General features: G+C 37.7%; 2 protein-coding genes across 2 annotated transcripts; one reads left to right on the top strand and one right to left on the bottom strand.

Annotated features, from left to right (window-relative positions):
* Window positions 1–21,774: 21,774 nt before the first annotated feature.
* On the bottom strand, window positions 21,775–49,797 carry SLCO4C1 (solute carrier organic anion transporter family member 4C1). Its single transcript, XM_058826059.1, has 13 exons — window positions 49,517–49,797; window positions 44,342–44,605; window positions 40,311–40,505; window positions 37,386–37,482; window positions 36,366–36,487; window positions 35,403–35,518; window positions 34,968–35,112; window positions 33,182–33,377; window positions 29,816–29,969; window positions 28,090–28,277; window positions 26,031–26,095; window positions 24,147–24,284; window positions 21,775–22,588 (listed from the first exon to the last, which is right to left on the bottom strand). Exons 1-13 carry the CDS (start codon window positions 49,755–49,757, stop codon window positions 22,464–22,466), a joined length of 2,046 nt encoding a protein of 681 aa, XP_058682042.1. The 5' UTR covers window positions 49,758–49,797; the 3' UTR covers window positions 21,775–22,463.
* An 18,955-nt stretch (window positions 49,798–68,752) lies between these two features.
* On the top strand, window positions 68,753–70,100 carry LOC131572745 (mRNA-decapping enzyme 1A-like). The gene is given in 2 exon segments (XM_058826060.1): window positions 68,753–70,020; window positions 70,022–70,100. Coding segments are annotated over 2 exon segments (1,347 nt in total).
* Window positions 70,101–72,089: the final 1,989 nt, after the last annotated feature.

The following is a 72,089-nucleotide window of genomic DNA, read 5'->3' as shown; positions in this document are numbered from 1 at the left end:
ATTACTAGGACTTACATTGTGATATTTGCTATAGTTTTAGTCTCCGTATGGCTTTAAAGGAAGTTTATTGAAGACATTTGGAGTTATTTTAGTTTGGGTTTTTTTTTGTTTGTTTGTCTTGTTTTTTCCCTGATTAATGTCATATTGCAGCAACTTGTATAAATTAAGTTTTTTTTCATATACTTCAACATAAGAAATCAAAAATCTTGCTTCCTTGGCATTAGATCAAGAAGAACAAACAAACAAACTAGAGGTTTTGAAATGCTGTTTAGTGCAAGTGTGTTGAATTCAAAATGTGATGGCTTTTCCTTTACTACCACTACAAAATGTTAGTGGTGTCAAGGCAATCCCTTGGACAGTTGTCATTATACTTTCTGCTGGTGTGTTGTTAGAACCCTGGACATAAAGAATTTCATGCTTTATGTGCTGACAGGCACAGACCCACAAGAAAATACTGTGTTTGTCCTGAGTCCATGGAAAAGGCTGCCAAAATTAATAGATAGAACTGAAAATGTGAGTGTGTAAGTTAGATAGAATTGTATTAAGTCACTGGGTAAGAAAGTTAGGGTTTAGGGTTTAAGTTATATTAGTGAATAAGAGACAAGATGGAGGATTTAGGGCCTTGTCACTTTCTCTTTTTTCTTCTTCTTCATCCTCTTCTTCTAGGGTTTTTGTGTAATATTAAGTGACTGGATGGAAGAGTCTACATTGCAGGACACAGGGGTTTGATTATTGGGCTAAAAGTGAAAATAAGTTACTTCGCATTTCATTACTGGGCAAGTTGAGAGTTAAAAGACCTTGAAGAGATACTTTGCTCTCTGTTTTGTAGCATGTTAGCCTAGTGTACATAGCTCCTGCAATGATGTCTGCCCTCAGTCTCCTCTTCTCCAGGCTGAACACACCAAGTGACCTCAGCCAGTCCTCATAATGCTTCCTCTCAAGACTCTTCACCATCTTCATGGACACTCTCTAAGAGCTAATGTCTTTCTTACACTGTAGTGTCCAAAACTGTTCCCAGAACTCAAGGTGAGTTTGCCCCATTGCAAAGCAGAGCAGGATAATCCCTTCTATTGCCTGGCCAGCAATGCTGGCCTGGTGCTCCCTAGGACATGTTTGGTGCTCCTAGCTGCCAGGTTACTGCTGGCTGCTCCTGTGCTTTTAAGATATGGTGGTTATGAAGTGACCAGAACTGATGGACCACAGCACCTTCTAAAGTGTTTTCCCAGGATCTCACCAACTAGTTCCCTGAGCAATCTGAAGTCTGCTCTCCTCATTTCTAGCAATGAAGTTTTGCTGGGACTTTCCTTCTGTCGCCAGAGATTTTAAGCTGTATTGCTTCATGCTTGCTGTGGCCAAGACTAGTTGCCACTTCACTTCCAAGACCACCTTAAAATTTTCTGTTATGCTCCCCTCTTTGCCTGGCTGTCTTGATTTACTCCCACTTCTGACATCAAAGATGTCCCATTCCAGTTTTCCTCAGGGGGAAAAACTTATCAGATTCCCAAGATGAAATTAGATGCAAACAAGATCGATATTATACCTGTGAACCATTTCTTGATAAGAAGAAAAAAGAAGCCCCTAAGCGAGACAATAGAAAAGCAGAAACAAAAGAAGAAAAAGGAGGAAAGAGTTGGAGAGAAAGACACAGAGTGTTACTCCCATGGCTCTGGTAATGCCCCATTGGTGTTTGGTTGACAGGTGATGTGCAGGCACTGTGAGCATGGACAAGGGTGTGACTCTGATGCTCAGTAAACAGCATGGCTCCTGTGTTTGATGAGGACAGAACACTGAGGAGGTTCAGTTCAGAAAAGGAAATGGAACAGTAGCTAGGCTACTGTTTATAGTGACATTACAAATACTTTTTTCTGTATCGTCTAAGCAAATAAGCAGTTTATTGTACACTGGGGTAGAAAAACTTCCTGCAGACCTCAGAACATTTAGAAAACATGCACTTATTGAACAAGTTCCTATACTTTTTCAACTCTACCTCTGCTATGCAGGACATTTCTAAAGTTGAGTGGGGGTGAGGAAGTGAGTTTTACCTACATAAGAACAGTGGTTTTGCTCCAGGGTGAACAACCCAGTTCTCTCAGTCTTCCCCCTTAGGAGAGGAGCTCCATCCCTCTGATCACCTTGGTGTCCCTCCTCTGCACTCTCTCCAGCAGCTCCATGTCCTTCCTGTGGTGGGACCCCAGGGCTGGAGGCAGCCCTGCAGGTGGGGTCTCACCAGAGCGGGGCAGAGGGGCAGAATCCCCTCCCTCCCCTGCTGCCCACGGGGCTCTGGATGCAGCCCAGGACACACTTGGCTCTCTGGGCTGGGAGTGCCCGTGGCTGGCTCATGTCCAGCTCTCACCCCCAGCACCCCCAAGTCCTTCTGGGCAGGGCTGCTCTGGATCTGTTCATGCCCAGCCTGGGCTGGCACCAGGGATTGCCCTGACCCAGGTGCAGCATCAGCACCTGGTCTTGTTTAACCTCATGAGATTAAAGGGAAAAATAAAGTGGTATTAGTACCTTACAAAACTCTGTCCAATAGCTTGTCCTAAGGAGGGAACATCCTCCTTCAGGTCAGATGGTAAACATGTCATACTGGCAAGAGCTGCTTTGCAAGATACATTTATAGATATTAACAGCTGTGTAATATATGCAACTATACACACAAACAGAAAGCACAGCTTACCAGTCTGTTGAAATTGTGCATGAATATTCTGTATTATTAAACTTTTCCCAAAAATGCTACTTATTCCTCTCTCATAGAACATACCAGCTCTCCTTGATGCACTGTTCTTTGCAAGATAGGCTGAGTAAATAGGTGTTCCAATGCTGCAGTTACAGTCCAAAAAAATAAGCGTGGGGAGATAGGGCCCGGAGGTCGGAAGATATCGTGGTGTACGGAAAGATAGAGTTACCCCCCTCCTCAACAGTTTATGGTAATGACCCCGTAATTAGCCAATAGTACCTAGCTGTGATGAAAGCAGATGGGAGTGACATTGTGAACCTAGGTTATAAAGTGTCAAATTCTTCACCAATAAACACCATTTTTGCCATCCATCACATTGGTGTTGTGTGCAAATGGACCGAGTGACCTGGGATTGGTCACCGTGCCGTTCCTGAACCAGGTCCTCTGCCTCACAGAAGGCAGCATAAAAGCAGATCTAAATTTTCTTACACAAAAGTATTTGTATTTCAATATTAATTACAAAATCTTGGAAATTGTTCTTTAAAATGTTATTGATAGTAAAAAGTGAATGTTGTGAGGACGGTGAAATTTAACTTTTGATCTGTATAGTCCTGTACAAGATATATATATTAACTTGATGTACAATATGTAAAAAAACCAAAGCTCCATGCTTGGTTTACATAACACATTTGTGGTCACATTACAGAAAATAATATTTTTCAGAACATTCCAGGGTACAATAATTGAAGCATATATAGTGTACCTAAATGACTTTTTTTACAGAAGTATCTCCAGTAGTTCCATTTTATTGCTTACTTATTAAATTCCATACTATATAACAAAATTAAGCACCAGTTCTATTGGATAAACCCCACTGTATTACAGGTGGGTTTAGACAATTAACAGTTCATTGCTGGGTTTTTATTATTGTTTTAGACTCCTATCTCCACAAGTCCTGTATATTTAGTGTGAACATGAAACTAGCAAAGTTTATAGAATATGCAAAATATAAAACATAAGATGGTCATTATGTTTTATAATTAATTCCAAAAATAGGTGAAAATAGATCTAAACAGGAAATACTAACTCTAGAACTGAGGTCAAATAATCTGACAAGCAATAATTAGCATTTTATCCCTTAAAATGATATAAAGGTCAGTCTGTCTGACCTCAATGTGAGGGAAGGCTATGGAGATCTTCACAAATGCTAGATGGTGCATAGAGAACAGCCAGGGGATCAGGATTTGTGAAAGGCACATCCTCCTTGATCAACCTGGTCCTATGATAAAAGGACTCATTTGGTGGATGAAGGAAAGGCTGTGGGTGTTGTCTGCTTGGATTTAGTAGCCTTCAACACTGTTCAAAATGATAAAAAACCCTCAAAACTTTGAACTATATATATATATATGTGCACGAGTCTGGGTCCTGGTTGATGGCAAGTTGAAAGTGAATCAGCAGTGCCCTGGCAGCCAGGAGGTCCAACCCTGTCCTGGGGTGCATCAGACACAGCATTGCTTGCAAAGTGAGGAAGGGGATTGTCCTACTCTGCTCTGGGTCCTCCTCGAGTGCTGGGGGCAGTTTTGGGTGCCACAATATGGATGTACATTAACTACAGTGTGCCCAGAGGAGGGAGATCAAGATGACAGGAGGTCTTAGAAGCAAGAGCTTAGAAGGATGAGATCACTTGGTTTGTTCATCCTGGAGACGGCTGAGGGACTACAAGTTCCTCAAAGGGGGAAGTGTAGGCAGGGGTACTGGTATCCTCTCTGGGAGCACACAAGGAAAGGGAATGAAGCTATATCAGAGAAAATTTAAATTGGACATTGAGAAATGGTTCTTCACTGAAACAGTGAAAGGTCACTGGAATAGGTTTCCCACTAAAGTGGTGATGTCATCAAGCCTGTTAAAGACAGAGTGTCTGGATGATGGCCTTAGTTATATGGTGCAGTTTTAGGTAGTCCTGTGAGGAGCAGGGAGTGCACTGAGTGATTCTTATGGGTCCCTTCCAATGTAAGATATTCTATGACTCTCTCTCCATATAGCCCAATACTGAAAATGTTTTATATAATTCAGTAACAAATTAATACTGAGTCTAGTCCTATCAGAAAATGCCATGACAGTAAAACTGTTAGAGATGTGATTAAAGTAGCAACCAACACAAAAATAATTTATTTTTACACAAAGTGATATATTTAGAGAAAAAAAATGTATTTAGAGACACATATATGAAATTATGAATTAAAGAAAAAAGTGGATGAGGTAAGACATTCTGTTGGATCAATCATAACACGATAAGAAAGAAATGTTATCTGAAACTTAAAAGAGGTGACTAGAGAATTCATTGCCAAAATAGAGGAACCACCCTAGGGAGATTCAAAATAAACCAAGTACAAGTACTGAATCATAGATTTATTTAGAGAAGACCTTATTGGAAAAGACCTCTAGCATCATTGGCTTCAACCATTCACTGTTCAGTAACAAGTCCACCACTAAATTTTGTCCATAGATGCCACATTTACATGTCTTCTCAATAAATACAGGAATAAAATAATCCCTCAGTCAGAAAATTGACAGAGTCTGGAACAGTTGATAGAAAGCATTACTGTTTACTGTACTGTCTTTTTCCATTTCTATTGATACTGTCTATTTCCACTCTTGAACGATAACAGAAGGAAGCAGAGGGAAAACAGCTGGACCTAGAAGGGCTGTCTAAAAAATAATTTTTATTGTTCTGTTGGACATAGAAGAACAAGAAAGAAGGAAATTAATGATACTTCTTTATTACAGCATTAAAATAAATGTCTTTGAAAAGAGTTGCAATACCCACTGTATATTCTTGATAAATTCTTTACTCTTTCCTTAAATAGCATAGTATGATACTCTGTGGTACAATGTGATGAAGTGTCATCAGGTGGGGTCCAGATACAACATATTGCTAAGTCCCTAAATGTCCCACTCCACCTTTCAGGTCCATTCTGTGACCTTTTTGCCTTGTTTTTCTTCCAATGATTGCTATTTAATGAAAGCCCACAAAAGTGTCTCTGGTGACTAAATTTCTGTCTCTTTATCTATGGAAGCAGAGAAGTCCACTGACTCACTTTATTGTTCTAAAGCTTTATTGTCCTTCAGCAAGAATGTACCTTTCTTCATCAATATTTTGCTTAGTAGTCCAACTAATTTTGAAAATTTAGCAGAAGAGACTAATTCCCACCTCCTTCTTTCTAGATTTATCTTTGCTACTTGAACACCAAATACTACTTGAACACAGAGTGTTCAGCTTCAACCCCAAATAGCAGATACTTGTCCAGTGGATAAGTGCTAGATCAGTTATAAAGCAGAAGCAGACCATACTAAAGAGACCTTCTCTTAATTTGAAGCAACTCCCTTGATCAGAACTTGTTACATCTCATAAGAAAAGAAAAGCAATTGCTTTAACTATACCTCCCTCCTAGCCAGGGAAGAAGATCTTAAAAATATATTTTCCCCTTTTACATATCAAGCTGGCATAGAGTTACTACTACAAAGCTGTCATTCATTGTATTTTGTTTGTCAGAAACCATAATTTGGTTGGGTCACCTATGAAGATTAAGTGAGAAGAATGTACATTTTGCCACGGAATTTTCAAAACTCACATTAGAAATCTGAAATATGGAAGCTGCTTTCATTAAGAATTCTGCTACAAGTAGACTTACTTGTTATGGGGCAGGAATACTACCTCTTGTACTAGTAGGAAGAGAAGGATTTTAAAATTGTAATTATGAAAAAAAAAAAAAAAAAGGATAAAAACATGGGAAATTTCTATGGCACTTGTAATTTCCAGACTCAGTATCTGGAAATACTAAAAAAGAAAACAAAGAAAAAAAAATTAAATAAACCTGAATACAAATGATCTCTCACACTGTTTCTCTAGGAGATATTCAGGATCAGGATCTCCTCTGCATATGAGGAGCACAGACTGTAGGTTGCTCAGAGAACTAGTTAGTGAGGTGCCTGAGAAAATATTTTATAAGGTTCTGGGGCCCATCATTGCTGGTCACTTTTTAAGCACCACCTTCTCAGCACAGGATTTGGCAATTCCAAAATGCTAGAAGTCAAGCAGGTGAGAGAGAAGGTCAGCTTGGACAAGCAGGGATCTTTGAAGCTAAGGTGACAAAAAGGAAAGTGAAAACAAGGTTGGATGTCATGGGAGGAATACACAGATGCTGCTCACCACTATAGTGAAAAAATTCTGCATCCAAAGCTCAGTTGGAGTTGAAGCTGGCTAGGGCTCTGGCAACAATAAAAAGAGGTGTTAAAAACATGTTAACAGCTAAAGGCAGTGTAGAACTAACTATGAGAAATAACATTGGCCAGTCACATCCTGGGGAGGGTCTCTTCATTGAACAGGGACTACAAGCAGAGATGTTTAAAACTTCTTTGCTTTGAAACCAAGGGAATGACACAAAGCTGTGTCAACGGAGGATTAAGCTGTGTAGGGCCAGGAGTTGGATTCAATGATCCTTGTGGGTTGTCCTGGTTTAGGGCAAATTTAGGAGAAAACCTCCAGTGGGGCTTCCCCCCCTCCCCGGGAAGGAAACTCACGTGGCTCTTTTCCCCCACCCCCCAACCGGTTCGGGAAGAGATTTCTCTGAGAGAAGTGGAAAAAACCTGTTTATTTCACAGGCACAGCACCACCCAGCACAAAAATGAATGATATCAATTCCAATTCAGCATATTCTCTGATTCTGTGGTTCTGTAATTCTATGAAAATCACAGTCAAGAACTAAGGATTAAGCAAAGATGATGATTAAGAAAATGATAGATGGGTAAGTTTATGTCTTGACTCAGTCACTAATGCTCATCAGACTTTCTAGCCTCAAAGGCAGGGTGGGTATCATTCCACTAATGTGTAACACTGAACTCACGCTAAATCCACCAAATACTATCAGAAGATTATTTCTTTGTCCTCTTCCTTACAAACACCCCTTGTCTTTTTTTTAGAACTGCAACCACCACTTATTTTTGCCAGCATAACATTTTGCCCAGGAAAGCAAGCTGGAAAGATGACCAAGTTAAAGCTATATCTGAGAGGCAGCTTTGAAGAATGCGATAACTGCAGCCTGAAGTTACTGAAAAACTTCAGTCGTGTCACGTACGTTCTATGTGGGCTGTTCTATTCTGATCTGGAAGCTTAAACAAAAAATAAATATGGAATGCCAAGACATCCTTTTCACAGCAACATTTTTCCAACTTTGCTTTACCTGGTTGTTTTACAGCCAAGTTTCAGATTCTTGTTTATTGTCTATTTTATTGTGAGTTACTGTATGTATTGTATTTTCTCCTAATAGTAAAGTTGCTTTCCCATTTATACAAAGAAAAAATGTAAGAAGGAAAGTTTGCAGCACATAGTGCATATTCAGCCTTTTCTGTTCAGCAGAATGTATGGAACCATTCAGTATTGGCTGTTCATGGAAATTGCAGATACCAGGACTATCTGTGTGAGGTTCTTCCTTGTGTACTGAGTTATGCAGTCACATTGACATGGTGGTGAGCTTGGATTATAACATCTTTTTCTTCCAGCAGTAATTATCAATTTTACCTTAATATGATATTCATGGCAGATGTATTTTTAGTTAAATCAGAACAAGAGCAGATGTGATTTCCAGCTGCTTGCTACATACCATGACAATGCATTCATTAAATCTTGTATTAGGAACATTAGCTGGAAGGTAGGACGTATATACTAGTGTATATTAGTTCTAAAAAGCTAAAAAGATATACCTGGAGATGCATTTTTAAGCATCTGCAGAAGCTTACAAACAGAAACTCAGGTAACCCTAGACGTTGGGTGTTTTGTGAGATAGACAGCAAACACTTGGGGATGTACACATTCTAAAATCTGGACTTCTGTCCTAAATACAACTTTATTCTTGCAGGTCCTACCTCTCTCTCAGTGTTATCAGCCTTGCAATGGCATCCTGTAAGACTGATTGTGGCTACCCCTATGTTCTCAATGCCTTTATGAAACAGGAAAATGTATTTCTGAACTACTCCATTATGGCATTAGAAAGCATTATGGCATTAGAAAAGCCATAGTGTTTTTATTGTTTTTCTTAAACTAAAAAGAAAGTGTGTATGTTGTGGTTTTAAAGCAGTAACTAAAAAAATTACTTATTTTTTGCTGTGAGATATGGATTAGAACAAGAGCAAAACAGGCTTAAAACTTAAAAAGAAATAAAGGAAATTTATTAACAAAACTACAAGAATAAAAACACTGGAATAAACTTCCAGAATACTCTTTTATCCCCCATTACCTGACTATTCTTTTGTACATGTGACAACATAGAGACAAAAAACTTTAGAACTTTGGTGGTTAAAACAGTCTCAGTTTCTGCTACAGTCTTTTCATCAGTCTTTGTAGAGAAACAGAAGTCTTCTTTTGCTAATCTATGGAGTTTCTCACAAGAAAACTATTTCTGTTATAGTTTTCTATTTCCCTGATGTCAGCTGCCCAGAAATCCTGTCATCAGAGTTCACTCCTCTCATTTCACATCACTCTGAGGTGTGTATGGGCCATGAGTCTAGGGATGTCATTTTAAGGATGAGTTATTCAAAGGCAAAAGTCTTCTTCATCTGTCTTTGTGAGCTTCTCTGGAAACAGTTTTCTCATTGCCCCCAAGGCTTCAAATCTTCGCTCAACTCTGTTCCAGCAACTCACTGTATCACAATTACTCCCTCTTTTGCTTAAAATCTACACTTTGAACACTCCATTCCTGTCAATATACTCTGTCATGAATTAAAGGAGTCTTTTCAAACCACTATTGTCCATCTCCATAGCTTTAACAGAAAGATATTTTCAGCTTATAAAGCACCTCCTTATTCTCTCCTCATCTAAAACTTAACTCTTTTCTCACTATTTTTGGTGGTTTTATAATGTCTTCTTTATGTTGATTGTCTCTTTCTTTCTCTGTCTCTCTGGGAAAAAGGAGCAATCTGTATATTTTATTCAGGTAGTAAAAGAATTAAAGTCTTAGGAAAGCTGCAAGAGTTCATGGTGTCAGGTTTCAGTCTAGCAGCAGAAAACTACAAACTAAGCTAAGCTGGCCGGCTCCGTTTCCTTTCCTCCCCCCCGCCCCTTTCGTCCTCTGCGGCCTTGTCCGGCCTGGAGGAGGCGGGGAGAGGAGGCCAAGACAGAGCCTTGTTACCTTCTCAGAAGCCGGAAACCAGAGAACAAGAGAGCTTTGACTGTACATCTTAAGGAGGTGTTCACAAGTTGGCTTAACTTTTTAATGGTCAAAACTGCTGTCAATTCTTAGAAATGACCGATAATTGGTCAGGAGAAAAGACTCCCATCAGCCACCAGCAGCTTCAACTTCCTTAGCTCCCAAAAACCATCTTAAAGGTAAAGCCACCCCATGACAGTGTATCTTCATCAACAAGCTTTTTTGTAGATGTGATATCTACAGCTGGCATGAGACATGAAATTAAAACAGACCATTACTGAACGGAGAAAAATGCTGACTCATGGCTGCCCCCATGGTGTTGGAAGCCTAGAAAGTATTTCCAGAAACAAAGCATGAGGTGTTTGAATGAGTTGCGCTTAAGAAAAGGATCCCCAATCAAAACACACTTTTGTCCTGTAATGTGGAGACACGGTGTTATCTACTGTAAAATATAGGTATTATAAACTTGTCTGTGGTAAAAGTATAAAATTATGCCTCAACTGATGACTTAAATCAGCCAGGAATTAAGGTGGTCATTAGTGAATGTTGGAAAAAAAGACAACCAAGACCATATCCTAACTTTTCTTTAACCTCAGTCTGCAATCATGTTGTTTCACAGGAAAATGCAGGACCAAGCAAAAGCAAAAATACTTCCAGTAGTACCCAGAGGTTGTTCCAACTTTTCTAAAAAAACTGATAATCAAAATAAATTTGAATACATTTGCAATATTCTGAAGATAAAACTGTGATTATATAAAAGTAATAAGAGGGAACACCTAAAGGATGAAATGGCTCATCTCAGTATTTTGAGCATGGCAAGAACAGCTACAAATTTGTATTTTCTTGTCAACTGCTATTGAGATTTCAACAATAATTTTAATGGAATGCAACTCTGAATACAAAAACATATAGTAGCCTATAAAAGGGTGCTTGTGTCCTGTCCTCAGCAGATTATTTTTTTACATTTTGCATGTGTTTCCAGTGTTTAAACTCATGTTTTTATAGGAGCTACATTTTTAGAAAACATGAGTTTGCTATCTTTTGTCCCAAGCCTGAAACATTCTAATAGGTTCCTGGCATTCTGAAATATTTACTACTTTCTCTGAAATTAACTCCAATACTATGTAAAAAAAAACAAACCCAACAAAACAACAACAACCCCAAACAAACAAAACCACAAAACCAAACAAAAACAAAGCAACAAAAAACAGTATAGCATAAAATTTTTGTTTCTTAAATTTCTGTACTGCTGGGCCCTTGAAAAATTCATCTTCCCAGTTTCCTCTGTTCATGCAGAACACCAGATATTTTGAATGCCTGCCAAACATGCAGCATCAGGATGTGATGCTTCCCACAGCTTTTCAAGAGCAATTTGCACCCACTACATACACTGTACCTGACAGAGACTTAAGTTTCCTGCTGGGAATAGGGACACAAGTGCTGCATGGTACTACACCTGACAAGAGCTCTGGCACTGGTGAACTGTACACCACTACAATGTTTTAATTTGCCAAAGAAAAAAAAGGATGGGGACATGTTATGTTTCAGATTTTACTCCTTTTTAGTCCCTGAAAACAATAAATCTGATTAGCAAGAAGATTTATAGAGGGAAAATCTGAGGCTAATACTATAGAAAGAATAGTGAATTTTGTTCAAACACAATTTTTTTTAAGCAAACAGGCAACAGGGTTGAACTGGAAGTGTTAAAAGAAGTAATCTTTATCATCCCTTTCCCTCTACAGAGAAAACAAGAAGATTTAATTGTTACTGTTCTGCATCAGATGCTGACAGTTACAATTTTACTTCCATTTTAATTTTCTGCTACGAATATGCTGATCTCAGCAAACAAATTTACTGCTTGAAAAAATAAATTCCCATTAGGATCATATTTTTAAAGAGCAGCAATGGCATATTCTTGTGTTGCCAGATCATGTAGTCACTACAGTCTGGTTAATTTAATAGTTCAGGAGTATATGCAGGGGGAGGGGAAGAAGGGGATCTCAGTTTGTCCATCTCAATTACTGTTACTCTTTGAAATAAGAATATCCTTTCTGAAATTACTTAACCCAAACTAGACCTGGCTCTCTGTGATAATAACAAATGAACACTTCAAATGCTAGATAGTGGAATCACAGAAGGCTTTGTATTTTACTTCAAGTTAAAGCTCAGGATTACCTGAGATCTGCATTGCCTCAAGTTGCCTGAACAAGCACAAGTTGTTAGATAAATGCAGTTGCTTCTACCTTGAGTATTTAAAATGGAGCTCAGGTACCTCTACATTGTACTTCAGTTGGACACACACATAGATAGTCCCTTCAGATATCTCATTAAGTGAACTTATTTTTCAGATTGCTGAGAACATAAGTTTTTTAAGAGAAACACTCTGAAGAATCTCCACAGTAAAACATATGGCTTATGTTAAAATAAGCAATATGCCATTTTCCTAATAATTTTATTTTACCATCTACAAGTGATGTTACGCACTATTCTAAAAGAACGCTATTGTTCAGACAAATAATTATGGGCCTAATGAGCACATTTCTTCTAATGTTTTTTCTTCCTCACCCCAAAAAGTGAATCCTCCCTATTTCTAATTCCATATAACACATTACAAGTAGCACTTTCTAAGCCAAATAATAAAATAGACATGCAAGGAAAATATTTTGTCTGACATACATGATGTGAAAAAGTTAGGAGATAAATTAATAGCTAGCACTTTGCTAGTTTCAATATGAAAGTGAAAGTCAACAGAATACATACCGGGTGCACCAGGCAATCCATGCAAACTACTATGGAGTTCAAGATGAATGAAATGCCTTCAAAGTAACTATTTAAAGAACAGAGTCTTATAAACATGACACTACCTACCACTCACTGTGTGTAAGATTTCACACTTTTTCCCCAGAGCACAGAACAACAGCATTAAGCCCTATAGAGCCCAGGTCAGTTCTGCTGCTGTTTTAAAAGCCACAGTACTGGCAGACACTGACTACATATAAATAAAGTACACAGACCAACAAATGGAAGAATTAACTACATCACTGTTGTCAGTCTGGCTTAGCTGGATAATTTTTCACAGTGAAGCAAACCTAATCACAGTGGCCATACCAATTTTAATATTGCACTCTGTGTACACAAGGGATATAATCTTGGATTGAAACTTAAGTCTCAAATGCCATCACAAAACAATGTACAAAACACAAGCCTCCTCAAACACTGAAAATTAAGAGTAAGTTCCAAAAGACCCATTAACACATAGTTATAAAGATGCAAGGTACTACACAGAATGTCCACCAAACCTATCACACAATTTTTTTCCATAATCATTCCTGCACCAATTTCATTTCTTCTTTCTGTGACTTCTCTTGCAACTGACTTTATGGTACAATAATCTTCATTAGCACACAGCAAATAATAATATTCTAGCAGAATAGGAAACAACACTAGTGCAAAGCTAATTGAATATAAAAACACCTAACTGGAATGTGTAAATAACTTTTTCCCTTTTTATTCAGTTTTACTATCATGGAAGTACACTTCTTATATTCAGTAACAATGTGCTAAAACTTACCTTTGTGTTTCCAATTCACCATTATTTCTGTAGCTTTTCTATGTAGCTGGCAATGTCTTAACTCCAGCATTTGGGACAGATGTTCTACTAGATCAAATTCTATCCAGTCCATATTCATTTCCATCAGAGGTTATTGCCCACAAACTGATGGTCTGTGGCTTAAGAGCTTCAACATGCATATCAACCCATATGCAACCCCATTATGTGATATACTGTCTGGTCCAGTAGAGAATTATCTGTAAATATTTCACACAGTTATGATAGCAACTGCTCATTATGGTTTGAGTTTTGCAGAAATTTAATTTAAGAGTTCTCATGATGTTCCAAGCAGTTTTATGTTTGTTCTTTTAATTAAAAGGGGGAGGGGGGAAAAAAAGCAAATTTTTTTTTCTAGGTTAATGTATGCAGGCTCCAGCAACAGGAGTCTTCCCTGCTACAAGCATCCTCAAAAAAAAAGTCTCAAAAAAACCAAACTAGGAAAAGTCATGCATAGCAAAGAGTAAAAAAAAAATTTAAAAGCTCAGCCACATTAGTAAGTGAAACTGTTATTTAACAACATGCATTCCACACATCTGTAACATTCCAAATGCATCCATTATAGCAATTTTAGAACAGTAGGGTTCTGACTTGACCTACAAATGCTTTAGAATTACTTATGCACAATGTACAAATTCAAAGGAAAACCACAGAAAATTGAAATACTTAGCACTATTACCTGTTGGTTGTTTCCCATCTTGCCTGCTTAGTCTTCTGGTATTTGACTGTTGCAATCTGAAGATTTTTTACACAGACTTTTTGGATAGCGTGTAGGCACCTTAATACAGTGCTGGTCGAGTGTAATGCAAGAAACCTCAGAAAGCATGTATTATTTGTTTTTCACAAATAATCTCAACTGTTTTTCAGTTTTCATGCCTTGGAACAGGAAGAAACCAAACAAACCTACAGCCCAGTGCTACAGGCTGGGGGAAGAGTGGCTTGAGAGCAATTCAGTAGAAAGAGACTTGGGGGTGCTGGTAGACAGCAGCTGAACCTGAGCCAGCTGTGCCCAGATGGCCAAGACATGGAGAGAACCAATGAGTTACAACAAATCAACATACAATATGCAAAGGTCTCTGGATGGGAGACTTTCTCACCCTGAGCACAAGTACCTTGCTCAAGGGTTGGCTCTCCAGGGGCATGCCATAACTCATTTGCTGGCCGATTCTTCAGTCCCCACACCTTAAGCAAGGAGGGAACTGATAATAATAGGTCACATTTGCCTTCGTTTTTTGGGAGATCAAGTTAAAGACATTCCTCATTGATGTGCTTATCAAATGATGGAGCATCCAAAGGAAAACAGAGCCATACCCGATGTTGTTAAAATGCTAGCTATGCATATGACAGACACAGCCCTGAAAGAGGGTAAATAATTTTCATAGCATCAGAAAGGTAACTCTTTTAAATTCCACATAATGTGTCTTTTTTCATTGTAGCTATCCTCCTGTGCTGGTTTTCTCTAGACTACAGTTAGTTTTCTTTACAGTATCTGGAATGTTATGTTTTGGATTTGTGCTGAAAACAGCGTTTGTAACAGGATGTTTTAGCTATTACTGAGCAGGGTTTGCACTGAGCCAAGGCTTTTTTTGCTTCTCCCCTCACCAGTGAGCAGGCTGGAGGTGCACAAGGAGCTGTGGGACACAGCCAGGACAGGTGACCCCAGATGACCAAAAGGATATTCCAGACCATATGGCATCATGATTTACATACAAAGTTTGAGGAGGAAGATGGAAGGGGAGGATGTTTGGAGTGTTTGGCTTGTCATCCCAAGGCATCATTACATGTGATGTAAACCTGTTATCCTGGGGGTGGCTGAACACTTGCCTGCCCGTGGGAAGGGGTGAAGGAAGAATTCCATTATTTGCTTTCTTTGCATGTGTGGCTTTCACTTATACTTATTAAACTGCTGTTATGCCAGTCCAAAGGTTTTCTCACTTTTACTGTTCCAATTCATTCCACCATCCCACCAGAAGGGAGTAAAAAAGTGGCTGTGTGTGGCTCAGTTGCCACATGGGGTTAAACCACAACACCTACATACTGTAATGTTCCCACTGACAGATTTATTTCCAGATTTTGTGCCTATGCAATCATAGACTGTATGTCTTTGTGTTCTGGTAGACACAATAACTGATTTACAGGTCATTAACTTGACTAGAATACATCAGCACTAACATACTTTATCTCCTGAATGAATTTGTCTGTTTTCAGCCTGCATTTGTTTTGTTTCAATTCATATCTCCTGATGTAACTTTTTTAGCACGTTTATTTGCCAATATCCTGCAGGAACTGCTTCAGCTCACTTATTGCATGTAATTACTTCCATTTTGGAGCTTCCATTATCCATAGCCTGACAGCTTGCCATTTGAGGGAACAGCAACAGATGATTGAGAAATGTGAAGTGCAAAGGTGAAGATTTGGATTTGCATTAATCAGCAGGGTTTTTCTAGTCTTTGAAACCAAACTCTACATCAAGCCAATTAAAACATGACAAGTAAAGCACTTTTTAAAAGTGACTAAGTACGAAAAGAATTTCTGAAAAGCACTAATTTTCTATCTCTAGCTTGCATTTCTATCATAGATCAGTAATTTCTTACCAGGTTTATAGGTTACCAAATCCTTTCAATTTTGTGATAATAAGTTCTTCCAACTGGATATATGGTACACATACCATATATTAAACAACTATTTTGCAATTTGTCTAAGCATCTGGATTTCTTTTAAATATCCAGCAATACTTGCACTGACTTCAGATCCCTACTTTATGATTTTATTTCCATAGAAATTAAATACTTCCTTCATTTTGTACCTTTAAAGACAATCTAAGAATAAAAGACTGGGGGCAAAATAAGTATCAATTGAGCCTAGCAATTTTTTGAGGCACCTGAATAATTTGGATAGAATGATGATTTTTCTGGTTTATAGTTCACCTTTGCTCAACAGCTCCACTTCATACTAAAAATTAATATATTCATTATGAAAGCTCAAAGATTAATAATGATCAGAAATGAACTTTATATGCGCCACTTGTACTTCCACTTTGGGCATTTAATAATGCATTCTGTATTCTGGAGAGGAGTATTGCTGTCTAAAATGCTCGCTTGCCGTGAGAGACTTCTCCTGGGTCAAGCTGTTCAGGTATAAGCAATTTATTATATGGGTAAAGAGAGGGGAGACCGGTGTCCGCCACCAGCCTCGGCGTCCACGTGGTCAGGGGGAGGGGAGAGAGTGCGGGGAGAGCAGGAGAGAAGAGGTTGGAAAAGGGGAGGGAGGGAGTAAGAGAGCTAGGCTCTTGTTACAATCCATTATATGCTTTCCTATAGTGAATATTCTAATTCTTAGTAACCAATCACCATGAGACACACCCACTAAAGAATTTACATGCAGCCTATGCGCTTCCCTATATTAACATACAGTCTTGCATTTTAGACTCTACAAAGCTTTACAAGTTTTTCCTTGCTTCTTTACCTTTGGACTTTCTATCAGCAGAAGGACATTGTTTTGTCAGCAGGGATTCTCCTTTAGCTGGCTAGACTATTGTTCTTTGGTCATATAGTAACCAGTACTCTGTATCTTATGACTCAAAGCAAGCTTTCATTTCTATCTCAATTCTAGGCCTCATACCTTCAGAATCTTTTGTTAAAACAATCACATTCACAAGGTTTCCCTGTTTCATCCTCCCCAACAGAGGAGGTGTTTTATAACCAGTTAACAACACTTTTATTATGCAGATTTTGAAAGGCATACACATGAGGCTGCTCAAATTCATAAGACTCCTCTATATAGCAGACTCATTTTTCTGGATAGTATTTTCCATGGAAGCAGTGCACAAATAATTTATTTCCAATTTGTTCATCTGCAATACACGAGTAACAGTCTTCCTCAGTAATATTGTAAACCTTCTTTATCTAACACTTTTTTGCCTGTGGATTTCTGTCTTTTGGGGAAGTAAAAAACCCCACCCATATAAAAACAGAGCTGCAAAGTGTGCTTCACAGACATGTCATGAAAAGAAAATAAGTTATCAACAAGCATATTCATTTATTTACCACAAGAAGAAAGTCACTGCTACTGCAAAAGCAGAAATCAAGCCAAAAAAAGGCACCAGTTACACTTTCATTAAATGAGTATTTTTGCAAAAGCTGCATATTATCTCCTCTGCACTCTATAAATTGTAATGTTACATGCAAAACCCAACAAAATTGGCTATTTTTCAGCAGAAATAGAACGATCTGGTGGGGAGGTAAAAAAGCACATGCACACAATAAAAAAAACACAGCAAACATATAGAATAAGAAAAAACAGCTCCACAAACAAACAAAAGAAGTCTAAAGTTCTAATGTCTTACTGTATGTTTTTCTCACGTAACAAAAGATTAAGATAGTCTTTTATACTCATTAATTCATAGAAAGTAATACTACTTAACCCATAGCCCTTTTGAAAGCTTTCAGACTCAGATATTTTTCAGTAATTTTCGTACAGTTGTTTACACCTAAACCTGCCTTTAACAAGGTAACTGCTTTAAGAAGCAGTTATTCATACTGTCATCATCTCAGTATGGTCAGCAACTGAAAAACATGTAAAAACAGCTAATAAGCTGCAGCATTGCTAAGGTTCCTATGTTTCTGTCCATAATCTGTCAGTAGATCTACTTTGGTCTGCTCTGTTTATGACCAATGTATTTCAGGTCATTTTGTTCAGACACTTCTAATGATGAGCAAAGAGACCTCACAAACCAGGTGTGTACAAAATATTTTGAAGTTTTAAGTAATGATGTTTATGGTAGCCACATGCAAAGCAAAATTCCTATTTTCCCCTTTCTCATTATTCATGACACCAGAAAGAATGCACTCTTGCTGTTGCAAGTAAATTTTGGTGTTAAGCTATTAAATTTGGAAAAGTTCTCAAACAAAAACAATTAGATTTTTTTAACAGTGGCTCGCTTTCACTGTCCAGACAGAGGCTGAGGTTACCTTATCATTATCCTTCCTCCTCAAATACCAGAAAATGCAGTTTGCAGTCTAGGTTTTGAGATTAAAAAAAAAAAAAAACTAAAAAAAAAAAAAAACATAAAACAACTAAGAAAGTTTAAATCTCACTTGTACAAGTGAGACTTTTAGTCTCACTTGTAACAGTTAATTATAGTCATTCCCTTGTAAGACTCATGGAATCCTACATATTTACTGGGAAGAAGCTCCAATAAAATTTTGGATAATTCATTTGCACTAGCCAAGTAGGGCAATACATTTAGTTTTAGAAGTTTATAATGGTTCATAGATTAATTAGAAAGTTTATTCTACTACAATGTTTAGTTGAACAGTCTTGTTCACAGTAGCATATGTCTCTAACAGTAATCATGCTAGTTAGAAAACATAACCTTCAAAACATCTTCAATCATACCTATTTTGGACAATACTTTAATTTATTAAATCCCAAATCTGTGGTAATTCATATAACCTCAAAGATCAGAGTCTATGAATTTACCAGTCCAACCACTCTAAATAGCAGATCACAGAGCATATAAAAATCACAACTTCTATTTGAAATGTTTTACCACTGTTATCATGAAAATCACCCGGTGAGACATACACAGAATATTGTTTTCTAGGTGTTATTTAATATTAATATGAGATATGAGCTTGTCACCCCAAAAACTCAGCTTCTGAGCTTGCTGACATAGTTTTCTGAGATTTTCCCAAGACAATAACTATAAACATAGATATGTGTACATTCTTTCTGTTACACGTCCTGTGATGGGCATCTCTCATGGCCAGTGCAGTGGGAAAGTGTTATCCTGACCATCCAATCCCTGGCTGTGGTCAGAAGCATATGAATCCTGGGAGAAGAAATAAATTCTCTCTTCCTTTCACCACACCCCAAGCTGTTTTCGTGTGATCTATTCCTCTCCAGCAGCAACATGAGCTGATATTAAGCAAACAAAATAGCAACAAAACCCAAGAGAATAAACCAAAAAACACTGTGCAAAACCAGATAGGTGTCTATCCTTGTAAGAACATATATAGAAGCTACATATCATATGGTGAATTGGGCAAAGGTCCCACTGAGAACCATCTCACAGAACCATTTAGGGTGGAACACTTGAGATCATCTAGTTCAAACCCTCTGCTCAAGGAAGGTCAGCCAGAATAGATCATTCAGGATCATATCCAGTCAGATTTTTAAAATCACCAAGAATGGCTTCACAAATTCCTGAGAAACTTATTCCAGTGTCTGACCACCTTCATAGTTAATTTTTTTTGTGTGTGTTCAGAGGAAATTTCAGGTGTTCACTTTGTGTGCACTGCCACCCAACTGAACTGAAAGTAGGGAATTAGTAAGAATGTGCTTTCTACCTCTTCAACGCTTAGAACTTCCTTGAGCCTGATCTGCTGGGCAGAATGAACTTTCCTAGCTCTCAGTACGAGTGATACTCCTGTCCCTTAACCTTCTCTGTAGTCCTGCACCATATCCATTCCAGGGAGTCTGCAACATCCCTGTTCTGGAGAGCCCAGAACTGGTCCCAGCACTCCAGATGTGATCATACTAGCACTAAGGACAGCATTACTTCCCTAGACCTGCTGTTATTGCTTTGCCTTATGCAGATTAAAGACACTCTTGACCCTTTTTTGCAGAAAGCATGCCTTGTGGTCAGCTTGTCCACTGTGAACTCTTGGGCCTTCTCTGAAGGGCTTCTTTACAGCTGGGTGATCCCTTACATATTACTGGTGCATGGGATTATTCTTCCCCTGGGTGCAGGCTTTTATAGTTTGTTGAAATTCATCAGGTTCCTGTTTGCTCTTTTCTCAATCTTGTGGTGGTCCCTCTCAATGGTAGCAACCAGCCAGTCTATCAGCCACTTGTGCAGAGCACAATATATTCCATAATTCAAGTCATTAAAGAGAAGTTGAATTTTACTAGCCCCAGTATTGACCTGTGGGGTTCAGCACTAGTGACTTGACTCAGCCTGGACTTCATGCTTTGATACTGGGCACAGTTATTGGGCCAGGTTTTAGCTCACCCTCCATATCCAGATACATACAACACACTTGTCTGCAATGCTTACCTTTACTTTGTAAAACCTTTGAAACATCTATTTGCCTCCATTATGTATTGCTAAGAAACAAGGTAAATGGATAAACTTCTCTTTGGTCTGTCTCCTAGTCACTGTAATACTCCTAAACCAGCAAGGAAAATCTTTAATGAGTCATAACACTAGATTATAAATTAAAACAGCAATTCTTCCTTCCTTTCTTCTCCCCCCAGATAACCACTCCAGTGCAAGAAAAATTGCTAATAACTTCAGAAGAGAAAGCTCTCATTGCTCTGCCCCACAATTTTTGTAACCTGTGCAACCACATTAAGGAGCAGAAACTGTTAACTATGACCTCAGAGTCTACAACAGAACAAAAGCAGCAAGTTTACCAGCTGAGCTACAATACTGTATGTCTTATAATGATGTGCTACACGCATACGAACCAAGTCAGAGATGGAAAATTAATTCGGGTTTTTAGGCCACATTGCTAAACATTAACGAGAATCAGTATTTCATGCTTTCAGGGGTAGTTAATCTCTTGCTATAAACCCATTCATCAGGAAACAAGCATAAAATTTATCAGTAAACATTTATCTATATGAAGAAAGCAAATCCTGCTCCTTTCCTTCTCTCCCTCAGAACCCATCAAGTATTGTGCTTTCACAGGGTGAAATTTCGCTTTTTTTCCTGAATAGTTATTTACAAAGAGAGGATCTTGAATTTAATACTTAACCTCTACATAATTTAACAGCTACAGTTAAAGAATTAGATGAAACATGAGTGCATGCCATAATCCGTTGTTCTAGCACTTTTTTAAAAATCTTGGCAGAGTCACTGAGTACTGTCCTTGTAACCCAAGGAAGAGGGCACACAGCTTCATAAGAGTGACATGAACAGCCAATGCAGCAGAAAAAAATAAATTCCAAAGTAAAGCAAGTGCAGAGGCTACCTTACTCATTAAAATTTTCCTGTCGGTACTAAATGATATTTCAGTAGCAGGCAATATAGTTCTATGTCTGGTAACTGTGGCTAACTTGTGACAATTTGAATTGTGCTATACAAATATGGTTTTAATAGTATGACTCATTATATAATAAAAATATAACACAAGTGAAAAAGAAAATAAAGCCATATTGTAGTTTTGGTGCTTCCATACACATTCTTGCTAGCCTTCAGTACTGTGTTTCTTGGAGTCAAGAAAAACTCAGTCACACTTGGAAATAAAGCATACACAGATGTAGTAAGAAAATAGGTTTTATTTTCAAATTTTATAGAAACATTTTAAGAATGCTTAAATAAAGCAGCTGGACAGCAAGTTTCTGTATAAATTCCAGACTGAAATTCAAGTACTTAAATTAACAAATATTTTGATTTTTCAACACAGACATTCTATCACAACTATTTATATTTTCCTACAAATACTAAAAAGTGAACTTATGCCATTAAGATAACATGTAAAAATATTTCTAAAACATAGCCAAACTCACACATTCTCAAGTATTCCTACAGACAAATCCACAAAGGCCCAGATTATGTGCACAGTAAGTCCTCTTTAAACATAGACAGTTCCCTTCAATATATATACCAAGTTACTTGTTTTCTCCCACTACAGTAACATTTATGGATAAATGGGGCTCAGTCAGCTCACTTCAGTTTTATTTTTCCAATTTATTTTTATGATCAGAGTATTCCATCTTCTTTCAATTAAGTTACATACTAGACTTAAAATTAAACTGCAAATTTCAGTGTAACTTCTTTGGATAGCCACAATTAAATACAAAACAATGTTTAGCAAATTAGAGAATAGTACAAATTCAAAATATTTCAAGTTGTTCAAATGTTGAATATGATCTTTTATATTTAGGCAACAGTGTACAAGAACTTTGGTACAAATATAATAATGCTTATTTTTAGTTTTCTTTCAGAAGTCCCTGATTTGCTAATACTTTATGTGCGTATAACAGAATTCTTTTCTGAAGTCTTTCGTGGCAGGGCTTTAGTTAATGGTGGAGGCTTGTAGAAATACACTGCCATAACCACAAAGATGATAGTGATGATTTTGCAAGCAGCACCTGAATGCAAAGAACAAGAGAGTCTTTATCGCACTCAGTTTCAGTAGCAGACACAGTGTTTCAGTCATTTATAAAGCTTCATATGGTGAGCTACATACCCCCTGTAAGACTGAAATTCATAGCCTCCATTTGAATGAATTTTACTTGAATGGCAAAGGGCAGATACAGTTATCCAGCTGAATTCAGACTCTTCACCTGCCTGCCAATTTTTGCTTGCAGCAGCTATTACCTTTGCTCCAGTTCTGTATTTCTTCACCCCATTCTAGCCTTAAGTGCAAGTCTTTCTTACTTCTTGTTTCAGTACTGTCATTCATTATTATCAGTATTCTCTTTTCCAGGAACTAAAACTTCCTATATAGAATGCCTGTTAAGTATTGTCTCGTCAGCTGTCTTAAAAGGTGTTTGCGCAACTTGGAAGGCCAAGGAGAAGGGAGAAACAGGAGGGATTGTATTTGACCACAAATATGCCATGAGATCCTTAACCTCAAGTTGTGACTACTGCTTTTTCAGTTTGAGGATTAGACATCAATTTATACACTGTAAATATCACAACTGATAGAAGACAGGACAGAAGCACTTATCTCAGATGCAAGCTCAGCCTACCCTCTCTCCCACTGGCATATATACCTCACCTTTGAAAGGAACAGATTGTTAAACAAGTCAGGAATTTTTCTGACTAGTGTTCAGAGGTATTTTCAAGAACTTTATATAAGCTAAGGAAAAGAACTGAAATATAAAAAGAGGGAGAAAGGTCCCCAGATCTTAACTGCCAACACACCAACCCAGATAATCACAGAATGGTTTGAGTTGTAAGGGAACCTAAAGACTGTCTACTTCCAACTCTGTGCTGGGGACAGGGGCACCTTCCACTAGATCAGATTATGATATGATATTATTCCTATTATCAGATATGGCTCAGGGCCCCATACCTTGAACACTTCCAGGCATGGGGCATCCATAACTTACCTGTTTCAGTGCCTGGCCACCCCTCAGTAAACAGTTTCTTCCTAATACCTAACCAAAACCTATGCTCCGAGTTTTATTCCATTACCCCTTGTTCCATCACTATGATGTCTTATAGAGTCCTTCTCTATCCATCTTTCTTGTAGGCTCCCCCTCAGGTACTTGAAAGGCCTCAATAAGATCAGCTTAGAGACTTCACTTTCCCAGGCTGAACAAGCCAAATTCTCTCAGCCTTTTCTTTATAGGAGAGATATTCCATCCCTCTAATCATCTTCACACCCCTAATCATGCTTATTGCCCTGAGGACAGACTGAAGTCTGAGGCAGTCCTTTAAAATCTAGTAAACAAAGTGACAATGAAGCAAGATCAAAGACCAAAGTTATTTTGTGTTAATATTAAAAGAGTTTTTAATGTAGCCTTTCAGATTTACTTACTGTGGTGTTTCTCCTTCCATAATATTTTGCTGATCATTTATGAAAAAAGTTAAAAAACACTGTGGCTAAAAATGAAAAGTGCAAAGTTTTATTTCAAAATAATTCCCATCTAGCAGTCAAGGTTAGTATATGTATTACCTAGTATAATATAAAAGACTTACTTATGCCCATCAGCGAAAAAGCCATTCTTTCATTGTCATATATCCAGCAAGCTCCTTTAGTTTCACATTCATTAATATCCCAGAGAGTACAACTGTTGTCTATAGCTACACCAAACAAAATTGGTCCAGGAATAGTACCTAAAAAAACACAGTAACACGTTAAAATGTTTGAGCTACTTGGCATACTTGGTTTTCATGCATACAGTGAAATGTGAAGCTAGTGGGGAAGATAAAATGGGAGAACCAAACACTAAAAATAACATTTTAATCAAAGTCATAGGTCTCATATTACACCATAAGTCTGCACCTAACATTGCTCTCAGTTAATACATATGATGCATAGAGTTAATTAGTTATCAGTTCTCACTTTGTTAAGCAATAAGTTTATTCAAAGACTTGAGCTTCCTCAGTCTTCACTGGGAAAAAAGTAATCAAAATCAGCAGTGAAAACAACTAATCAAGGAATCAGGAATTTAACTGAAAGGAAAGAATGATCATACACACCAATCTGTTCCAAATTAAGAGAACTAAAATATCATCATGTTAAATGGTCAGTTACACATTCCTCCCCATTCCTCAGATTCCTCTGTAAAGCTTCCAGAAAAAAATTCACCAAGAAAAGCAGTGTTTAAAATTATTCTTGCATATACTTTATTAACTCTCTGTGATTTTTGTATGTTATAAGGCACTAGTGTGTTGCATTCAGGTATAGCCAATTTTAGAATAAACATACCAGGTACATCACTGCATGTCTACCAACCTACCCGAGACCTAAACTCTCCTAGAGCTAACCAAGTAGCTATGTCCCTCTAGGTCTTCAGCCTAAAACTCTTCATGATTCCTAAAGCTTACAGCAAAAATATGTTGCTGGTAAGTAATCCTGTTAATTGCTGCCTTCTTCAGTCATAGTACAGGCAGTGCAAATAGTTCTATCACTCCACAGTGAAGTCAGGAGTTAGAGGTCTAGAATAAACATCTGAACTCTGAGTGAAGTGAAACAGAGACCCTCATACAACACTGGGCACAGACTTCCAGCTATTTTCCACCTTTAACGATTTTTTGCTTTTATTATATTTTATCAGTAGAATGACTTAGATTAATCAGTTTGAACAGAGCAAAGCAGAACTCACATTGTTAGATATGTGATCTCAAAGAAGAGGGAATGGGGGTAGTACTAAGTATTGGCATAAAAGTCCAGTCAGCAACTGTGTCCCAGTCTTACATTAAATATACCATTTTAAAACTGTCTACTGCTAAAACAAGAATTTTAATTATTCCTGAGAAAATTCAAATGTGTGTGGACCAGAAAATACCTATGCATAACTTAGTTTTACTTAAGGAAATTCATCTGTCTTACTGAAATGCTGAAGATGCTTAGACTTACAATTTAAGTATTATATTTCCCACATTATACTCTGTAATTATTTATCTACAATTATCTACAATTTCAATAAATGCTAAAATTAGTCAGACATTTTGAAGGAAGGAAGAAGAGAAAAGGCTTCACATATTCACTTTCCTTTAAACTTCTGTATTTCAGATCTTACATTAAATTGTTTTCTATTACATCAGTTTTTCTTATCTCAGCTTTCAGAATGGGCCGCCTTCTGGGGAAAGTAGCAGCAGATGCCCTTTACTGAAAGAATGACAGTTACCTGTATTTGGTTTGTGGTTATAAGAATGAAAAAGGCTAGAGAGAACATGAATGCCCTACAAACAAGGAATTTGAATCCAATGGTACCTTACAACAAGGGTATCCTATAAGCCAATGACAGGCTGCTTCGAGCTCCTCTGAAAGCTTTTAATCCATTATTTAAAATTCTAGGAAAATTTGTCAAATAAGTAGATTATTCAGAGGCAAATGTTTCAACATGAAAGTCATACCCAGTAGTCGCAGAAACACTGACTGTACTCCAAGAGCAAATGAGCGCTGTTTATCTGGCACACACCTGTAAACAAAATTTGCAGTTTAAGACGGAGTAAACAAGTCCCAGTTCTCTGCTATGTCCCTCAGTGAATATGTTTTTTTCTCTATATACTGTCAACCTGGTAATTGCTGAGGGGCTTAGAAATCCAATGTGCAAAACAAGTAACCAAACTATTTCAAGTAGTGTTTAGACAAAAGATAGGAAAACCACCAGTAGTCCATCAAGAAATTTTAGATTTAACTAGTTTAACAAAATAGTATAAATAAAAAGGAAGCTTGCTATCCTCACCATGATATACCGTTGAACATCTTTTCCACAGAACAACCAAGGAAATTAAAACTGTGCTAGGATGCAATACTGAGCTACTATACCTAAAGAAGCAATACATGAATTGAGACTAGACTACAGCACAGCACAACATGATATATTTCCATAACCTCTGCATATATTCACTTGACCTTATAAATAAACTGTGCTGGCCTATGCTATACAACCAATATAATGATTTAACAAGTAGTAGAATGTATGTCCTTACCCTTTACTTATTTTTTTTAAATATATTTTTCCAGGAACATACATATTCTCATGATAGCATCTTAGAGGCGCTACCATAAAGGTTAAATATAACAAACTTGTTTAATTTACACAATTTAGTTTCAGAACAATTTTCTTTAATAAATTGTATAATGTCTTTTATTGAACCCCCTGAGTTGAAAAACACCATATTTACACATTCAGAAGTTATTCCCACATTCTGGAGCATGTGTGAAAATTAGCCACATAAAAACATCCAAGATAAGCCCTTATCAGCAGTCAGTATTAGGTTTTTATTACCCATAAAGGCAATTAAGAGGAGAATAAGTTTCTTATAATGCAGGTGATTATTTCTAATACTAGAACCCTGTCATTAATATATGAGTTTATGTTTGAAATTGCACAAAATAATCTCACTGAAAAGAGATCAGAATATACTGTAAGAATTACTGACATTTAGCTATTTAAATTAGTTTTTGAAATATTAAACTACTTACAGTCCTTTTTTCCATAAAAACTGTTCCACTGTCTCAGCTGAATTATATAAAGATTCAAATATCCAAATGCTACTGCTTAGAATTATTGAAATAAAACTATGTCAGCTCAATTTTGAAGCTAATGTAGAACTTCATGCTATTCTGCCCCAACACTAATATGACAAGCTGTTAATTCCAGATTTACACTAAATCTGAACAGGAGGCTACTACAAAGCACTGTTGCAGGATGTTACTGATTTCCTCAGCCCCCTGCCAAAGGGCATCTAGCCATATCCTCACAAAGCAACATGCTTATGCATCATGGTTATCCTCTCACTAGAAGTATTAGAAGTACAAGTCAAACTTCAACATAAAGCAAAACAGCTCTAGATTTAGAAGGAGAAACACATTTTAAAAGTAACAACAAAAAAAATCTAGCTTTCATATAAATTTCAGCAATTTGAAAGACAGCAAAACCACCACAATTTATATTAATAACCATCGTACATACAACATGAGAAGTAGTCTACACTTCTTGACAGACTACAATTTTTCGAGCTGGAACTCTGAACCGAGACAGGAATCTAAAGTACAGAATACAAGACTAATTGTTATTTTGTCCTTTTCCTGATAAAATTTGAAATGCTGATACTATCAATAGACAAGCTAGTCAAATATTTTCTTCATCAAAGCACACGGCACATTTATTCCTTTTTGCTTTAACTAAAACAGTCAAGAGTGCACCCATAAAATGGATTCTGCTACATGCTAGAACGATTTGTTTTTAACAGATTTAAAGCTTACCTATTAAGTGTAACACAGGTGTATGACTGTGCTCTGTTTAAAGAACTGCTTGTTTACTACACAGCCTTGTTTAAATAGCACATTGCAAAGCAAAACAAATAAAAATATTTCATTGATACTACTTTTCAAAAGACCAAAAAACTTTTCTTTATTTTTATTTTTTATTTTGATATTACTTTTCTTTCCGACCAAAAAACATACCTGAGAATGGCCACAGTTGTTGGAGTAGTAGCCATAAATGTAAAAACAATGGCAAAGAAGAAGAAGGTCAGGAACAAAGGTAAAAATTTGCATTGTGTTGGACATTTCCCAGGGACAGCTTCATAGAGAAATTCTTCTGAACCATTTTCTCTTTTTGTTTTCCCAACACAGGAACAGTTGTAGTATGTCTACAAATAATTTATAAAACAAAATTTAGCTCCAAGACTGCAGAAAATGACACTGGTTTGGTACATTTGCATTGCATTTGCATCACACAAGACAAGAATAAACACTGACTTTACCATATGGGAAACAGTCAATTTCCTGATGAGCACATGACACTAACACTAATTTTTAAAACTGGTTCATCAGAACTTGACTGATTCACTTCGCCTGAGCTTTTGGACCTAAAAAGACAGTGATAGTCTCCTTTTTGTATGGAGCAAGCTTTTAGCTACAAGCATAAAAAAATTCAGAAGTTAGAGGCAAACCATATGCAAAGAGGTAAGCTCTACACTTAAGCCTTAGGCAGGAAAGAATAGAAGCAATATAAGACCACTTCTATAAGCAGGTGAACAAATAGAATGCTCTTCATCTAAATCCACGGAAATTTTACAGGAAAAATATCATGTGTCAGTGAAGTGTGAAATTTTGACAAGAAATAGTTAATCTCTTACACTTTCTTATGAATAATACCTCCACTCATTTTCCAGTATAAAAAATATAAAGTCCTTTCCTGGGCCAGCTTGCATTTTGGATGCCTCTATACTGCTCCCACATCCCTGCTCAAGAGTTTGTTGTACTAGCAGAGACAAGCACATAAAGCCTCTCAGTTCTGGGAAGGCTGGATAACAGTGCCTGAATAGGCACTTTCATGGCTTACCATTCCTGCACCAGGAGCCACTAACATTCAAGTTTGCAAAATTCATGGAAGCAGGTTGTCATATATACAATAAACACTGCATTTTGTTGAAAGGTCTAGATAAAAACTTCAGGTAATGTCAAGACAATTGCTGACTTTTCTGATTGTCAGTTCTATTTAAAGTACATTTGGATTTAACTTATTTTCAGCATTAGAAAGTCTGGTAGAAGTACATTTGTACTTCTATTCGTGCATTCTACATTTGTAGAATGGCATCACACAAGGGAGAAACACTGTGGCTAACCAGTAAACCCTTACAACGAAAGAGGACACAGAGATGGGAAAGAGTGATGCGCCCAGAAAGCTCACAGAACAATGCAGGCTGTGAATGACCAGAACTGTTGCAAAGAAGGCTATACAGAAAAGAAACAGCTATGCACTTCAGTGAATCAAGAGTGGTGTAAATGGTTCCCTCTGAGTTAAGAGAGTGGAAACATTTTCCTAAGTTAGCCAGACCAGCATGAACACGGGGGGTGAAGGGCAGGGAATGTGGCTCGCCCCAACAAAGAGTATAAAAAAATCAGACAACTACCAGAAACATTACAGAAAGCAATGGGCTTGACCTGGCTTCAACCCATGTATGCCTTCCCAACAACTGGGGAGGCCCAACACTGTGACAGGGAACATGTTAAGAGACGAGCAGTGGGAGTCACACTGGTACCACAAGTGGACTGTGTATTGCAGTCACTGGATTTTGCTAAATACAATCTACATTTGTATTGTAGGGAAGGATATTTTGATGATAGTGTAAAATTACAGAAAACCAGAACAAACCATATCAGCTATCTTCATTGCATAAAGTACCTTTTTCATGTTGTTAAAAAGATATGAGGCACATCCTGCAAAACAGGGAGAAAAGTACTGGACTTCATCACTGCCACAAACTGGGTAGTACATGGAGCGCAAACACCTGCAGTTAGCATTGCATGGTGCCGTTAAGTTATATGGAGTGCCTGCTCTGAAAAGCAGAAGTTAATAGGCATTTAAAAAAGCAATTGAAAAACAGAAGATATGTAAAATATTTATAGCATAATAATTATTAAAATACTCTATTAATGTTATTTATGCACTCACAGTTGTTTAAAAATAAGTATAGTAGTTAGAGCTCTAGATTTTCCATTTATTATACACCTAATTATTTTTATTGCTATTATTCCCTCCAAAGATTATACCTCCAATTTCCACTCACAAAAGAGATGACAAAATTCTGCATCTCAGCCCAATTCTTATATTATCCTCTCCCTCCCACTTAGGTATTTCAATTTCTTGAATTTATAATTTCAAGAAAAAATACAGGATTAAAACCTGTACATGGAGTTGTTTATTCTATTGATCATACTCCAAGATTTTTCCCCTTTATTGTTTTGAGTCCAGTTGCAAAGCAACCTAATTTTTATTATTTTTAACACTGCCATGCAGTATTAAATTGTATGAGCACTAAGACAACTGCACATGTTCAATGCAGGATGCAATGACACATCCTGAATCATCTTAAAGATTTCCTCTGGCTGTTTAGGGAATACCTAATAACTAAACAGAGTTTACTTGAACTCTTGCATACTATTTTTATTTTCAATTGAGGCATTTACTTCCAATACAGGTCATCATATGGTTTTGTATGAAGTAGTCCCACTGTATTATTAAAAAATCACTTTGGCTTGTGTGAGGACTGTCCTCACACAAAAGGCATAGCCAGAGAGAACAAAAACACTGTTTGATTTTCTAATAGTAGCTCATTAGTAAGTAAAGAATTTTCACAGGTTAAAAGCTGAGTCAGCTAAAACCAGATTAATAGCACTGTCAGTAGAGTTTAAATACTGTACTGTAAAATGGAAGTTCCAGATTAATTATGTAAAAGGCATGTGTCCTTGTGAGAATTTGAGATGGCAAAAAAATACTAACAGGAGAAATAGCTTAACTAGGAATTAACTTACATACATTCAAACTTCAAATGGAACATTAGGGACATCGTAACTGCATATAAAATCCATTTTGTTGTAGTACAGCAGAATCTCACTAAATTAATTTGTGTTTTAAGCCTAAGCAAACTCACTTCAATTCTTCTATGTATGAAGAATGAACTACAGTTTACCATAAGCAAATCCACTAATCACAGATTTGTACATTCAGTGCCTTCCTAGCCTATGAAGCATGCAAAACCTGGAACTATTTAATCAATTTGGTGGCATTTGTCCTGCTTACATGTCCAGTGTGTCTTTCCCCTGACCTCCAAAGAGGGACTGAACATGTAGTTAGGCACAGTCAGAGAAAAATATTAAAAAAAAAAATACCCCTGGCTTTTCTAAAACATCTAGCAGATGAGGCCATCAATTGCTCCTTAAAAATCTCTCTAGGAGTTTTTAAGCAAGAGACCCAGAGATACGTGGAAATGAACAAAGTACAGAAACAGTCATTCCATTTCTGTTACTTCAAGTTTTTAAGGAAGCACTGGGCAATATAATTTGGCAAAACCCATTCTTTGAAGTGCCTGTTAGACAAAATAAACCATGTTAGTTCTGCTGATAGCCTAATTCAGTAATAAACAGTGTTACTAAAAGTAAGATGCTGTTTTCATTAACACTAACAAGTGATCCTGTACTCATATAATTCTGAGACTCAACCTGCAAAAGCTTCCCTCACCTTTTCAGGACATTTTTCAATAGGAAGACAATGCTTGCCATGAAAGATTTCTCTAAATTCTCCACAAAAATCTACATCAAATTCCTAGTCAACTCTCAGAGCAGTCTCATAATTTATTCTTTCAGAGGCATTTGTTCAGTATCATAAGCAGAAGGCAAACACTTGGGTGTTCTTCCACAAGTATATAAATTTATTATTTTTTAAAGCTACTACAATATATTGTTTTTCTTCATGAAAAAGTTGAAGAACTGTCACTGTATTAGTGCCACTAACTATTCTAATTCACACGTCCAGTGTGAATACTTTGTCAAAAGTATAATCCAACATGTAACACTGAATAAGGTAGAACTGAGCCATTTTTTATAATGGATACCAAGGGAGGAGATACATTTCAGGACTGGTTAACTTCAAATTGCTGGGGGTAAGTAGTCTTCAGCAAGTGTTAAGCTAAATAACTGATGAAGTTACACAAAATTGTAAAATGCAAGTTAGTTGTATTTAATTTAGGATGAAAATCAGTTCAGCTGTAATTTTTGTCAGCTGCTTGTTATCACAGGACCTGATATAAAAATACGGATAATTTCATATACCATTTTCTATACTATACCTTCAGCATTTTATTGATGGATACAGATTCATTTGCTCAATATGTAACTATAAACTTCCTACAGCCAAAATCCAAATTCTGATTAACAGTTCTGAGTTGTTCAAATCCTCTGTCTATTAGAATTTTTTCAGACACTGAAGCAAAGCCATATTTTAGTCATTGCATTTCAACACTAGCCTTTAAATATACTGACAATTTATACAGCAAGTTATAAAGATAAAATCAGAATGAGTGGTAACTTGGGCTTTAAGGTTTTTTACTTTCTTTCAGTCACCAGTGTATATGGAACATTGCTGATTCACTTTGCGTACCTTCTGGAAAAGGAAATACAAATGAATATTAGAATATCATAGCAGTAAATTTCTACTTTCTGCCAACTTGCTTGGGCATTAGAGGCAACAAAACTAATTTTCTCCCCAACCCATCTTCTGTGTTTTCATAGTACATATCATGCTATTGTGTCAGTAAACTGCACTACTCCTCCATCTTATTTAGCTTCAAGTGCCTTTTCATGCATTGGAAAGCTATCAGATTGTATTTCATACAAGATCGTGATACCTAGACTTTCCATAAAATGGTGGATTGGGGAAAACAATAAAAAGGTATTGGTAAGTTATTTACCAGCTTAAACAGCACAAAATTCATGCCTATGATTTATTTCAGATGGCATGTAGCAGTCCCTAGGTATCAGCCTACTAGAGTTATTTTGCACAGCACCGTCTCTTTGGCAGTGCCTCAAACAGCTGGTGTTGTCTCTTGCTGTGTTAATTCATGATGGAGTAAATGACCACTTGAGAGCAGACTTTTGGAATACCTAGTTGCCTTCCTTCCACTTTTAAACACTGCTGGTGTATACTATTTGAAACTATGGGAATTGAATAAATATTAGTGTTAAACCCAAGAGTATATTAAAACATATTTACCCATTATATGTTTCAGAGACACCTGCAAAAGGTTCATTTCCGCATTTAGCAAATAAAAATACTGTGTTTAATATTAGGGCCACTGAACAGGTGCTTATCATGAACTTGATCATGCCTTTGCAATTCATTTTGCACTTGGAAACCAAGACACCACTTATGACTTGGCCTAGCGCTGCTGCTGGAATTAGTACAAGTCCTAGAGGAAAACAAGACAAGGAGCAGTTACATAAAAATGCAAGGCATAATTGTGAAGCAATTAAGAGTGCAATTTTATGCTAAGAAAAAAATCCAGTTACTTGCAAAATGCAGTCCACGTGACATTGTTTCCAAACCATACTACCAGAATCTAGCTGCATGAGTAATTTATTCTACTGTTACATCACCTTCAGCCTTTCCAGAGTTTTAACTGGAAAGTGTAATTTATAGTTGTCCAAAATCCAACATAGCCAAACTAGATGACTTAGGAGCACTATGGGGCAGGAATCTCCGAACACCAAAAATTGTCTGCATGAAAATAGAAAATTCTCTTTCATTCTTTCAGTGTTTTTTTGACATGTCCATGCTCTTTCTTATACATCTGTTACGAACTTTTTAATAAGAGAACATAAACACTATTATACAAGAGACAGTACAAGACGCAAGAAGACATCAACTGAAAGATTTAAAGAAGTCTAGGTCAGTGGGGCAGTTTTGCTGTCATATCCCACAATGACTTATCCTCTTTGCACTCCAGATAAATAACTGAGCATTTTTATATGGCTAATCTATATAAAAACATTACAACACTCAGTTTTCCACTTCACTCCTAGTTTTTGGTTAACAACTAAGCATATATTCCAATGTGTTTTTATGCAAAACTTGCAGATGCTTTGTTTTGATGCAACAATACTATATAGTATTGCCCAGAGAAGCAATTCGGGAAGTCTTTCCCAAACACATTTCTGTTGGAGAAAGAGCAGATCAGCTACCATAGTTATATTGCAGTACTCTACATCTTAGCAAGAGACATTATAGAAATATTAAATCTACATATTGCAAGCATCTGGCATTATAGACATTTCTGCCTTGATCTGGTTGCTATTCTTCAATAAGTTAATCATGTGAATCTACAGAGAAAGCTCTTCCCATCAGATGTTTCCTGTTTCTCTAATACTCAGTTTTTCTCTAATACTCAGCTCTCTCCTGTTCTATTACTTCTGCATGTCAGATAATAAATAGGTGACAGTAAGCCAGCTATAGAACCAGTTACATAATAGACTTCTTACATATTCTGACTAGTCATTTTACTTCAAACTCATTGTAATGTCAGTGTGGAATTAAAGAAGAGAAAGTCAAAGTCAACTTCTTATTTGTAATAAGCATTGCTTTTTTTCTAGCTGCCCTGCATTTTGATTGTTTAGTACAGACTAAGACACTAATGCTCCTTCAGCTGATTTTAAATAAGGAAAATTAAACATCTTTCACCAAGAATAAGAAAGGAATAAACTACAGTGTCATCAACATACAAAATCCTCCGTCTACTTTGAATATGAATATCAAGTATCAAATATATCAGTATCAAGTCTTCAGTCTACAAACAAGTAGAGCTATTCCCTTGAGGAATTAAGTACTAGAGTACTTAAGGGCAGGCAAGAATAACAAAAATACTGTTCTGATTACTATATTCCATCTGAGGACATTCACAAATATGTCAAAAAAAAAGATACCCATATAATCTTCCACCTGTAATATTAAGGAAGTGTTCAACACAATGTATATAATATTTAAAAATAAAAAGCCGTATTACCTCCAAGAGTTGCTGAAAAACTTGAAGACTTTCCAAACTGATTTTCTATAAACTTTGGTAGAAATGTGGCAAATCCAGTAGCAACTAAAGCTTCTGAGGAACTGGCTATTATTAGACTCATAAGCACTGGATTCCTCAACAGTATCTATGGGGAGAAATTATCATAACACTCTGAAAATTATTTGATTTTCATACCAACTAAAGTAGAAGTAATTATATTTTAAAAGTAGAGACTCTGAAATGGAACTTCAGTAATATGCTTTTCTAACAAATCTCAAGCATCAACAAAATAAATGTGCATTAAATTATCAGTAACACTGAAGTCTTCCCTATCAAAGCACAATTCTAAGTCATTTCTAAAGACATCTACCATGTGAGAAAGAATTTAATTTCTCAGAATATATTCAGTTTCAGCAAATTTGAGATGCTTCTTACCATGAGAGCCATAGGAAAGTCTTTAAAACTTTTTCCAATATTGCTGGTCTGAACCAGTACCTGACTTCCATCATCATGAGTTTCAGAGATTTTTTCAGCCTGAATTTTTGCAGTTCCTACAAATGGTCATATTTACCAACAATGAAAACATTGAATACTTGCACTCTTAGACAATGTCAAAAAACTACAAAAAATTGTGTTTACTTTAGTTGGAAAATATTTCAGATATTATAGGTCTTCTTTCCTCTTTTATTTGTACAGATTTTTAAAGAGATCAATAATGTATTTTTGAAAGAAGATTTTTGTTGAAAGCATCACACTTCCATTGGAAGGTCTTGGCAGCAGTAAGATATTATCAGGAATACCCTAAAAACTTCAGAGTATGCTGAAGACTTTTTTTTTTAATAATCATGATCACATTCTCCAGTTTCCTACTTAATTTTTGCTTTTCCTCCATCATTTCTCCTTCAATACTAGTATAGTATGTCCCATTGGATGCTCATGGAATTTCTGTATTATTCGTCATAGGTAACACAGAAGCTTTAAATACAGTCCTGGGTGCCTAACTACAAGCATCTTTCAAACTTTCACCACTGGTCTCTATGCTTAGGTATGTGTTTCCAGTCCTGCTGTAAATCATTATAGAGAATCATAGAATGGTTTGAGTTGAAAGGGGACCTTGAAGATCATCTACTCCCAAGCCCCTGGCCATAGACAAGACCACCATATACAAGATCCTCACTCTAGCTGATTCACCTTGTCTTAAAGACTGCATATTGGAGGAGAAAACAAAAATAAATAAAACTTATATAATTTATAAATAAATAAAATCCTTGTCCTCAGATTTTAGTCAAAGACAGTTGACTGAGAAACAGAATCAAAGAGGAAACATTTAGTAGTCTATAGCCCGCAAATATGCACACATGTCTCTTCCAAAGTAGCCACATATTGCTAAACCTTTACCTGGTAGACGCCTTGGAAAGCATGAAAAAGGTATTATAAGAAGCCAAATTGCAAAAAAGCATGCAAGAAATCCTATCCACCATGCTCCAAGCCAACGTGGGTCATCTTGATCCACCTTTGTACTGGAAAAGTAATTCAGAAAAAGCAGCTTTACCTTTCTGAATTTCAGATTTCAGTGAGGGAATATTCAGGAATATTTTCTTTTAATACTTATTTAACAGAAAACCTTTTAATATTTCTATTTTCTTAGTTTCACATGTATTAAGTTTATTGTTTGCTTATGTAAACCAACTTCACTAGACAATTGTAAAAATATTGAATTCTACCAAACGGAACCTTCAATTCATTAGTTAATGTCATTGCAATTTAAAGACTATTCTTTGGCCCTGTTTTCAAGATTCTGAGGCATTATGAAGATACTGAAAATGCTGGATTCAGAAAGATTCCTCATAGTGAATGAGTTATATCAAAACCAAGTCAGAATTTCGGAATGCCACTGCATGGATCGGAAGGCTCTAAAACAGAGGAAATAAAAGTGTAAATGAAATTCCTGGTTTAGACATTAATATAATTTATAACACTTCATTTAAAAATGGACTATATTTCAACCGACTGATTTTTTAGCAAGTTTTCCCCAGGAGTTAAGGAGCAATATTTCAAATCTCATATTCCAACTCAAGAAAACAGTTCCACAAGAAATCAGTAGGTACACCTTAACCCTGAATAAACAACTAAGCAAAAGAAAAAGCATGTTTTGCTACTGAGGTATAAAATAGCTAATATTTAAATGCTAGAACTAACTATTTGCATGACAGAGAAACTTTCATACACAATGGAGTCACTCTGGGAAGTAACTGGCTTGAAGCTTTTTTAAGTGCAACTCGTTTCCAAGTTAATGAAACTCTTGAAAATACAGTAATTTTTGAAAAATTTTCTTCTCACAGGGAGAAAAGCTGAACATTTTACTAAAAGTTATTAGAAAAAGAAAATAAGAAGCAATAAACTAAAGTTGTATCTTGCCTTTCTGGGATCTGGATATCAATATAAACCTTAAGCAGTTGCCCTCCTAAGACATAGCCAATAGCAGGACCCAGCAGAGACATAGAATAGCCAATTCCTAGAAGAGAAAATATATCACATTCACCATAACTTCTTTAATTTTTTTTAAGGTTTATTGTAATAAAATACTTAAATCAACTTCAAACCAAAAGGTTTCTGTAAGTCAACTTGTTCTTCCACTGTCGCTACTTCAGTTATAGTATATAGAAGACAAAATCTGTAATTATGCCTCAAATCCGCAGCTCTCAGAAGCTTCAAATCAGAGTTTCAGCAAAAGGCATTTCACTGACTGCACCTTTAAGCATTATTAGATTGCTTTCCTTCCCATTTTGTGCCTACATTTAAAGATAACTGGTGAAAAAAAAATTAGTGAAACTATGAACATTGGTTATTAAGTAAATTAACCACAATCTTTAAGAACTTGCTTATTTATATTTTTGAATCTTCAGTTATTTTCTAGATCTTCTAAAACCAGAATACAGAGTTACCTTAGAGTGTCTGACTGAAGTAATATCTGCCTTAAAATACAAAGCCAAGGCTCTTAAGAGCTCATGACAGTTTTAAAGAGAAAAAACCAAACAAAACACAAGAAAACAAACAAGCCCCTTGACGCCTCCCCACAAAGAAGAAAACACCAACCTGAAAAGCTGCTAGTATAATCATACCCTATAAAAGAGTACAAGACTTTTTTGATGACACAATAGTGTTACTGGCCTACCAGACAGATTTTTGTTGCAGTTTAGCACTCACTGATAGCAGGAATACTGTCTCTGCAAATTAAGGCTTACAATTAATAGCAACTAGATGCACCTTTAATTAGTAAAGATGTACTCCTGATCCAGGTGGAATCATCTGGATTTCTCATTTGGATCACAAGTACTTAATATCCCTCTAGTAAGAGAAAATGACGGGAGAATCAGGAGGGTGAGAGGGGTGCAAGAGGGTAAAGCAATGCAAAATGTGACAGTCAAATATTGAATAGATATATCCCAGGTTTTCCCACATTTCGGAAATAGTGACATGGTCATAGGAACTTTCTGACTTATTCATATTCATCCTCCAGAACTTCAGACTGAGTTTAGAAAGCAACTATTTTTTCCCACACACTCAATTTAAATACCATTTGGAATTAAGTTTAACTTCCATGGCTTTCATTGTAGATGTCCTACTCCTCATGAGAATGCACCCAGTGTAGAAGAGAAAGAAAATAGCATCTAAAACGTTGCAGGCTTACAGTAAAAGGTACTAGCAGCTGTTTATGGACAGCTTAAGGGGTAGATTCTGTGTTTATTTTGGTTTTGTTTTGTGGGTTGTTTTTTAGGGTTTTGGTTTTTTCCTGCATTGCATAAGTCTTATTGTATAAGGTAAAGCAACACAACATACTTCAACACTTAATACATTGCATGAAGCAAGAAAAAGAATCAACGTTTACCTACCCACTCATTTGCATTCCAGTTTTGTTACATTAGGTAGAATACACTGCTCTTTTGAATTCAACTCATGCATTAGTTTATTGTATTTGCTTTTTTTTTTTTGGAAGTATAAACACTGAGACCATTCTCCTGAGTTTTCAGGTCACTTCTTCCCCTAATCATGCAGACAACTCTAAATCTGCTGTATTTATTTCACTGGTTTCAGGGGATGGGGCAGGGGAGGAGGAAAAATTGTAATATTATCTCTCTCAAAAAAAGAAACATCAAAAACAAAACTTGTCTTTGTCATCTCAGATTTATCATATGCACCATCCTATTTGTTGATATCAAATGGAGTGGCTTGCCTGGAAAAACTGTGCAAAAATTGCATGCAAACAGATAATTATGTCAATTTTGCCCCTTAAAATATTAATTTCATCTGATAACAGTCCTGGAATCTAAGATGCTTTGAATTCCTCCTGCAAGTTACAAGTATAGGTAAGATGTTTTTAATCAGCTTACATATAAGATGGAGGAAATAAATATCTTCATACCCATAGAAAACACACTTAAACTGCAATAAACTTGGCAATAAAATAGCACATAACTTAGAGAATGGTGACTGAAAAAGATTAAAAACCAGTGTTAAGTATTAGTACTCCTTAGCTTTTAAACTGCTCCAGTGAAGCAATCTCTGTACTTCCAGCACAGCCAAGTGCCAAATTTGTATGTGTCTAGAGAATTGATCACATGAGGCACACCAGTTTATGCACTGAGTGGACAGCCTGCTATTAAAAGGTAATAAAATAAATAAAATTATTAATCTAGCTACTGACCTGACTGATACACAGTATTTTTCAACATCTGTGACTAAAAGTAAGTTTTTGCTACAACTTATTCTGTTAACAGACAAGCTACATTAACCATTTAACAATTTTCAGTTATTGACATGAAAAAGTGACAGAAGGGGTGCTCAAAGTAGCTTTACCATACTCTACAGAATAAAAATTGAAAAGACTTGGTATTTTGTCGCTAAAGGACACTAAATGATTCACACAACCACTCTCAGTGTCAGAACAAAAACCTGTGACTTTATTCTCTGACGCCAGTATTTATATATTCTCAACAATAACCAGGGATTGGATAATTAAGTTACCACCTTCCCAAGCACACTTGTCATGCAAAATATCCATCAAAAGATGTTTCGTAGAAGGAATGTGATAAACAGCTTATGTTTACAGGTCTTTCATGGGAAAGTAACTAAAACTATGAAAACTATCAGAAGGTTTAATTTTCAGAGTGACAGTACTTAGAGCAAACTAATATCTAAATTGCACAATAACTGATGTAGAAATACTTTACTCATATAAGCAATAATTACAAGATTGTTTAACAGGAATTCATAAAAACACTTGGAATGCATTGCAGTCTATGGTCTATCCAGACATTGTGCTATAAACAGCTTTAAAGTTACCTATGTAAAGGGAAGACATGTGTTTTGGGACACTATCATCAATAAAAGCTGTCCCCAAAGTATATAAAGGAGTTCCTCCAACACCCAGCAGCAGCTGTCCGAGGATAAAGACATACAGATACTTGTGAAGTGAAGAGCTTGTGCTGACATGGCAAGTGGAATTAGCAAAGCTGCTTTCTGCAGTTAGACACGTGTCTGAAAAACAGAGACAGGAAGACTTTACAATTCTGTTACCCAACTCATCACAGTCCAATCTGAAGAATAATCTGTACTGAAAGCTAAACTACAAAAGAATGCTGTTATGTCAGGCTCCCATTTTAATTTTTACACTTGTTAATATATCCAATATGGCAGTGCCAAGCCTTCTGTGATATCATATCCCCCAAAAGAAATAGTAGCAGGGCTTGGTTTTTGTTTCCTCTCCAGGAAGGCAATAGGAATGAAACAGCCTTATAAGTATGCATTGGCTTGTTAAAAGTATTATTGACCAGATGTATGAAAAAGCCAACCAACCACCTGTCAAATGGTCATTTCACAGGTTATAAATACTCCTATGTAACAGACACTTATTGCATTCTTGTACCTTATAACAATTCTTTGGAGCACCAACAACTTTCACTCAAGTGTCAGAGCAGCCTGAACAACCTGAGGAAATCTGGGCCTGATAGAAAGTGCAGTCTGTCAATAGCAAAGATTATCCTCCCTTTACATTCACTCTTTTGAAAGGTGTTTGCCTATGAAAAAGGGGAAAACCTTAAAAACTTACACCACTGTCTCTCCTAGAACACACACTGCCACGTCTCTAGAAGGAAAGTTAATGTAAAGCCTCTGTACTTGTGCACACACACAAAGAGGGAAAAGAGGAACAGAAAACAGGGAGTACTGTGTTGTCTTCTCCTTTCTCTTGCTATCATTGTTACTTTTGGTAGCAGAATACCAAGAGACAAGATGCAGGAGAAATATTTCCATGTTTCTCCATATAAGAGCATAAAACGCTAAGAAGGAGGAGAAACTCATCAGTTTAGTAAGTAATGAGCCCCACTGAACATGAAAATGTCCACCAGATCAGATAAGTAGACTTATTAATTCACACTATTTCACTACAGAATTATTACAGCCTTTATTTACCTTAGGCCTTTTTACATCTGAGAACACTTTACTTACGCAAAGAAGGGGCAAGATCAATTCACACTATGGGCTCAGAAAACAAAATGTAAGGAAGTGTTGGCCACACACCAGGTATTTAAGGAAAATTTATCTTAATTAGTACTTCCTGTAGCACACAATTGGTGTTACAGTGCCATTGCACAGAAACAGGTCAACATGTGGGATAAGAAAACATCATTTCAAAGGAAGAGTCTTTAAAGTTTTCCTTCCTTTCAATTTAGGAAGTATCCTGGGTAATCTGTTCCAGTGTTTGACTTCACAATGTTGTTCACAATGAAGCTATTTTCCTTGCGTCAGGTGAGAAACTACGATTCACATTTGCTGTCACAGACATATAGAAACACTTTAAATTTTTAAAATAAAATTCGAGACTGAAGCTTAAAGGTATACTGCTTATATTTGCGGCTCTCACAGTCCTCTGTGCAGCCCGAGGAATCTAAGTCGATTCCGTTAGGGACGCACCAGCAGGGGACGCCCCTGACCACACATACGAGAGCCAGCTGAGGCACCGGCGGCACCTGCAACCTGGAAAAGTTACTTGAACAGCTGGCCACACCTGTCTTATAAATTTGAGTCTAAAACCTCTCTGGAGAATAGAAAACACGTTTTACAGTGGCTTTAAAAAACAAATAAACAAACAAAAAAACCACAAAAACCCCAAAAAACCAATAATGGGCAGACCATTGGTTAGCCAATCTTTCAATATGAAATGGATTGAACTTGTTCTAAGAAGGGATATTATCAGAAATAAATGATCAAATAGATTTGTAGAATAGGATATGTGTATACTCAGAATAAAAGTAAATTATTATCTCAAGATAAAGCAGTAAGTTCCAGGAAGTCTGTAAGAATTACGCTGGAGACTAGATGTATTTTGTATTTCAGACTAGACTTATAAATTAATATGACAGCCACATTAAATATTGCATTAAACTGTACTTTAAAGTTATCCTGCATGTAAAACTCACTGTATTGACATATAATAGACAAGATTATAATATAATAATCAAATAACAACTAGTAACAAGACCTGTTCAGAAATAAAATAAGTGGTAGATTTTAATACGAAACATCAAATTCAGGCTCAATAAAAAATTAAGATCCCTATAAGTGACTCATACAAAAAATTAAAAAGGAAGGCTTTTGGAGTGTGGTGCTATTAAATTCTGCAATTTATTATATAGTTAAAATGTTTCATCAACCTCAGACACAGCTAAACTAGACATCCCATAATCCTGTGCTCTTAACTTGACAGTTAAGAGATGCTGTTGCACTGCACTTGAAGATTTATGTTGATTGCCACAGTGCAGACATCCCCTGCACTCTTAGTTACTCATCTTTGACAGTGTTTTAAGTCAGCTTAACATCTTAAATGTGCTCACCACAGGCACAGCACAGGTACCTGCATTACAACAGTCAAAACAGCAGGCAAGCTGTCAGCTGACAGTGCTATGGTGAAGACACTACATTCCAATTCAAAAATTCTCCACTGCTTTAATATTTCACAAGTCCATAAAGAACATGTCCCTAATAAAGGTATCAAAATCTACAGCCATCTCCAATGATGGATGTTGGGCAAAACAGTAACGTGTTCTTTGGGATTTCGACGAAAATTGTTTGAAAGGGGAAAGATCAGTTGCAATAGTTGGTCATCTGCTCTCCCACACTGTCATTATCTTGTTCCAAATGAAAGAAAAACAAAATCAGATTTAAAATTTTATGTATTAAATTCAACTTCCCTTTCATCACAGTGAAGTAGAGACATCATTGTAGGGAAATGGGACTGTAACTGAGCCAGGAGCAAGTAACCTGCTGTCCCTCTCCCAAAAGCTAACAAACTTACCTGCTCATAGTCCCTGAAAAGACCAAAGATGTTTTCTTCTGACCTCATTCAGTTAAGAGTTCAGTTAATTTCCATTTCACATCCTCATATATTAGACAGGAAAATATATCTTGCCCAACTTTTCAAACTAACATCTAGACAGCTTGTTAAAGTGGACAAAATTATTACTACTAAGGAAATTAATTTGAGAATTAACAACCTTTCATCATGTTGCTTAATAGCTAATGATTTTTATTTAGTGAGCACTCTAATATGCTTAGTCATTGAATGCATAATTTTGATTAAAGACTGCCATATCAAGAGAATCCTGAAAGATTATATCATCCTGCCTTAAACATACCTGAACATTTCTGTATTATAGGTGAGACACTAAATGGAAATACAAATTGTTGGCATTAATCACACTGTACTAAGTCTCGTTTTGTGAGAAAAGTTTAAGAACTGAGAGACAGCTACACCCATGATTTAAGTACTTTTTTGTTCAGTACAGTTCAGTTTCCTCTTTATTTCAAATAAATCCACAAGTTAAAACATGTTTTAAAATAACAGAGAAACTTGTTAATGAATTCATTAGCATGCCTTTAATAGTTCAAAACCACAAGGAAATGCAAGAAGTAGTCACCTTCAGGCAGGACTGTAAGTCTAACAGCTTTAACATTCCTCCTACATTTCTGACCTAACTTGTCTCCTATTCACAAAGAGATGCCAGATAATTTTTTCTTTAACGTGAATTTTAATTGCATTCAGGAAAGCAAGAAAAAAATAGCATTTTATTCAGATGTTGCTTAAGAGCAAGAACTGATATTGACACTCAGATTGCTTCTGGGAAAATAAAGTTCGCTGCGCAGAGAGGCAGCTCCTGAACTTATGGATTTCAAAGAATCAATTTTCAGTTACAGATAGCATCCGTTTTAGGACATTGACAGAGATTAACTATGTTGTACCAAATAAGGAATTGCACCAAGTTGATACAAAGATTTAAATCTTTTTAGAGTAATTTTCAAAATAACCATAAGCTTACCTTCAATTTTACCTCCATATTGGTATTTTCCACTACTGAAGTGTGGTAAGGAAAAAACAAGTGAGCCCAATCCTAGCATAAATGCTGAGAAAGCAAGCCATCTTGGTTTGTGCCCTCTTTCTCCAAAGTAAGATACAAACAGTGACAATACACAAAAAGCAATGTCATAGCTTGAAGAGATTAAGCCAGTGAGGGAACTGTTCAACTCATAACGTTTCTCAATTGTTGAAATACTAATGTTAATCAGGCCATTTACCACAATACCTACAAAAATAAAAAAAAAAAGGAGATAATTAGTCAAAGATACTTTATTTCAATAGAGTTGCAGAGGTGATCTTACCCTTGTGTGAAGGAAAGGTTAAAATTAATATATATTTATACAAGGCTCCTTTATAAGGTATTTATTAGCTGTAAAATGCAGGTACATAGTAGATCAATACAGTGCCAGCTTAATTAGCCGAATTGCACAGGACCTATGTATTTGTCTGAAGCATAGATTTCAAACAGAATGCATTATGGTGTCATAGGATACTTTAAAAATTAAAGACAATTTAGTCAAGGTTATAACTTGCATTAGAATACATGCAAGTTTAGGACATAGTTTTCAAATGATTGCAAACAACCAACTCCTTGCTACCACAATGGAAAGACAGAAAAAGGCTTTTGAATGAACATGCACCCTGTATGATATAAAAAAGTGTAAAGCTATTTAAAAATTCTATGCAACTGTTTCAAAGCAACTGAGGTGATTTACTTCAACTCAGCGAAAAAGGTTTACCCCTTGAGTCTGTAACTTCCCTGAAGCAAAAGTATCAAGCAACATGGAAAAAAGTCACTGCACAAGCTGCCCTACTGAAGCACAGATGAACTGCAAAAAATTAACTCTAAGTAGAGCTAAGCTACAATTCCCAGTGAATGCTTAAACACTGTCCATTTTTCAAATGCATTGTTTGTAGGCTAACTTGAATCTTCTACCCTGCTTTACATCCTGTTTCTGTGAAAAAGACCAGGTAGTTAAACTTTCAGGAATTTGATTTTAGCAATCCCAAAATAGGATTAAGTTACAAGATAAATAGCTGTAATTACAACATTATCAGATAGCTTTATCATACCCTAATTAAATCGTACCCATAATAAAATATATACCTGAAAAAAAAAAACTTGTGAAGTATTAGATATACAAATATGTTTGAGTTCTGTAACCTTAGAGATGACTGATGAGGATCTCGCCTGACACAGGCCCTACAGTTACTCTTAGTCTAAAATTGAAACATGATTTTCTACCATCATTCTAAGAAGAGAACACAAGACTAGTGACAGAAATGTGTTTAAGTTAATTTTCAAGAAGCATTGCACCATCCATAAGTACAACTACTTGAGCCAAACCTCAGCATCTCCTTAGAGCATTCTACCGTACTAAAAAAATTACTCCAAATAAACCAGTTTTCTCATGGCCAAACTTCAGCTTTCTATATGGAAGTGACTCTTGGCACAATATTAGCTCCAAAACCCTGCTATGCCCTCTTTATTAAGGCTGGCGATTTCACCTGTCAGTTTAGCCATCACACTTAAATTCATATGGGAGTGACACAAGTATTCAGGTGTCCTTCCAGTGTCATAGTTACACATTCAGTAACTTTATTTTCCTCTTAAGAAGCATTAACCAAAGAACAATACTAGCATGAAGGAATGAACAAACAAGCTTTTTGCATCTGCCAGAACTTCAAACATTTTCTAAGGTTTTAAAACACTTGTATGAAGGTGTGCTACACAGCAAGTGGATTACAGAGCTAGAAGGTATTGCCTTTTACCTGTAGTTTAAGTCACTACCTCTAGTTTGCATACTAAAAGCCATAAAACCTTCCAGTTAATTATACTGGATTATTAGACTTCATCTGTAAAAATATAGATGTGATGAATGGCAACATAACTTTTCTAATTACACCATCAAGAGATTAATCACTAGTCTCTTCAAGAAAGACAGAACCTGACTGATACTAGCGATCTGAAAAACAAATTCTACAAGGACATCCCAACACTTAAAAACTAATTTCTATACTACAATTTTAACTACTCTCAACCAAAACCTTGTTATGCTGCCACATCTGTTAGAGATTTGGGCACAGTGTGTACTGGTGCATAAAATCCAGATTAATTATAAACCAACTTTATTTCATATCACAAAACATAAGAGTATTCTTTTTCTTCACCCATTCAATAAAAATACACATTTTGCAGTTGTTGTAACAATGGTGGCTGTAACAACAGGCGCACAAAAATAACAATTAAAAAGGCCTTGGTGAAAATACCAGCTCTAATCGGCCTATAAAATATTAGTGATACTCAAAGATTTTAGTTAGATTAGACTGGACCAGTCTTAAACTGTGGTTCTGGTGTTTTATTTACTAAAAATTATTAATGACATGATAAATAAACAGTCCTTCTTATACTAACAATAGCAAGAACTTCTACCTTGTTTTCCACCACAGCTATGAACTACAGCATATTAAGTTACTGCATTACTAGATGCAATCATACATTTAGGCAACTCTAAGTGCCATACAGAATGCAGGTATTAGTCACGTAAAAACATTCCAGGGCAAGAAGTGTTTTGTATTCAGGAAATACAGCTTTCACATGTACTTGAAACAGAAAGGGCCAGAAATTAGAGTTATGTTCCACCTGAAGTCTTCTGAGAAGCTGCAATACAGCATATCAGGTGCTAATGATAACAATCTGTTTTCGAGAGCAGCTAGAAAATATACTGACAACTACATACTTTCAGTTAGATTCACAACATACCAGGTCACTGCAGATAATCATCCACTATGCTCACTCATTTAAAAAGTCTAGTATAACAACTTACATTCATCAAAAGTATGTTATGGATTACTTCATTAATCTTCAACACACTAAGAAATAATCTTTTCTAGAGGTGCATTAGGCAAGTTTAATAGATATATTTTATCTTTCTCAGTGATGGTTTCTGTAATTTGGAGGGTAAATCAAATTATTAGACCCAAGCTAGACTAGACAATACTAGACAGTATTAGGTCACATAATTTCAAAATCCTAGTTGTGTTTTGTGTGCTTTTGTCTAAACTCTGAAGCTGCAAGACCTGAATATTTTCACAAAGTTTCACACACAAGCCTGGATTTCTTGCTGATGACCCTTGTTCTTCCCACATCTCAAAAAGGATTGGAGCTTGTCTTCAGCACCCAGCTTTCTTTATGCTCTAACCAAAGGAAATGTTCTTGTCAGAAAATCCAGGTAACATATCAAGAACATCACACGATCTATAATAGCCATGCCTACACCAGCTTCCAAAACGACAGCATAAGTTTCCTTCCTTTAAGGCCCTAAACCTGAACTTGATTCATTAGGTGCCTGGCATACGTGTACAGTTAGATAACAGAAGCAATAGCTGGATGAGTGGCACAAGCAACACCCATAATCTCCAACGGGGACAAAGATTGTTATGATACAAGTTGTTTTTTTTTATGATTGGGAACCTATCCAGACTACAACCAAGATTTTAAAGTATGCTGAGCTTTTTATTCAGCTCAATAATCAGATTAGAACAGAAGGACTGATTTGAAGAAATTGAGACACATTATAAATAGTCAAGACACTGCTTAGTTTAACAATCTTTTCAGTATCCTATTCAGGGCACTTTTAATTGCCAATCCATGTTCTTACACCACTCAAAAAAATTATATATGTATTCTAAAAGTCTTCTACTACTCAGCTATTGAAACCTATGATGCAAGTTCTTCCACAGACACATCCCTCTTCTTTTTTATTTATAGAGACAACAAATTTGGCAGGACAACTGCAACAGTAATCATCTTCTGATCCTACCAGCTGTAGGATCATTGTACCGATTGTAGCACAACCTTTCAAATTCAAGGACGAAACAACAGGCTTATCCCAAAATTTTCCAAACGCATATTTTCTAACACTAAATCTATATGCTAAGACAAGATCAGAATTTGAAGGGGCTAAAATCAGAAGAAGTTCACAGAAATACTTACTAAGACACTAGTTCATGAAAGGACTCTCCAAGCATCACAAGTAGCATTAAAATACTTCTAGGTTTTGAGCAAATCCTCCAATTCTCCTCTCCTCATACCATTCCAGTTGCCTCAGTATGCTTCCAGGTGGAATGGAGCCATCCAAACCCTGCATTTCTTTCATGTAGGCTGCTCTCTCCTCTAACACCAAATATCCAACATTCCCCTCCACCTCTTCATAGAAATTCCTTTATGAGTAACAACAAGAAGCTTTAAAGCAAATTGTTCAGGAAACACCCTTTTCTTTTCTAGCTAGTCAAGTAAAGTTGAAAGGTTATGAAAACAGACCCAATGCTCCTTTTTGCAGGCAAGTATCTAAGTTTCACAAACTTCAATTCTTCATATTTTTACAGTAATTCTTCTCCTCCCCTCAGTCAACATTTCTACTTTCTAAATCTAAGGCTTGCTAAGGCCCTAACCAATCATTAAAGAAAACCAAAAATACAGACAAGAATCTCTGAAGCTGAACAACAGGAATTTATGCCAAGCTAAACTTCAGGTTACTCCCAAGGTCAATTTAAATCATTAGTTAAGGTTTAGGAAGATGACTGCCCTGGGATTCACAGAGCAAAATCACATATTTCTGCTGTTCTCAAATTTACCCCAAGTCCCACCCAACCAGGCTAGGATAGTGTTTCAATTAGCAAGCAGGTAAGAATGTAGTGGGGAACTACAATTTTATATTTATATCATTGTTGTAATCCCTGGCTTTTAAGTCTCTGTCTGCGTGTGCACATGAAGCACTATTTCCCTGCGGTCAGTGGGGATGCAGCATTGACAAGTGGATGAAGCAAAGGGCTGGCAGGAGCGTGGATGAAGCAGTGGTCAACAAAGTACGTGGGAAAAGAAGAAAGGAGAAGCAGAGTGAAGTACAAAGAGTAATAAATACTGTGCAACTTCCCCATCCCGAGCACAAGTGTACTTTCTTCCCCTAGTGAAACCATTACCGTCACTGCTCAGCAGCGGCACTAGAGGACCCCTGTCTCTCCTTACCCACCCCCCAAAACATCACTATTCCTTCCCCGGCCCAGGCTTCCGCCCGGTTTCCCCCAGCCTTGGGATGGGGAACGGCGTGTGCCCAGACCAGAAGGGATAGGTTACCTTGGAAGATGGCCAACAGGCTGTAAGCAGCCAAGTACCCCTTGGGATTGTTGCAGAACTGCAGAGCTCTGGGAGTGCAGGGGCCCCACCCGCACGGCCCCTCCTCGGAGCCAGGGCAGAGCCCGGCGGGGGCCGCGGCGTCCGCCCCTGCACCGATGGGGCCCGCGAAGCACCGCCGGCCGAGGGCGGAGCTAGGCGTCTCGAACGCCGGGTTCTCGATGCCGCCGCCGCTACCTTTCATGGCGCCCGGAGCCGTTGCCAGCCGCGGCTGCGAGAGGCACCCGCGCCCAACGCTCCGCTAAATAGCCCGAGGGCGGCCCAGCCCCGCCGGGCAGGTGGCAGTGCTTCCCCCGCCCCTCCCGAGCCCGCCCCCCTATGTCCCGCTCTGCCCGCCGCCGGCCCCACACGATCACCTCCGCCCTGCGGCCGCCGGCATCGATGGCGTTTAACGATTCATGTCCATACTCTCCAACACTCTTTCTGAGGGAAAAAAGAAATAATACTAATACTAATAAATACCAATACATCGCGTACTTGAGAAAAGTCATCAAGAACGTTTCTTTCAAGAAACAGAAAAAAACCCAAAATATTAAACTGTTCTGTGCCAGTGTTGCAAAAAAGGGAAAAGTTGCAAAATGTACCAGTTATAGTACTTTCCCACTTTAGGCAACATGATCTGCCCACAACAAAAACTCTTGTCGTTTGCAGATGCTATGCTTCTGAAATTTTTTCTGTTCCTGTACCTCAGAAAGTTTCCACATGCCAGAGTTCCCAGTCATTAAACACATTGACTCAGCTACAGACATCAATCATGAGAATTTGCCAAGGGCATAAGAAAGTCTGTTTGCATTTAGTATAAATCATTTGACTCATCTGCACAAGAATAATTGGGAGAGAGTCTAGGGATCCAGACGGAGAGCTGTCACTACTAGTGTTCATCTCTGGGCAGTACAAATTAGTCCCGAAAAGTCTTTCCCCTTTAAAGAATTCAAGACATTTTAGAGTCAAGAGAAAGAGGATTGAAACTGGAGACATCAGCAGTGACTTTGGTTTCACATTGAAAGCCAGGGCATCGTCTTGAATTCCCAGCCACCTATTTTTAGAAAAAAAGCACACATTTTCCAGTGTTCATACAACACAGAAACTAAATGGAGACATTCTTCTGTAAAAAGAAAACAAGTAAGTTAGAGAAGAGAACATGTTTCTATTTTATTAAAATAGGTAAAGCTGAAAATGGAGAATCAGCTGTTATTGCTGCTTCTGTGGCATTTTGCAGGGACAGTGTTTGGTGGCTAGAGCTGGAGGGCCATGGACTTCCCTGGGTCTTCTCCATCCTCCTCCTCAGCCACCTCAGAGTCCCTTCAAGGTGGTGTCCCACCCCCACAGCCAGAAGTGACCTTCCCAAGCGACAGGAATGCAGAAAGCTACTTCCCAGTGAAACATTCCTCTGGTCACTGATGATCCCAAGCCCTGAAATTAATATCAGGCTATAATCCAGAATGTTGTTTCCTCGAGTGGCTATCAAGATATATCCCAGTTAATAGCTTCACTAGACATCTAAGAATATGCATAAACCAGCTGGCACAATCTGTTTGAAGGAAGAATATATAGTAAAGACTTATTTTTGTGTTTCCATTTGTTTGGTTTTCTTTTATATCCTCCTAATTATGGTAAGGTAGGACATGCCATTTGAAATAACATCCTGATCTTTCCTAGAGTGTCTACATGCTTGTATAGAAAGAGTAACCCATGAAATTGCTAAATTATTATACTGCTAATAAGACACGAAAACCACCCCTTGATCTGCCAGATCAGCTAGGTTTGTTGTTATCTTCATCTAGCTGTCTCTACTCTGGTTTTGTTTTATCACCACAGGAAGATGACAGAACAGAAGGCAAAAAGAGAAGCTAGTGGAGCTTGGTATGAAAAAAGGTGTGTTCAGATGAAGCCAAAAACATTTTTAAGAAAACTGGGGAGGAGGGTAGCATTGTGGTGTCCATTGTAGTGTAATCTGGAAATTAAATAGGGAATTGAATAATCAAGGAAATTAAATTGGATTGAACTTTTGAGAATTCATACTGTGCTAGTAGAGCACAGATTTTAGGAGAAAGCTACAGGGACAGGAAGAGAGAGAGAATAAAATATGTATTTTTGTGCTGGTTATGCCCAGAAAAGCAATTTACTGAGAAATGCAGCAGATTTAACCAGCTTTTATAAACTGCTTTACTCTGAGACGGTATTTAAAGACATTATAGAAGTTTAAGTTCATGGCATTTAAGACCAGATACAAAACCTACCTGAAAGTGGCAGAATATAAGTGGTTTTTAGGAGAGTAGAGTGCTCAGATAAAAAATAGTAAAAGACTGTGATGTGAATTTGGTGAGGTATTTGCTTAGGCCAAAGATGTTCATCAAAAGGACAAATATGACCAACAGTTTATGTACATATTGCAGAGATACCAGCTGAAGTTCTTTTCTATGTTACTCTATGTGGTGTACTATTTGTATCCTCAACTTCCAATGAAATCACTTTTGAAGGATAAAATGTGCAGAAATATTACAGCCAAGTTTGTTTTCTACGAAGAGGTGGATGAAACAAGCTTGTTGAATCTGAAATGTTGAAGTGCTTCATGAAATATACAAACATAAGAAAAAAGACAAAATGCAACAGAAACTTTCAGAACAAATGAGCAAACTGACTACAATTAATTTTCTCTTTGACATTAGAAGACTTTTAAGTTTTCAGTAAAGGTGAGTTTTTGGAACAAACTAGTAATGGATTTACTGAATTCTAAAATTCCAAATGGAGCTTGAGCAAGTTATTACTTGGATAAAGGATAAAGACATGAGAACTGATTGACTAGGAAGTCCCTTTCTGATCCTAAGTGTAAAAGAGGAATGGGAAGCTATATTCTAGGGGAAAAAAAAAGAATGTTTATTACAGAAGAATATAATAAAATTAATACTGGAATACCTTGCAGAGACACTATTTTAAGGAAAACAACTATTTTAAAGAAAAATATTTCTACATTTGTGGAATGTAGGAGACGGGTTTGGGAATCAAGAGACGACCCAATGTGAGTTAGCTGCTTGTTCCAAATTTATTACAATCTTAGCTACATTTTTATAGTATTTTGAAAAGGTAACATGCGATCTATATTCTATTATGATTGGATAATTGCTATTTTTTATGTTTTAATTTCTACATTTCTATTGGTCCAGCTCATAACACCCGAGCTCTATAAGATACCTTTTAGTAAAACTTATTAAGATACATTTAGCAGATTTTTCATCCTAAATTCTTATTCTTCATTGTCTTATTAACAATTAGTCTTCTTCATTTCTTTGATGCAATATTCTGCCAAGGACTTATGCTAGCTCAAAGTCAGGGTTGTGCAGGCCTTCCAAAGAGCTATGGCCTTGAGAAGCAAGCCATTCTTCAACAGTGGAAGACTTATAAAATTGTGGCCCTTCTAACTTCACAGCATTGTGTTTGATCAGATACTGAGTCTGCAGCCTCACAAGACATACTTGTGCAATTGCATGTTATCATGCCATATCACGTTTCTTGCAATTATGGAAATGCTAGATAACACCTGTGGTTTTGTTTAAGAAGTAGAATTGCATTATGAAGTCTCAGAACTGTCATTCTCTATTATAACCATACACTGAATGAAATTTTTTTACTAGCTAGATATTTCTGTCTATATGTCACGTATATATCCAGATAAATATAGAAATTCTGAATTTGTTTCTTTGATTTTCAGAATGTCAAGTATTTCCAACTGTTATAGCCTTTTTCAGGAAAATTTTAACACTAAGTATAATAAAACTAAAATGACACAATTCTGCCCCATGATTTTATTGATGCAGCATAAACCTGCCTGGGTTTTTCAGGGATTTTCCCTTTTTCTGTATATATATATAAAACTTCCGTTTGTCCAGGAGATTTTAGTATTATTTCATTCACAGATTTATCCTCCTGCCTAAACATTTTTCCATGAGTGAGTGATTCTTGGATAGGTTTTATATGTGTTTAGTCATGATAATTGTGTAAGGTGAATATAAAAGCTAACCAGTATTAATATGTTCCACAAAATGGAAAATCTTTGCACGAAAACTATTAAGCTGAAGAAGTCCTTAAAACATCACTATTTTAAAAAATCGATTACAGATTATTAAACAAATTAAGCCTTCAAAAGTTTCCTTGAACATAAAATACTCTACAAGCTGACTTTATGAGAAAACAGAAATAAGCCAAACTGATGGCCTTCTATCAAATAAATAATATTCAAAGTTTTGCAAGATGTACAGTTACTAGAGTAGGTGATGTTAAAGAACCTTGCAGAAAGAAAGGGCTGCATTCAACACGAGATTCAATAACCAGAACCTTACAGTAAATCTATTTAACAGCCTGAACAGTGACAAAAGAGCTATGGAGTGAAAAAGGATTAGAGGATTTCCCACTAAATGCAACAGGGTATAACATACCAGAAGTCTCAGGAGACATGGGACCAACAGCGAGGCATGGGAAGATTTTGACACATCTACAGGCACTTCTTGCCATCACCAGGTTATGGGATTCAAGCTGGAATAGCTTCCTTGAATTTTGAATAGTTTGTTAAGCTCAGATTTCTTCTAAGTGAAAGAAACACACAGTCTAAGAATTCTAATCAATAAATTAGTCTAATAACCATGCTTTTAACATTTAAAGTTTAAGTTGTATACAGCTAAAATGACATGCAGAAACCTCTTGTGTTCAGCCCTTTCTTTAGTTTTCTATTCGTACTTCCACAAACCATCTGACACCCAAAGCCAATGGCTTCAGTTTGGGTAATGGGGAAGAGGCTGCTGTCATCTTTTCATCTATGCAACTTGGAAAGCGACATTGTGAAGGGAGGAAGGAGAACAGCCTATGAACCTATCTGCTACTAGTCATCACCACTCAGAATGAGCTAAGGATCAGCTGAAGAGTGGCTTAGTCAAATTACTCTGTAAACACTGTGAATTCACCAGGGGGCAATTTCAGCACTGGCACACTGATACTGTGAAATTTCAGGAGGTAGCAAAAATTGTATCCAGCCTCACAGAGAATTTTGGAGTAATCAATGACTGTAAGGAGTAGCAGTTGTTTGAGACCAGGTAGCATAACCCCTAACCTGAGGTCAAGAGAAAAGGACAATAGCATGGCCAGGAAGGCAGGGCAGGGGCCTTTCCCCTGTCCTCGCCTGAAGCCCCAGGCAGCAGGTAGAATGGCAGAGGTATGGGTGCAGACCCCATGTGAGGCTCTTCAAGGCCTCAGACCCAGAGTGCCTTAGGGTGTGTCACCAGAGAAAAGTCAAAATCTCAGAAATAATTGTGGGTATATTAAAAGTGAAAGAACAATCCATAGCTTTTTCCACTTGGCATCAGAAACAGAGGACGAACATTGGCAACCTGTCATAAATGGCAGACAGCTTGGGGGGGACACACAATTTTTTTGCTGTGTCGATATCCTATTATTTTACCTGCAACAAGAAGCTCTCAGTAATCTTATTTGAACCTTAGATAGTCTTTTTTCTTGTTCCAAGCATGCAGCTCACATCCTGAAGATGCAGAAGGCTTAGGTAGTTATCAAAACTCATTCTGACCTTAGAAATTTTTCAAATTACTATATTACAACCAAGAAGAAAGTGTAAAATTGATTCTACTGTGGCAGTTTTAAAGCACTAGCTAAAAATCACCAGAAAACTTACTCATCTCTTGCTGTGAGATGTGGATGAGGAGAAGGGCAAAACAGGCTCAAAACTTAAAATGAATAAAGGAAGTTTATTAACAGAACTACAAGAATAAGAAACCAGAATAAAACCTCCAGAAACCTTTCCTCCCCACCCCACCTTTTTCCTTGCCCAACTGACAACATAGAGACAAAACCTGGTGGTTAAAATAGTCCCAATTATACAACAGTCCTTTTAGCAATCTTTGTAGAGAGAGGATTTCTCTCTTGCCATTCCATGGACAGTTCGCCAAAAGAAAACTGTTTTCTCATGACTTTTTATTCCCGTGATGGCAGCTGCCCAGAAAAATCTCTGCCATCATGCCCTCCTCTCATTTTCACACCACTCTGAGGTGTGTTCATGGGCCATGAACTCAAGGGGTATTATTTTAAGGATGAGTTATTCAAAGGCAAAGGTTCTCTTCATCTGTCTCTGTGATCATCTCTGGGAACAGAAGTTTTCTCCTTTTCTCCCTGGGTGCCAAGGGTCTTCATCAACTCTCACTTCTCTCTCTCTGTTCCAGCATCTCATGGGATCACAACTACTCCACCATCTGCTTAGCTTCATCAATGGATACCTTAGCTCATATCTTCATTTTGAAATACTTAATTCCCCCAAATACTCTTTCATGAATTAAAGGAGTTTTTCAGAACATTATTGTCCATGCTCATGGCCTTACCAAAAGAATATTTCAGTTTATTAAAGCACCTCCTCATTCTCCTTCCACCTGAGGCTTGACTCCTCCTTTTACTGTCTTTGATGGTTTATGTTGTCTATTTACATGTTGATCACTCTCACTTTCCTCTCTCTGGAAAGGGATTAAATCTGCATGTCTTATCTGAGTAGTGAAAGGGTTAAAATCTGGCCCAAACTACAGCATGTATTCATGGTGTCAGATTTCAGGTGTCTCTCTGGACCCAGCAGCCACATGGAAGGAGCAGACAGTTCTCAGCTTAGAGACATCTGTGCAGGCCCGGGGGGGGGGGGGGGGGGGGGCGGGGAGGGGGGGAGGGCGGATGAGCGAGTATCAACAGCCCTCCAGGGGTCCCCTGGGAAGAGCTTTGGCCACCCCGCTGGTACAGGACTCAGAGGGCTTCCCAGGAGAAGCCAGTGCCATAACACAGCCCAGTCCAGCCTGCGGCTGATACCCCGCAGCCTCCATCCTCCATCTGGGAGCTGCTGGGCTCCAGCCCCACTCCCCCACCCCAAGGCCATGGGGAAAACAGGAGGGGGCCCAGCTGCTCCAGAGGTCTGCTACATTTCAAAGCCGGAAACAAAGAGGCAGAAACTCCCAGGCTTAGGTTTAAAAGGTGGTATTCAAAAAGGTAATCTCACTTTTTCAGTGGTCAAAAATATTGTCAATTCTCAGAACTGGCCAGATGATATTAGGAGCAAATTCTTTAAGTGGAAACAGAAAAGTTGGTAATTTCAGGACTTAAGTTTAAAACAAGTAAAATATAATAAAATATGAGCAGTACAAACTATGACAAAATATAAAGTAATGTGCATTTATTAAAATTAATATAAAATTATGTACCTTAAATAGACTCTTGTTTGTATGGGATTAACCAAAAAATGGATTCTGGATACTTTTTGAAACTTACTATGGCATTTGCTTTTCAGGGACAATGTTGCATTAAACTGTGTTACATAGGAAATATTTTAATATTAAATTCTTAAATACAGTCTGTCCATTTTGTAAGTTGTGCGGCAATATGTAAATTGTAACTTTACACATTTATTTGTTTAAGCCATGATCTTTGAGCTAAATCTCCAACACTAAACCCATCAATGCAGTGAATGTTTGAAATGTTTGTGAGACAATATGAACCAAATAACTGGCAGTTGTGGAAAAAAAAACTTCTACCCACTCAGTCACCCCACACGTTTAATACTAACACTGAGTCTGAAAAATAACCTCAACATGTTTCTTAATAATATAGTTATGTTGGAGTCTGAGATACAGACTGTGTGCCCTTGTTTTTAATATTTAGTTCTAAGATTCAAGAAAACACTGAATTTCATATAATATGAAATTCATGAGCATGTTTTCATGGTGATACATGAAAACAAATGTTAAAGTTAGATGAAAAAAGCTAAAAATGTAGGTGTGTAGATTAGAAAGTTTCTTAAATCACTGGGTGAAAAAAATAGTTTAGAGAACAGGAGACAATATGGAGGATTTAGGGTGTTGTCCCTTGTCCCTTCTTTCTTCTTCATGTTCTTCTCCTAGAGGTTTTTAGGTAATAGTTAGTGATTAGATAGAAAATGCCGCAGTGCATCACAGAGGTGATGGGTCATTGGGTCATTAAGAAAAATAATATACGTGTCTATTGTTAATTGGGTGAAAACAAGTATAAAGATAAAAGAACTGCGTAGTTCGGGGCCATTTTGTGTATCAGACACGAAGTGTGCCATAAGGCCTTGTTTGTACCATCAGAAGAAAGAAATGTGCCAGATTGCAAAGATTAACCTTGTAACCAGCCTGGAGAGACCTGTTAAGTTTTGTAAGGATCCTTCAATAAACACGAGAAACAAGATTCTAACGAGCTCGGGAGTTTACTTCGAATCATAAGGACTGAGATAAGTGCAACTCCCCACGAGGGAGCATCCCAGAAGAATGCAGCCCAAAGGAGGCTGAGAGACTAGAGAAAAGTTGTATCCACAGAGAATTGAGCCCAAAAGAGGCAAAAAAAGAGAAATTACAAGTTAGAAAAATCTTTATCTATTTCATAAAACAAATACCTTAGAACCTATGTTTTCCTTTTCCCAATTTTGTTTATTTGGGAGCATTTTTTCAATAACAAAACTGAAACTGTGTGTTTGCCTTACAAAAGAAAGAAAGGAGTTCTGGGAATAAGATGACTTTCAATTACCTATCAGAATGTAATTTCTAGATTTTAATGGCCTAAGAACAACTAATGGCTAAAGGTGAATGGTGCATTCCATTATAGCAGTTGTTATGAGACCATGATTTCATCATAATTAGAAAGCACAGGTGTCAGATGTAATCTGTGCTATGAGTCAATAGGGTTTAGGTCAATATCCACATTTCTTCCACCTGGAAAACAACCCCCCTAATACACATGCACAGGTATGTTAAGAATTTACCTGTGACCCAGAAATCTGAGTGGTATGATCAACAGGAGAAACCAGATTTTTAGGGCATGTCTTGAATTTCACTACTGCTTAGAATTTGCTACAGCAAGAAGAGATAGCAACCAAGGGTAAGTAGTCTTGCCAGTGACAGCAGTCTGGGAGGTTCTGTTCCAATGCACACACTGAGGAAAAGTTTGACCATGTCGCTGTATTATGTCACTGTGGGATGACAGAGTTCGGTTGTTTGTATATTAGTAGAGATATTAAATCAAAAATTGGGTAAAAAAAATTAAATTGCTGTTAATGGTATTAGAACATATCTTTCATCACAGATTTAAAAAAAAAAAAAAGTAAGAAATAATGGATATGAGAAAGTCTATTTATCTGTGGCTAAATAACTGAAGAGGGAACTGCATATTGCATTCTCATGGAATCACAGAATCAAAGACTGGTTAAAAGTAGAAGAGACCTTAAATATCGTCTAGTTACATTTCACTAGACTAGGTTGCTGAGAGCTCCATTCAAACTGATCTTGAACACTTCCAGGAACTGGGCACCCTCAGCTTCACTGGGCAACCTGTGCCAGAGCTTCATCACCCTCACAATAAAATTTTTCCCGAATATCTGATCTAAACTGATCATACTTTAAACCAGTAAGCCATTCCCCCTTGTCCTATCACTACATGCACTTGTAAAAAGTCCATTTCCATCTTTGTTGTGGGGTCCCTGAAGGTACTGAAGGTTTCAATTAGGTCACCCAGAAGCCTTCTCTTCTCCAGGCTGAACAACCCCAATTCTCTCAGCCTTTCCCCTTAGGAGAGGGGCTCCATCCCTCTGATGACCTTGATGTCCTTCCTCTGCACTCTCTCCAGCAGCTCCATGTCCTTCCCTATCACAACCCGCCGGAGCTTATCTGTCTCTATCACTTTGGCCTGTGACAGGAGTAGGTCACACCCCGGGAGCAGGATGATCCAAGGTGTGACTAGAGCACTTGCTCTACGGCTTTTTGGCTGTCAGTCTGTGCTCTGAGGAGGCAAGGACGAGAGGGAGGTCTTTTGCATGGGATAATAGAGGATTTATTACTCTGGGAAATCTTGGGGGCAAAAGACAGAAAATTCAAGCGTGCAACAGCTGGAATAGGGAGGCTGTTCAAAGGGAGGGTACAAAGCATCAGCTAATCAGAGATACCCTGGGGAGGGTAAAAGGCAGGGTTCACAAAATCATCATCCAATGAGGGAGGTAGGGGGGGAAAGTTGGGTCACATGGACTAATCAAGCGTCAAAGTTTAGGGGATTTCCAAAGAAGAATTCCAAGCATGCGGTGGGCCAAAGACAGATTGACAGGAGACTCAGGGTAGATTGACAACATGGGGTGGGAGGGTCTCATTTGGACTAAACCATCAATTTAGCTAATAACCGAACATACCATTAACAAGAAACACACTGCAACACTTCCTGTGCTAGGACCCCAGGGCTGGAGGCAGTCCTGCAGGTGGGGTCTCACCAGAGCAGGGCAGAGAGGCAGAATCCCCTCCCTCCTCTGCTACCCACAGGACTCTGGATGCAGCCAATACCTCTATTAGGACATAAAGGAATGAATTATTCTTTCTCAGTTTTTAAAGCGATCTACACAGTTGCTAGAAGTTCCAACAATATTCTCTTTCAGCAAACATTGCCACTCATCTTTGGAACATCAGGGTCTGCTGTACACAGTGATAATCTATTTTATAGTTATTCTTTTATAACTATGTTTCATAATTGGTGTGTACAATGAAATCAGTCATATAATTTTCTGTCCTAATACTTTAATGCTAAAAGTTCATAGTTATTCATTGTTCATTTGGGGTTTGGGGGTTTTTTGTGACGGATGTGAATTACATTTCAATTTGCTATAAGAGTACCACTTTAAAAGTTATTTTTTCTGGAATCTTATATCAGTAGTATGACTGACACCTCTTGCATAACAGAATACCTTCAAAATTGCTATATTCATCTTGTTCAAATGAAACTGGTAGGTCCTCACCCTCAGCTGCATTTCAGGAGAGCACAGAGAATTCTTTCACAAGAAACACAAAGGAATTCCTTGACAAGAAATAATGTTTTTCTTCTAAACTATGTCTTTCTAGCATTATCTCTTTCTGTTAATATTTCATTCAGAGGGCTAAATGTGCCCTTATGACGGGATTCATGCTGCAGGGAAGGAAGACACTCACTGCTGGTGATACTTCTTGAAGTGGATGATCTGATTTGCTACTGCAAACAGAGAAGAAGCTATGAGACTCTGAGTCACCTCTGCTGCAGTTTATTTTGCAATTATTTATACATATTAAACTATGTTTAATTTGTTTGCCCAGGGTTGGGCCATTACCATAAATAAACTATTGCACTATCTGTTTGGACACTGCACAAATATTTTAAAAGCTTCTATTTGTGCTTGTTAACATGTATGGAAAAGCAGAGACTAGTTCTTTAGCTGTCATTGCATGGTGCTCTAAGAGCTTAAACCAGTGATACATCTGCCAGGGTCTGAGCAAGTCCATAACTCCTCTTTCCTTCTACCTTCTCCTACTTCTCATTTATTTTTCCAGAGCTTGGCAGAATCTTTATCTCTGAAAATGCAGAAAACCAACTTTTCTTTAACAGATGATGAAAGTATAAATGCAGGAAAAGAAGAATTAGTTAATCAGGACACTGTCCATGACTACTTTATCAAAGCAAAATCTTCAAAGGGCAGGCAGGCTGCAGTTTTTTGCTGCCAGGAAGGAAGCTGAGATGTCAGGCATGACAACTATTTAATGAGCACCAAATCCTCCCATCAGCAGCAGACATGGCATCATGACCCACATCTGCCTACTGTCCCAACTCTTCAAGGATTTTCATCCCTACTCTGCCAGCTCCGGGACTCTGTAGTCTTCCAATTTTTGCATCAGAAGTTTTGAGCTAAATCTTGTCAACACTTGCCAACACTTACAGAAATATTGATTTTATTCCTTTTGTTGGATTCTCTTAAGTGTGTACAAACAATAAAGTCAGAAAAATATTGTAGAAAACATGCATTATGTTTTTGCTTGAATAGAAATTACTTTTTTTTCACCAATATGAAAAAACAGTTATTACACATTTCTACAAAGTCTTCAACAGTGTTTTTTAAATGCTATTTTTGACTGTCTTCAGATTTCCCAAATTATGAATAGTGCTGCATTGAGCTTAATTTATTTTTAATACCAGTATTAGGTCAGCTAAGTATTTTAGTCACAAAGGAGTAATTTTTTTTCCTATTTCAACATTCCATGTCTGCTGTAACAAATCTCTTCAGCTTTCACTCAGCTTGAAACTGGAGGTGAGACTGAGTAGTTTTGTTCCAAATTAGTCAGTGCAATTTCACAAGAGTTCTTTGGGTAGCTGCCAGAAGTGGAGAATGTAGATATGAAAAGATCAATGCTGCTGCTTGAAACATTGTTTTAGAACTATGTTAATATGTTTGAGACCAGTTTAAAAAATCCTGAAGATTTAAAGGTAACAAGCCATAGTTAAGTAAATCAAAGAGGAATATCAATATAACTATCTTAATTTATATCACTTGACTATCTGGCAAATGGCATCTTCAAGACAGATAATAAGCTGGCTCAAATTCAAAATAGGAGAAACTTAGTATAGGTGTATAATTCACATATTTAATGTATTATTTAAGGATGAACTGAGTTTGCTGGACTGTTGCTACATAATTCGTTAGTTTAAGTTACTTATAGCCTGAGTTCAGAGCACACAGTGAAACTTTATTTCCAAGAATTCATCATTAGCAAAGATAAGGCTCTAAATAAAATACCTCGAAGTCTGAATTCAGCTGAATTGTGAAATAATTTCTCCTTTGGATCCTAAAGCAGATCAATTAGCGGTCATTGCCAGATCCAGTGTGCTTTAAGCATTATGTTTACTTAACAGAATTGAAAGATTACCTATAGAAATACTATCTTTGGGGAAGATTCCTGTTCAGTTTGATAGTTCCCAGGACAGGCATTATAATGAGGCCATTAATGGTTTTCTCCTCAGTACCCAGGCCACATATTACTAAAACACTTTTCTGCTGCTCCATGGCAAATTAAACTTGTAGAAAGTTTTGTTCAGATGTTTGATATAAACTATTCAGCAAAACAAATATCTTACATTTATTATTGCCATTAATTCATTTGATATTTTGCATCCATTATTGTCATTGTTTCAATTGACAGGTGTTACTTTGCTACTAACATATATTTTGCAAATATGTAAACATCTGATTTCAGGTGGTCTAGTGGCAAGGGAAACCTTACTTTTTTGTTGGCATTTGCATCGATGGAAATTAATTCTGTGAATAGAATGGTGTCCATTCACAGAGAATTTCTGTGCTCAATCATTCCAGTAGCAAGTGAGGAAAGATATGAAAACGGAAAGCACAAATACTAAATGTTACCAATTTTCACAATCTAGAGTCTTCCACCCAGCTGGTTTGTTTTCATAGCAATCTTTTAGCAAAATAAGATATTAATGTTTTAATTAAGCAATAATTCATTGAAGAGCCTTTACTGCCGTTGTAAATTGATTCTGGTTGTTGGCAGGATTAGAAGAGAAGCCACATAAGTCACTGGAAGACAAGTTAGTTTTAGGATAAAAGAAAACTAAATGATGTATTGCTAAATTGCTTGAACTTTAAACAGAATTTCAGTCCAGAACTAGGCAACCATGTTCTTGCACTTAATTTTGTTCCTTCAACATCACCCCTGTGTATGTCTGCGTGGACAAAACCAAATTTTCTATCTTTTCTATAAAATCCTCTCTGCTCCGATTCCAAGTTATGCTATCATTCTCACTTTCATCCAAAAATGCAATTAAAGGGTCATTTATTCATCTTCTACCTTATGATAATGTGTCTGTTGACTGTGGTCAAAAGAAACTGTTATTAACAATATGTCATCTTTATTTGAACAGCTACACTTGATTCTTCTTCTCTTCCCACCAAATGGAAAAAATATTCCTTTTCTAAATAATTACTATTTTAAAAATAGATACATTGTGTATATTCCTTCTGTCTTAAGAAAAGTAGGGCATTAGTAAATTTTTCAATCAATACGTGAAGATTCTAAAGCAATGCCTATGTATTCTTCTCATTCCTCACATAACTGAATGGTAGAATTTGATAGCAGAGTAAAAAAAAGAGTCTAGAATAGTCTGCTTAAAGAGATACAGAGAATTCTGCTTGTTATCCATATGTCTAGATTAGAGATCTCAGAAGATTTCAAATATCATACCTTGAATATGGGTGAGCTAACAAAAAATGTACCAATGTTTGTTTTTTTTCTGTTATTTACAGTGTAAATAACAGAAAGAATATTTACAATATTCTTTATTGGAAACAACAGAAATTGAATTGCTAGGAACGCTAATTGTTGAAAAAAGGAATGTCTGTCATTAACATGTATTTCATTATTTTAGAACTGAAGTACAAAATACAGGATGCCATATACTTACATATACATTCATGTTAATTCTGTTCTTCCTTTTATGTGAATGAACTCCTGCAAATAGAAGCAGAAGAAGAGGTCCAAGATATGACCAGAATGTACCAAAACCAGGGTCATTCTGAATAGTAAGGTGAGCATTTCAGAATATACACCTTGCAGTGTTGTAACAGAAACTAACAAAATATTTATGACTCCCAAGGAAATAAATATTTAAAATTTTACAGTTAAATAATATTTTTTAAGTATTTAAGATAAAATTAGAACAGTGAACCATCAAGTACAAAATGATGGACACATTACTGAAGAAGCTGCAACTATGACGATCTGTTTTAGGAATCCATTTCGTAGTGGGAGTAATTCAAAGACTGAAGCACCAAGAATCACTCATTCCTTTGGAATGTGACTGCATTATAAAGAGACAGACATTAATCCTAGGAATCAATTCTAAGTGATAAACTTAGACAATGTAAATATAATATTGGAAAGGTCTGTGTACATTGCAGTTTCACCTTCTGCAGGGTTCAGGAATTGATTGTCTGCCTTGTAAAGATCAGCATACAAGAAGGTGGTATCACAAGCAGAAGAGCTACCTCGTTTTTCCATACACATCTTTCCCACCTGCCAATCTACTTGAAATCTCCCACTTTATTCATTTGATGGCAATGTGATGAAGTCAGTCTAGATATCTCTAGCTACACACTTATTCTAGTTTCCTGCCTCGGTGCCTTGATCTGTGTAAGGAGGTAAAAGTCTTGTATCACACTCATTTACGTCTATTTGTTGGCTATTTAGTAACCATCATGAGATTTTATTGCCCTGCCTAATACTGGGAGAATATACTCCTTTTCCGAGAGCACTGATGAAGAGTATTTCTAGGCAGTTACTATTGAGAGACCACCAGCTATTCACCATCCTTCACAGAAGTAATCATGAACACCATTTATTTCTAGCTTTAGCACACCTTTTATAGGGTTTTACAGGGTCCACGGGCAGAGCAAGCTATTATTGGCTAACACACACAGGTTTACATTTTTTCTCCTACACACAAGGATATTGTTTTGCTTTACTCTCTCTTCTGCAGGAAGGTTTCAAGGACTTTAGCCTTTAATATCACGACTTATTTCAAAGGCTGGTTTGTGCATACAGGCCTTTTCTAATATATAAAATATATCAACAATTCCCCCTTTCTCTTTTTACACAAAGCAGGCTTTGGATGTGACTCATTCTATACTCTTATGAAGACAAGATAGCATACAACTTAGACAGTCATCTCAACTAATATTATAAGTAAAGTCCGTCCCCCTTCTAGCACAAGAGACCTCAGCCATCCAGTGATACCCCAGCTGGCGAACCAGCTTCTAATGGGATCACTATCTTCTTTCAGGGCATGTAACGCACTCTGTAGCTGTTGTAGTTGCTTATGGATGGAAGCTGAATGATCAGTAAGATCCAAGCAACACATGCCTTCAAACTCCCCACAACCATGTCCTTGCACTAAGAGCAAAAAAGTCAATTGCACCTCAACTTTGTAATACTGCATGATGTACACTGCTTACATCAGCTGAAAGCTCACTTAACATTGTGGATGTTAAGTGTAATTCTTTCTTAGTCTAACAAACGAGCCTTTTTAGAGTTGCTAAGCCTTAATTCATTCAGGCTTCGCTTTGACTCTTTGATGCTTTTCATTTTGCTAGCTACATTCAGCAATTGATGTAAGCTTGGGTGGAACAAAGTAAATTTCCCAAGATAACAGGGTCCTCTATGTGGATTAGCAGGAATCTAATTCCATGCTCTATCTCCACAGATTAGGAATATGGAACTAGGTAATCGCTGTGGTAATTGTCCTGTGAGATTGCACCAGGAATAAAGGCTTTACTTTCAATGGTAGTAACGAGACCAGCTATAGGGTTGACTGCATCTCAGTGCTGCATTACTTTGTTACAATGGCTTTTGTTGGGAGTTCAAACATTATCCATCCACCTGAGGTATTGGTGGAACCTAACAGATCTGATTCTTCTGAGGGCTGTATGGTAACATTGAGAACTTGGGTAATTTTTGCTTGCCAACAGGCTTCAAGTTGTCTTAGTATGAAGCCAACAGTGCGATTGCACTCTTGCAACATTGCCAGTCGATTCAGTCGAGTCTCATTACTAATTAAACCTTTAAATGCTGGAGGATCCCATTCAGGGACTCCTATGAGACAGGTGCAAAAAGGATCTCTAGGTGTGGCTAGGCTCAAACACATTGACCTTTGGCCAGTTCAGTGTGCCAGAGTGACCCATATGTTCTGTCGCTTTTGGATGTCAGTTAGCAGAGAGTTGGTCATGACTATACACAGCACAATTACCATAAGCAGTTTGTTCCATGCAAATGACATCATATTTGCAAACTCATAATTAAGGCATTAGCGTTAAATGAACTTTCAAAGATGCTTACACTGCTTCTTGAAGGGGGAATACTTATACTTTATACTAACATAACAACTACTACACAGGCTAAACTCTTTATCTTAAACTATTATCTAACTACTTTTAACACACGTGCTCTGGTATATATGTAGTCCAAGCATGAAAGCAATTTGCTGATATTTTTCCAGCGTGGCGTTGGAGCTTCTTCTGCACTGCCTCTGCCGGGGGGGGGTGCTTTTGCTCTCTGCAGCAGCTCCAATGTTTCCCCCATGCCCGCCCTGGGTCAGGTGGAAACCGATCTAAATTTGGCTTCTCTTCAAAAGTAGAGTTAATATCTTGTCCCTGTATGTCCATAATCAATTTAAAAACATTGAACATCTCCTTATTTTCTTCTCTCTGACTCTTTCCCCCTCTCTCCAAGGGCGGCATAGATAGGAATGCTCACCCAGCAGTGGGAGGTAATGACAGCTGCCGCTGTGATGCGGTAGAATTACAGGGCTCACAGGCTCAGCATACTCGCTTTTCTGTTTTTTAAGGAATTAATTACAATCTGACATGTTCGACCGAGAGACACAGTGTCCTTGCTCTTTTCCGTAATTGCCATTTCCCATATCAGAGCCCTAAAATCCGTCCGTTCATTGACTGCAAAGAGCAGTGGTGGCACTACTAAATGCCTGTGATAATTAGCCCATATACTGAGCATATCCAGGTCTTTTTCCCGGGCTGCTTCGCCTTGTTTAATGAGAATTCTAAGAAGCAGTTTTTTCGCCGCTGCAAATTCCACATCCATGCTAACAACGAACGATGGGGGGGGAAGGTTGCGACCCTTCGACAACGCCCCCGCCCCTTGAACTCCCCCAGCGACTCGCCCCCGTTGATTCGCGAGCCGCCTATGTGGCACCCATCCAAGGCAGCATCTATCTGCACTCAGGTCCGCTCCACCAACCTCGGTCCAAGACTCGTCCCACTGTGCGTGGACCCAGCGAAGCCTCCCTGCACGCGGGGTGTCCCGTTCGAGCACCAAATATTGAGAGACCGCCAGCTATTCACCATCCTTCACAGAAGTAATCGTGAACACCGTTTATTTCTAGCTTTAGCACACCTTTTATAGGGTTTTACAGGGTCCGCGGGCAGAGCAAGCTATTATTGGCTAACACACACAGGTTTACATTTTTTCTCCTATACACAAGGATATTGTTTTGCTTTACTCTCTCTTCTGCAGGAAGGTTTCAAGGACTTTAGCCTTTAATATCACGACTTATTTCAAAGGCTGGTTTGTGCACACAGGCCTTTTCTAATATATAAAATATATCAACAAGTTACACCTTCAGCATTCTGCAAGATTCACGGTCATTCTTACCTTACTATAATATTAATATATTAAAGGCTATTTGGACAGATATTTTGATACTCTTGGGTGATAACATTCAACTGTATATCACTATGTATCAGCTCTTCCCCCTCAGCACTGTCTAGCAAAGACTGATGCGGTCAGATAGGGAACAATGATCGAAAGATCTCGCACTGTACGGGAAGATAGGGCCCCTCTTTCTCCAATGTTCTATTACCCATAATATTACAGTGATTACATCATCATAACTCGGTGATGTAAGACCTTGCACACCGGAAATAAACGCTCTTCACTGTCCACCACATTGGTGTTAGCGCATGATTAGCCGGACAGGCCGGTAAGTTTAGCCATCGTGTCACCCACGAACCGGGTCGCTACGTCTCACCCTGAGGCGACAAGTGGCGCTGAAACCCGGGACCGCTCCCCGATACACGGGTACGAGCGGCCGGAGTTTGGGAGTCTCGCCGGGCGCTGGGGACGGCTGGAGCGGCAGGACCGACTTCAGCGGGGAGGACGCTCCCGTACCGCCAAGATGCAGTCGCTCAGCAAGGTAGATTCGCAGCTGCATAAGCAGAGTGGTGTAGACTGCAAAAAATCAAGGAATTTTGAATGCGTGATTGTCAGATTGCTAGAATTATGTATTATTGAGGATCCGGTAGATATATTACACCCAGATTGCTGGGCTAGGTGTACCGAGGCGCTCACAGATGACGTGTTGTGCTTTAAGTCCAGCAAGTGCCTTAGAAGCTGGGCGAGAGTTACGCTAGCGCTGCGAAAAGCGCTTCACGAGCAGAAAACTTGGAAGGTGGGGGTTGGAGCTGCCACGCAGACCGCTTTTGCTGATTGCCCCACCGATTCTAATGAGCCATCTAATGATGACGGGCGACCTGAGTCACCATCCCGCCTGCCCGGCTCTAACGCGGGTTTGGCTGCGGAACACACTTTGCCGCCGGGGCATACCGATGCCGTGGAGCCACAGGGCGTGCCCAACACCACGGGCCCTGAAGATGTCGGGGAAAGGCCTCCACCATACGTGCCGCGAAATGGCGCCGGGGACACGAGCAAGGGGCGGAGCAATGGGTGCCTAGCGCACGCGGATGTACGTGATTGGGAGTCTAAGGGCAAGATGGAGGCGGCGGGCAGAGCGGGGCAGGAGATGAGCCTGGCGACCCTATGGCGGCATGACTCCTTCATCACTGGCATTGCCGACGTGACCGGCCAGGTCACGCTCTACAGCTTCAGCCCTAAGGACAACGAGCGGGAGAAAACCGACATCGAAGGGACCTTATTTGTGTATAAAAGAAATTCCAGCTTGTCAGTTTACAGTATTTGGTTTTATGACAAGAATGACTGTCATCAAATAGCAAAACTCATGGCTAAAGTAGTTGAACAAGAAGCTCAGAGGTCACAGCAAGTTTCCCAGGACAGAAAAAGTCCCAGCAGGACCTATGGCTGCAATGAAAACAGGCCCATTGACATCCTAGAAATGCTTAGTAAAGCCAAGGATGAATATGAACAAAATCAGATCAGTGATCTAAGTATTATATCAAGTTCTGGAATGCAACAGAATTCAAATCCTCCAAAGCCAGAAAGCACAGAGCCTTCAGAACAGAGGCCTTCATTACAAGTGCAGGAGCAGCCATTTCAGTCAAGGCAGAAGCATCTGACTTTGGGAGAACTGTTTGGAACTTCTGTCCAAAAGGAACAGCCTGCAGCTCCATATTCCAATCCAGAGAGAATGGAGAAACTGCAGACAGATGCATCTGCCAGAGAGCAGCACAGTTTGCTTTTGCCTTTTGCCTTTGACCAGTCACCAGTAATGCAACAATCCCTGGGGAAATCTGAAAGTCCGAGCATTAAACCCAGTGCCAATCAGCAGGACTGTTTAACACCTATGATAATACCTCCAGCTTCGGTTTCCCAGCCTGATATGAAAAACGTTTCAAGCTATTCAGTTCGTTTAAGCCCTGTTCTTAATTCAGCCTCGACAATGGAAGCTGCCCCTGCTCAGATGCTTCCTGGCCTCAAACAAAGCAACAGTCTAATGCAAGTTATGCAGCAAGCTGCCAAGCCCATATCCCCACTGGTCAATCAGCTGCCATCTGAAGTGAACCACGCTCCACAGAATCTAATGGCTGGCCAAAGCCAGCTCATAGCACCCTTGACTACAGCAAACACAGGGACTATCTCAAATGCATCTCATACAAGTGTTGATCTTCTCCAGAAACTCAGGTTGACCCCACAGCATGACCAAACACAACAACAGTCTCTCCCTAAGACTCCCTTAACACCAAACATCTCTGCCTCGGTTGGCCAACTTGCAACACCAGAAAGCTTCAAAGAGTCTCACGGTAAGCCATCAGCCTTGAACAGCAAGATAATCTCTCCTCTTCAGGTTGCACATCCAGTTTGTTACAGCCACAACGACAGTAACGCCTTCAGTGCTCTTGTCTCCAAGTGTGTTCCAGCAATAGTAGTTTTAAAGGATGCTTTTTCAATAGAAAAGTGTTGGGTTCCGACCATGCACCTGGACACAGTTAATATTATGTTGGTTAAATGCCAACAATTGTGTTAAGTTTCAGTTGAAAACTCATTTGTTTGTTAACTTTTAACCACGTTTTAGTGTTTTTGCAATTACTAACACAGCATTTATTTTGAGGAGAAAACATGCCAGCTTAAAAGCCGAAATAGCTCAGTTGGGAGAGCGTTAGATTGAAAATCTAAAGGTCCCTGGCTCGATCCTGAGTTTCAACAGAGCTACAACAGAGACTCGAACAGCGTAGCCGACAACGTTCGCAACAGAACTGGTTTAATTCAATGTTCAGCCAATCCCCATGGATTATTACCCTCATTTCTGCGTTAGCAGGACCAGTTATCGTTGTTGTGTTCGTACTTATTTTCGGTCCTTGTCTTCTTAATAAGTTAGCCCAGTTCATAAAAACCCGTTTAGATAAGATTGACATTTTATATTTAGAACAGAGACAGTTAACCTGAGTTTGCATGATAGTTCGTACTAACACACCGCAGTTTCCTTTCACGCTTATTACTAACAAGTTCACGGTTTGTTGTTAATTACATAAGTCGTTCAGTTGTAAAGTTCTGTTCATGGAGAAGGGGTGAGATGATGAGGTCAGATAGGGAACGCTGATCAGAAGATCTCGCATTGTACGTGAAGATAGGGCCCCTCTTTCTCCGAAGTTCTCTAACCCATAATATCACGGTGATTACGTCATCATAACTCGGTCATATAAAACCTTGCACACTGGAAATAAATGCTCTTCACCGTCCACCACATTGCTGTTCGCATGTGATTAGCCCGACAGGCCTGAAAGTTTAGCCATCGTGTCACCCACGAACCGGGTCGCTACGTCTCACCCCGAGGCAACACAAAGACTAATGTTTGAAGACCTCAGACAGGTAGTAAGTGAGCTGAATCGCAGCAGAAGTGGCACCCTCTTTACTGAGAAAGAATATGCAGAAATTATTCTTCATGTTTGTATATGGCTCTTGTCACATAGAAAAATTATTTCCAGATAGCTGCCACAGACAGGAGTATATGGTGAAAAAGATGTTTTTTGCCTTATTTAGGAAAAAAATCATGGAAGTTGTCAATGTCACAAATATCCAAGTTTAAAATTAAATAAATAATAATAAAATAATAAAATAATTAAAAATTAAATAAATTTTAAAATTAAATTTAAAATTAAATGATCCATGCAGTTGTTCATACAGTCAGTGATACAATGTATCATGTGATGATACATGCAGCATTCTGGAATATGTTATTAAGAACAATTATCTTCTTTTATCATATGATTGCTCACATCTGTGATTCTGGATTCATCATTAAAACAGTTAGTAATACCCAATGCTTTGGCCGTTTTTGAACAGTGAAGAGTGACAAGGATTTATCTTTTTTCTATTTTGCACTCCCCTTACTGAGTGAGCAGGCTGGGAATGGGCAAGAGACTGGGAGGGGGCACAGTCAGGATAGTTGATGGCATCTGGCCAAATAAGAGTAAGAGTAAGAGTAAGAGTAAGAATAACAATAAGAATAAGGATAAGAATAAGAATAAGAATAAGAATAAGAATAAGAATAAGAATAAGAATAAGAATAAGAATAAGAATAAGAATAGGAATAGGAATAAGAATAAGAATAAGAATAAGAATAAGAATAAGAATAAGAATAAGAATAAGAATAAGAATAAGAATAAGAATAAGAATAAGAATAAGAATAAGAATAAGAATAAGAATAAGAATAAGAATAAGAATATTTTTTATATTGATCCATAAAGTTTTCTTGCTTTTGTTTTTCCTATTCTGCTTACCTGTTTCACTAGGCAAGAGAATGAATGAGTGAGTAGCTGTGTGGTGCCTGTATTCTGGCTGAGATTAAACCACCATATCAAGAAGAAATTTGGGAGTTTCTTGTGAAGTAAAAAGAACAGTTCACATTACATTTC

Source organism: Poecile atricapillus, chromosome Z (genome assembly GCF_030490865.1).
Source record: "Poecile atricapillus isolate bPoeAtr1 chromosome Z, bPoeAtr1.hap1, whole genome shotgun sequence".
Lineage (NCBI taxonomy): Eukaryota > Metazoa > Chordata > Aves > Passeriformes > Paridae > Poecile > Poecile atricapillus.
Note: the sequence above shows the minus strand (reverse complement) of the source record. Positions and strands in the feature narration are given on the sequence as shown.

What these genes read in the sequence shown, in the direction of transcription:
- SLCO4C1 (XM_058826059.1), bottom strand. Translation starts at nt 49,757, where the DNA reads ATGAAAGGTAGCGGCGGCGGCATCGAGAACCCGGCGTTCGAGACGCCT. An exon ending in GTCTCTGAAACATATAATGG is followed by an intron (nt 29,970 to 33,181) that starts GTAAATATGTTT and finishes TCTGCTTTTCAG; the next exon opens with AGCAGGCACTCCATATAACT. An exon ending in TTTTTCGCTGATGGGCATAA is followed by an intron (nt 22,589 to 24,146) that starts GTAAGTCTTTTA and finishes CTTTGCATTCAG; the next exon opens with GTGCTGCTTGCAAAATCATC.